This window comes from Musca domestica, unplaced genomic scaffold (assembly GCF_030504385.1).
Source record: "Musca domestica strain aabys unplaced genomic scaffold, Musca_domestica.polishedcontigs.V.1.1 7, whole genome shotgun sequence".
NCBI classification, from domain to species: domain Eukaryota; kingdom Metazoa; phylum Arthropoda; class Insecta; order Diptera; family Muscidae; genus Musca; species Musca domestica.
This window is the reverse complement of record NW_026712383.1, coordinates 3,092,530-3,164,618: the sequence shown is the minus strand read 5'-3', so window position 1 is coordinate 3,164,618 and position 72,089 is coordinate 3,092,530. Positions and strand designations below refer to the sequence as shown.

Below are 72,089 nucleotides of genomic sequence, written 5' to 3'. Positions count from 1 at the left end.
GGGAGTGTGAAAGCCAAGTTTAAACAAATATTCAACAAATATTATATTTATATAAATAATTTGTAAAAAAAATACTAAGTGACAATTATTTTAGAGTGTAATTAAATATACATCTTAGTGACGACAATTTTTTGCAAACAAAAGGTAAGTTATTTAAAATTAATTAGCACCTTAATTTGTTGACCGCTAAATTACTTTCAAATAAGTGGTAATCTTGTTGTTATTGGTCTATTCTAAATAAACATACAAACATAATTAAATATTATTTGTTCAGATGTGTTAATTACTATGTTAACAAAAATTAACAAGCTACCAATATGGGGTAAATAATAATATTAATTATTAAAAAGTAATAGCGGTAATTTTTGAAAAAAAATATAGTGTATATATTGACATTGGCATATATTGGCAGAATTTATTAAAAATGTCAATTTAGAAAAATTTAAACAGCAGCATCCAAAGTGGTTGATAATTGGATTAGGTCGTATTTGTCTTGTTCTAATGCCTTAAACCCGTCCTTTATCATCGAGGACACCTTTAAACAAGTTAAAAATCAGTAAGTTCGGCCGGGCCGAACTTTGAATACCCTCCACCATTTGGAACAAATTTAGAAATTTTCAAAGAATAAAATCCTTAAAATTTCTGTTAAAATTTAAAAGAACCGAATATTTCCGTTATATTGGGGTCTATATGACGTGGACCTACATAAGTATTGCTTGTCATAAGTGATTACCATATTCAAATTCGAAATATACGGTGAATAATGTAGCTAAAATCGCCAAAATACCGTACATAGGAAGGTACCGGAGCTATAAAAGACCTGGACCTGCATAGACAATTTTCTGTCACAGGCTGTAGCTTCCATTACGAACTTCAAATAAGACATCTCAAACAATTTCGGTGAGTATTGTACCTAAAATCGTCAAAATACCGAATATAAGGAGGTACTGATATATGGGGCCTATACGAGAACCTGGACCTGCATAGGCAATTTTCTGTCACAGATTGTTGTTCCCATTACGAACTCTAAATACGTAATTTGAAACAATTCCGGTGAATAATGACGCTAAAATCATCAAAATACCGAATATAGAGAGGTACTGGTATATGGGGGCTATACGAAGACGTGGACCTCCAGAGACAATTTTCTGTCGTAGGCTGTAGTATCCATTTCGATCTTCAAATACCTAATTTGAAACAATTCCGGTGAATAATGTAGCTAAAATCATTAAAATACCGAATATCGGGAGGTACCTTTATATGGGCGCTGTATGAAAACGTGGACCTACGTGGCCCATTTACGAACTTGCCTGCCTACTGGAAAAATAAACATATGTGCAAAATTTTAGCCATCTATCTTAATTCGTTCGAAAGATAGCGTGATTAAAACAGACATACAGACAGACAGACGGACATCGCTAAATCGACTTAGAATTTCACGCTGATCAAGAATATATATACTTTTTTGGGTCTGAAATGAGTATTTCGAGGAGATACAAACGGAATGACAAATAAAGGACATTGATAAAGAACAATTTGGTCCAAAATAATTTTGTTGTTTAAAATAGTTTAAAACTTTCCCAAAAACGGTATTATGTGAATTACGGTAGTTCCTATTCATAAATTCTAGGACTGTTCAAGAAGTATCGTGAATTTGGTATTTGAAGAAAATGTTTTTATGTGTCCTTGAATCCAAATCCGCCTACTTCGGTACAGTATTTATCATTTCGTGAGCTTCATGCTTAAGTATTAATAAAAATGCTGTGAAAAATACAAAGTAACTTATCATTTAAGAATTACTGGACCGATTTGACTAAAATTTTCCTTCGGTTGTTGTTATTTGATATGCATTTTTTTGTAGAGATTTTCCCTAATGGCTTATTAAATGGAAAAATTGAAAATTCTTGATTCATGATTTACAGCGATTTAAATGAAAATTGCATTCATTTCGAAACTTTTATTTTAAAAATTTTCAATGCTTATTCAAAGCTAGAATTTTTAAATTTTTAATGACGATCAATATTGTTGTGTAGGGGTGAGCTATGACAAGGTATTTGGAAATTCCAAATATAAGTGTACTAAAAGTATTGAAAAGTACTTAAAAGTGTACTTCATTGGATTGGGCTAGAATTCTGAAATTAGGTGGGTGCAGAATAGACGTACCGTAATATTGTTGTTTTTCTTTTTTTGGAGGATCGGACTATTGGAATTGTACTAAATGGTACTATATTTGGTACAATTTGGTTTTGGGCGAATTTTTAAATACCCACCACCCTAGGGTAAAGGAAGCATTTGAACCCATTACGATTTTTTGACTAATTCGTTGGAAAATTGGGCAAAAAATCCTGAACATCGGGAGGTACCGTCATAAGGAGGCTATACAAAAACGTGGACCTACAATGTTTCGCCACCCGAGCTACAATTTTTAGACAAATTATGACCGGCAAATACTAATTTTTAGACAAATCGATGAAAAAATGACAATGTTTCGCCACCGGAGCTAGAATCCATTGTGACCTACAAATAAAAATTTTTAGACAAATCCGTGAAAAAAATGTGGCAAAAATCAACAAAATACCGAATATCGGAAGGTACCCTTATATGTATAATGTTTCGCAACATGAACTAGAACCCATTATGACCTACAAATACCAATTTCAAATCCGTGAAAAAATTAGGTAAAAATCATCAAACTAACGAATATCGGGATGTACCGTTATATGGGGACTATATCAAAACTTGGACCGATATTTCTCATTTTCAATACCAACCATCCTAGACATAATACAAATTGTTCTGCTAAATTTTGACGATCTACGCCAAATAATGAGCCATCGTTAAATCGACTTAGAATTGTGTGCTGATTATGAATATTCGTCTACGATGAATATTTAGGGATTTTACATACGGAATGACAAAGTTAATATACCCTCCTTTTCAAGGTGGAGGGTTGAAAAAATCACTACGACAAATACTATATTTTTTATTTTTTTTTTTTTTTTATATTTCTGTAGAGTAGAAAATCTAAAATTTAGTATTAGAATCACTTTTTCATATACCTGGTACTGGTCGGCACCTCTATATTAATCTCACGTAAAAATTCGGTAACAAAAATGTCGTAAGGTGAAATCAACCAAAGCAGCTTAATCGACATAGAGTTTTACTCTGATCAAACTGAATAGCAAAATTAATATACCCCTATCATATGGAGGGTATGGGAGAGCGCTAAGTTTGGGCTGCCCTCAATATCATTCAAACTTACAGATTTTTAATTAACAAGATCAAATTCCTAATTTGTTTAATGTTAAAAGAGTTATTTCAATTTATTTTCAATTATTGAACTTTTAGGTGAAAACACAATAACCAGTTCATATATATTTCCTGTATATTTTTATATTTTCATAAAAGTATTTTTTTAAACATTAATTTTCAAGTGACCATCTAAATTACAGATACTAATGATAAAAACTCACTTAAAAATACATTAAGCTCTTCTGTAGCCATTAAATGAAATTGAATCGCAAAAAATATTTAACGTTTCATAGATTAATTTACTTTTGCTACAATGTAGCGTTTTATATTGTTGAGTGTGTCTGTCTGTTCCTTGTCATAGATATCAATCGAGTATGTGATGTGTTCCCATTACATTGATTCGATTAGATTTAAAGATAAATTCTACTTATACATGCATACGTTTGTACAATCACAAAAAATGTCATCGATCAAAAAGGGTCTAAATTTTTTAATTTTTACTTTACCTATGTTGTATAATATCGAGTGGAAAATGGAAGTGTTGATTAAAAACACACAAATTGGGGATAAAGCCATACTTTTTGCAATTTCTTGCAAAATACCCCTTCAAAGCACGATTTCAAAAGAATGTCTTTAACGACCAATTTATTTTTTATTATTTCACCAAAAAAAATAAGTATCAATATCCATTATATATCAAGAAAGTGTTTGTATAAATTTTGAAAAACAAATCGGAAATGTTTTTTATCAATTTTTCCTCAGACTTTTTTGAGTTTAAAGTAACTTGGTCTTTTTTTTCAAAAAAAATTAAACACAATCGTAACAAGTCAAAATATTCTACAAAAAAATTAACCTTAAAATTCCACAACGGGTTCCAGAAAAAATAAGAACTTTAAACCTCGCCTAAATGCCAAAAATGTGTTAATATTAACAAGTAAAAAAAAAAAAAAAAAACAGTTATTCCGGTCGAAATCGAACGAAGTTAGAAATTGGCAGAGAAAAAAATCAATTAACAATTCTGTAAAAATCTTACGAATGCAGAATATAGGGAGTTACCATTATATATTAGGGTCCATACGAAAACGAGGATGTGCATGGACAATTTTTGTCATAGCCATTATAGTATTCAAATACGAAATTTGAAAAAATTCAGGTGAATAATGTCGCTAAAATCATCAAAATACCGATTATAGAGAGGTACCCACATAGGGGGCTATACGAAGACCTGGACCTGCATAGACAATTTTCAGTCACAGGCTGTAGTACCTATTAGAAAGTTCAAATAGGAAATTTGAAACAATTTCGGTTAGTAATGTTGTAAGTTTTTGAAGGATTTCGCTTGTTTTGTGGTATATCGGAATTTAGCAGGTCTCGGTCGTATTTACCAATCAAATCGCCCGCTATTAACAACATTTTTAAGTGTTGGAAATACACAAAGTATGTCAAAATGTTTTTTACACACCCTTGAATTATTTACTTCAAAAATTGATTAGCATACGAAAAACATTAATTTCGGGCTTTTACATGTTGAAACAAAAGGTTTGAACATAAAAAGAAAGATAAAAGTTTCACATGTTCGAAGTGGAGAATATTCTGTACTGAAAATATAATAAATTTAAAGATATTAATACAATGAAAAAAACACTCAAAAGAAAAACCAGTAAGGAAAGCTCAAAAGTCGGGCGGGGCCGACTATATGATACCCCACACCACTATGCATATTTAGTAGAGCTCTCGTAAAAAGGTTTATACAGGGCATTTCAGAGCTCTATGAGATATTTGGTACAAAATCAAAATCTATCTAATTCTATCGTGCATTTTACGAACTATAGCTATCTCTGAACCGGGTTTCTCCAAATTTTACGTATTCTTCTTCTTCTTCTAGACTGGTGATTTGGGCTGATATTGACCATTTTGTGACATTTAACCCGAAATCGGATGAAGATATATATGAGAGCTATATCCAAATCTGAACCGATTTCGATAAAATTTAAAACAGCTATTCCTGTGCTCCATCTAATACCTGGTACCAAAAATAGGCCGAACTCGGTTGGGTGTGCCAAAATTCAGGTAATTTGGACTGATAGTGGACATTTGGTGCACATTTAACCCGAAATCGGATGAAGATATATATGGGAGCTATAGCTGTTTCTGAACCGATTCCGGTCGAAATCGAACGAAGTTAGAAATTGGCAGAGAAAAAAATCAATTAACAATTCTGTAAAAATCTTACGAATGCAGAATATAGGGAGTTACCATTATATATTAGGGTCCATACGAAAACGAGGATGTGCATGGACAATTTTTGTCATAGCCATTATAGTATTCAAATACGAAATTTGAAAAAATTCAGGTGAATAATGTCGCTAAAATCATCAAAATACCGATTATAGAGAGGTACCCACATAGGGGGCTATACGAAGACCTGGACCTGCATAGACAATTTTCAGTCACAGGCTGTAGTACCTATTAGAAAGTTCAAATAGGAAATTTGAAACAATTTCGGTTAGTAATGTTGTAAGTTTTTGAAGGATTTCGCTTGTTTTGTGGTATATCGGAATTTAGCAGGTCTCGGTCGTATTTACCAATCAAATCGCCCGCTATTAACAACATTTTTAAGTGTTGGAAATACACAAAGTATGTCAAAATGTTTTTTACACACCCTTGAATTATTTACTTCAAAAATTGATTAGCATACGAAAAACATTAATTTCGGGCTTTTACATGTTGAAACAAAAGGTTTGAACATAAAAAGAAAGATAAAAGTTTCACATGTTCGAAGTGGAGAATATTCTGTACTGAAAATATAATAAATTTAAAGATATTAATACAATGAAAAAAACACTCAAAAGAAAAACCAGTAAGGAAAGCTCAAAAGTCGGGCGGGGCCGACTATATGATACCCCACACCACTATGCATATTTAGTAGAGCTCTCGTAAAAAGGTTTATACAGGGCATTTCAGAGCTCTATGAGATATTTGGTACAAAATCAAAATCTATCTAATTCTATCGTGCATTTTACGAACTATAGCTATCTCTGAACCGGGTTTCTCCAAATTTTACGTATTCTTCTTCTTCTTCTAGACTGGTGATTTGGGCTGATATTGACCATTTTGTGACATTTAACCCGAAATCGGATGAAGATATATATGAGAGCTATATCCAAATCTGAACCGATTTCGATAAAATTTAAAACAGCTATTCCTGTGCTCCATCTAATACCTGGTACCAAAAATAGGCCGAACTCGGTTGGGTGTGCCAAAATTCAGGTAATTTGGACTGATAGTGGACATTTGGTGCACATTTAACCCGAAATCGGATGAAGATATATATGGGAGCTATAGCTGTTTCTGAACCGATTTTCTCCAAATTTGTTGTATTTGCTTTAAGGCTAATCTCGGTCACATGTGCCAAAATTCGGGCCATTTGGGCTGATATTGGTCATTTGGTGGTCAATTAACCCGAAATCGGATGAAGATATATATGGGAGCTATATCCAAATCTGAACCGATTTCAATAAAATTTAAAACAGCTATTTCTGTGCTCCATCTAATACCTGGTACCAAATATCACGGTTGTGGAGTGCATAGTAGGAATGTGAGGAACTTAAAGATCAAATCGGATGAAAGATATATATGGGAGCTATAGCTATATCTGAACCGATTTTCTCCAAATTTGATATACTTGCTTCTAGGCCGAACTCGGTTGGGTGTGCCAAAATTCAGGTAATTTGGACTGATAGTGGATATTTGGTGCACATTTAACCCGAAATCGGATGAAGATATATATGGGAGCTATATCTAAATTTGATCCAATTCTTACCAATTTCAATAGGGTTCGTCCTTGGGCCAAAAAAATATTGTTTGGAAAATTTCATCTCAATCGGATAATAAATGCGACCTGCATTTTGTTCACAAGAATACATGGACAGACGGACGGACGGACGGACGGACAGACGGACGGATATGCATAAATCGACTCAGAAAGTGATTCTATGAAGGTTCTCAAAAGTAACTATGGGTCTATCTCGTTTCCTTCTCCATGTTACAAACAAATGCACAAAGACATAATACCCTTACCACTATGTGGTGTAGGGTATAAAAAGACTTTTTTAAATTCTGTATAAAACACCTAAAAAGGTACTGGGTTAATATTTATTTAAATTGGCACAAAACTTTTTTAATTCCTTTGTTTTCTTTTTTAATGCAATGCATTTAGGTAAAAATTACAAAAATTTTACTATTTATTATTTAAAAAAATTGGTGTCCTTGCGGAGAATAAATATAATTATGTTTTTCTTTTAAATATTTCGTAGGGCTTGAACAAAGATAAATTTTAATTTTTTTTTCAATTTTAGAGTCATTATTAAATTTGATTCATTCAATATTTCCTACCTCAAATACACACCTCAATACAAATATTTATGAATCACATCACGTGCTGCAGGTAATGTCAAATTAAAAAACAATCAAAATATTCAATTAAAGCAACAACAAACAAAATTTGAAACACTTTATATTGAATCACAAAACAGCAGATTATTTACTTTTAATTTAATGCAATCGGACATTAATTCACTTCCCATCGCTGAGACATTTGACAGGCATTCATTCATACATACATACTTATATGTAATTACAAAGATGATTTTTTAATGTGGGTATTATATATTCAGTTTATTGACCTATATTTTGAAATAAACACATTCAAGCAAAAATAAGGAATAATTAAGTTATAATTAGTTTGTCTGAATTAAGTTAATGCCGCCGTTAAGATGATCATTTTGATCTAAAACAAAATGTATAATTTATGCAATTAAGGGATAATATTTTTTAATTGTTGTTGAAATCTAGAATTATATTTAGTTGTCATTACAATTTTTTAAATTGCTTATTATTTACTCAAATATCTAATTTGAAAAACATTTCAACGGTAATCAGCCTCCACAACCATTTTTAACTATTTTTTTTTTGTGATAAAATACCAAAGTGAAATATATTTAATTGCAAATTTCAAATATTTTAAATTTATCGATTGTTTCGATCAGTTTTCTTAAAATCTCTAACGATGTGGACTTGGTTCATATGTCAAATGAATCATGTGAATATATATATTATAGCTCATTCAAATAAAAATACCCATATTTAGGGGCTACTTCAATAGGAAATTTAAAAAATTTTTACAATTCATAACAAATTGTGGATCTATATTGAATATGTTCTGATATACATAGACCTTGTACTCTGAGAACATTAAATTGGTAGGAGAATACAGTTTAAATCTCTAAAATAAAATGATGTGGGGAGTATTGTATTATTTGAACAGACATAAACAATGTTCTGCTACAGGAAATGTTGTCAAAAACATAGAAGTATAAAGATGGGACAAGACAGAGTCAAAATATTGTCACCAAGTCTAAATACCTTTGTCATTATGATGTCGTAACAACATAGTTAAGTGATTTAAACCGCTAAGACACTATACATTTAATTGAGAAAGTCTTTGGAATAGAATTTTCTCAATTTTCTCAATTTATTGATTATTCAAACTTTTATTTGTCATTCTTTTGTATATCTACGTTTTTAAACCACCACACTATGGGGGGGGGGGCCTATAGTGTGGAGGGTATACTAAGTTTGCCATTCCGTTTGTAACACCTCTTTATCAGCATAAAATTCTATGTCGATTTGGCGATGTCCGTCCTTCTATCCGCTTCCGAATGAAATGAAGTAGGTTGATACAATTTTACTCATATGTATTTTATGTCTGCAGGACTTTTGGGCCATATGAGTCAACGTTTTGGTATAGTTCCATATAATGGTACTTCCTTATTTTCGGTATTTTGGTGAATTAAGACATTATTCACCGGAAATGTTTCAAATTTGGTATTTAAAGTTCATAATACTACAGCCTAAGACAGAAAATTGTCCACATCTTCGTATAGTCTCCATATAATGGTACATCCATATATTCGGTGTTTTGATTTTTTTTTTCAAGTTTCGCATTTGAATATTGTAATGGCTTATGACAAAGGTTGCCTATGAATGTCCACATCGTCGTATGGACCCTAACATAACGGCGACATTCGGTATTTTTAAAATTTAAACAGATTTTATTGTTTTGAAAATAGCCAAATTAGTTCCAAACGGTGGAGGCGCTTTTTTTCTAGTTTATATTAACATACCTCTGCCGTGAGCTGTTATTGTAGATAGCATAGCCAAAACCCATTGTCTCAGAATGCATTTTAGGTCTTGGTGGTTATCTTTTGCGAGTTTCAAATTCCAAATTCAATTAAATTGAAAAATTTAAATATTAGGAGGTACCGTTAACCCCCTACAGAGAAACACACAAACCTATACAATCAATGTTCTACCTACCCTTAGACGTTTCAAAATGTGTGTTGTTGAAATAGACATATAATTGTGTTGATCAAGAATATATACTATGTAGGGCCTATTAAGCTTTATTTCGTAGGGTCTAATATGTACACAGAATAACAATCTTAATGTATCCTCTATATTACTGTGAAACGTATAAAAAGAGAAGTTTAAGCTATTTATTTGGGAGAAAATGGTGTATCGCTAATTCATATCAGGTATGATTTAGCCAAATTGTTATGGTCGTTATGGCTCAAGTAAAAGAGCAGGTTAATAATGACTCGAATTTTTTCAACATTACTTGTGTTATATCAAATGTCACATTTCTATCATATTATAAGATAATGCTGTCGAATATTGAGACAGGCATAGATTCAAAATTTGTATCACTTATAAAAAATAACAAGAAAAAAAAAAGGCCAACCGGGTCGGATCTTGAAAAATTTCCAAAAAATTTGAATGAAAAAAATGGAAAATCATCCAACTAGCGAAAATTGAGGGGGGTGTACAATTGTATGGGGGCTAAACGATATCTTGAACCTATATGAACAATTGTCTTCCAGGGAGTAAAGTAATCAGAAGGATCGCGTTGTGTGAATTTTCAGACAATTCCATTGAAAATTGTGGATAAATCATCAAAATACCGAATATAAGGAGGTACTATTATATGGGGATTATACGATATCGTGGAGCTATATGGATAGGGGATGAAGTACTCAATCATCAAAATAGGGAATATCGGGGGTACAGTTTTAGGGGGCTATACGATATCGTAAACTTATATAGACAATTCTCTTCCAGGGGATAAAGTAAGGAACTTCTTGTGTTTATTTTCAGCCAAAGAACATAAAATAACAAATCGGATGAAAAATATATATGTGTGCTATACCTATATCTGAACCCATTTGATCAAATTTGACATACTTGTTTCTAGGCTCTATTTGGCCGTATGTGCCAGATTCCATCCTATTTTGGCTAACATAGCACACTTGGTGCACAATAAAAAGCAAATCGGACGAAGATATATATACGGAAAATATATCTCAATTTTGACCGATTATCTCCAATTTCAACAGGATTCGACCTTGGACCAAAAAAAGTTATTTGTATAAAATTTCATCTCGACCGGATAATAAATGCGACCTCTACACTGTTTTCAAAAATACCCCAATGGAACTATGGGTCTATCTCGCTACCTTCTCCATGTTACAAACAAATGCACATAGACCTAATACCCTGATACCAGTGTGGTGTAGGATAAAAAAATCATCATTGATATAATCGTTAGATCAAAATCTCTTCCTACTGAGCCACTCCATTCAGGGATGTGCAAACAGTTTCGGGTGGACGCCACTAAAAAAGTAACTGTTCCTTGTAAATTATAAAAAAAATGCCTAAATATACACTTCGGGTGTCTCGGAGACAGGGACAACCTACTTTCATCTCTGAGTTTATTTAGTAAAAGTTTTGAATACTGGGAGATGAAAATCTCGAGAATATGGCACCGAGGCACCGATTCGGGATATGCAATTATAACATTGCCATACTATTACGTTAGTTTTTAAATTGTCTTTATCATGTAAAATTAAAAACACATTGTGATATGAAAATTCTTACTCCTCGATCGGCCAACACATATCGATTAATATTCGAAATGGGCTAATCCGCGATCTGGTTTTGTTATAGACCCACGATGGCAACAGATAGTTTGAGGCATGGTATTGTCATCTCCAGGTCTGGTTTATCGTAGCTTGCATGATTATATACGAAACTTCAGTGGTTATGTGTCTCCAATAATTACAAATACCCACGAGAATACGATGGGCATATCTTTAGATTGCAGCTGATGCAAAGTTTTTTTATACAGTCAACAAGCTATACAAATTATAACCTAATAGAAAAGAGTTAAAGAAAATAAGGTATTTGTGATGATAGCGGTTGTACCTTATTAATTTGGGTATTGTTCGGTATACACCCATATGACGTCAACGTATTTAAGGTATTCCCAAGAAATTGGTTTTTTTATAGCTATACACAATTACCCAAACTTACCTATTTTACGAACAAGTATTTTAAAAATGTTAAGTTCAAATACCAAAATTATAAATCTAAACCAAATTATAACCAACGAGTATTAGAATCTCATTCTCAGAGTTACAGGTGAAATAAGTTCCAGTTCCATTGCATTTCTTTATCATTAACGTTTGGATAAAACCCTAAAAAGGGTTGACAACGTTTATTCGAATTCCAGAATTTTTGCCCATAACACTATAGCACGCCCTTGAAATACATAGTTTTCTCAATTCAACCCACACAACTAACAGGTGTGTAGAGTCCTATAAAAAATGTCATATGGTATAAACATGACGGTATCTTTTTCAATTACTGTTTTATTGCCTATTATTAATGTGACGCCAATATTATAGGTAAATATTCTATAAATGTCATAAAAAAAGTATTCTTTTAGCTCACCCTCTCCCACACAAAAAAAAAGATAAGGCCATGCCCATGGGGAAGGAGCGCATTTATTTCGTTTTGGTATCTTAAAGGGAGGGCCAATTAAAAATTTTAATATTTCAATACACCAGAATTAAGGCGGCATTCTTATTTTTTAATTATCAACATTGAAAATAAAAATATTTATTTTCAGGTAGTAATTCGTATAATAATTGAGAGTCATAAAAATTGTTTCGCAATATACGTCAGAGGAGCACACCCAGTGGGCATATTTTGGGTGGGTTCGTCGCCGTCTTTATTTTGGTGTGGTAGGTCAATATACCATGTTTAATTAATTTATAACAAGATTCAAGTAATGTGATTTCAGTCTAAAGATTAAAAAGTTAGTGTGTATCTATATAACAATGATAATGCTATAGTTTTAGTACAGGGAGAGCGACTTAGTTAGGAAGGCGAATTTTTTTAATATCCATTTATCGGGTGGTAGAATGCAAATATTTAAGTGGTAAATTCGAAATGGTCACACATAAAATATCGAGTCTAGCCGCCTACATATCTTACATTAAGTTGTACAGACGCTTCTAAAACAACAAATTCAAATATGGAATTACCAATCCGGGGTCTCTGATCTATTGTGTTCATTTTGGAAAGATTTAGAGTGAAATAATAAATTCTCATCAGAGAATCTTTACAGGTAAAAAAACAACACTAAGTTCGACCGAACAGAACTACTTATTCCTTCCAAAATGTGGAAATGTTATTTACGCAAAATAGATTATGAAAAAAATGACACTAACACCATGTGAAAAGTTCACTTCTGGCCAAATCAACTGCATCAAAATCTCTAAACTTGGAAGTTTCGTCATTTTGAGATAGTTTTAAGAACAGTTAATTTACCCACGGAGAATCCGAAATATCTAATTACATCTAATATGGTTGGAAATTCCGTCAAAAGAAATCTGACGGAAATCTGGAGGTACCGTTATATGTGGGTTGTACAAAAAATTGGTTCTACACGAAATATCTATATCTATAAATGAGTAAATTGAAAAATGGGCGAGAAATACCGCAAATAATGGGGACTATAGCTAACCATGGACTAATATATTCGATTTTAAATTCAAAACATCCTAAAAATAATATCAATGATCCTAGGAATAATATCAAATCATGAAAATAAGTGGGCTATACGAAGACCTGGACCTGTATAGACAATTTTCTGTCATAAGTTGTAGTACCCATTACGAACTTTAAATACGAAATTTGAAACGATTCCGATCTATAATGTTTCTAAAATCATAAAATTACCGACTATTGGGGGTACTGTTGGCATTAACATCTTCAAAAATGAAATTTCAAAAAATTCAGGTAAATGTCGCAAAAATCATCAAAATACCGAATATCAGGAGGTACCGTTACATGGGGCGTATATTGCTTTCGAAATTGGAATCTCATAACAAATTTCAAGATTTTACTTCGAATTTCCATAAACTATTTGGTTCGTCTATCCTACACAGCATTAAAGTCCCTTATTACAAATTTCAGATTTCCCCAAATTTAACACCATTTACCACTTTTGGTACTTTTTGAATAGGTATATATTGAAAAGGTATATCGAAATCCAACTCCATATATCTAATAATCCTAATACCAAATTTTAGATATCCAAATTTTTAATAATTTCTGTACTTTTTTTAATTATGTATTATACATCAACATCATATATTGGCCCTAATGACAAATTTCAGAGTTTATACAGTTCAATTTAGCACAGATCTTACATTTAATACACATTTCAAAAATCACCTCCTTATTAATCCTACTTTCCCAAATTAATTTTTATACCAAATGTTTTAGCTCGTTCGGTTCACACAATGCCAAATGTTACCAAATTTAGTAATTGTAGTACAATTTTAGTTCTGAAAATGCTTTGCGGACATCTATCCCACTCTATCCGTTTGACCCATTCAATGAAAATATTTTTAGTACTTATTAGTTAGATGAATTCCATCCATACATTGGATGAAATGAAATCATTGTGATATTTAGAGCTTTGTCTACTACAACTTTATATTGTTTAAATTCACTCTCTATAAATCGGCAAAATCTGTCTATGTAAAGGGTTCCCCATGTTCTCTTGATATATTCAACCACCACTAAATCATTTTCTATTTTACGACCGTATATATAAAGATATTTAATTTACTACTTTTAGTTGCGATGGCCATGCTTGTTCTAACTTTTAGGTCCAGTAAACTTAAGTAATTACACGACTTGACTGATTCAGTTCTCTTTCATATGTTTCAGACTTTCAAAATCTGTTTGTTTATATATACTGGTACTTACTTAAATATTCTTAAAATATACACACTTTTTTTATAAACAACAATCCGAAATATCGCATCACTTTAATTTTTTTTTTATAAAAATTTAATTAACTTGACACATAAAAGTTACTGATGAGAATGCAGAAATCTTATTTACGCTTCTTGCTGTTTGGCTACTTCATTACATATGCTTTCTAATTGGCTAGACGAAAATGTGTCCGCATCAAACACAATGTCGGACAAGGCTTTTGTCATAGAAAACACAACAAAGGCGTTCTAAGTTTTTGGTGTTCCATATTTGTGTCTACATATCTGTTGATGTGGGAAAATGTATTTCCCACAATAAATGTGCAAATCACACACGTGAAATTATAAACAACTTTTGAATTACCTCATACGAGAACATATTGTCTTGTGTCCATGTCTCGTCATTTTAAGCAATAAGCAATGTACACTTTTTTAAAAGGATCGCTGTACTGAAGTGGCTATTGAAACAAATGTGATACTTTAAAGAAATGTGAAAAATTTTTCAGGTTGTCTATTGTCTTTTATCGTATCTATCCTGACTACAAGACAGAAATAGATTGTAGAAGAATAGGAAACCTTAAACGAGACATCCCAGCAAAAACATCCACTAGGAAATAAAACTTTACTTAAAAATAATTTCGACACTAAATTTGCTTACAATTTTACGCGTGTTAAGAATATGTATTCGAATATTCTAATGTGTTGCAAAACTTAAATAATAACAACAAATAAAAAACTTTAAGTTAAGTTTAAATACCCTCCAACATTTGGTACATATATTTTAAAATGAAAGTATCTGGATACAAACATGTTCCATGTTAATCTTAAGTTCTAGTGAGATTGGCAGAAGAATTCAGTTAAATTTTTAAAATACAATAAAGTCGGGCCACAACAAAGCGGGGAAAATTCTCTAACATGTACTATTTCAGGAGATATGGAAAAGACATCTCATAATTGACTCTTGCCGAAAGTATTATCAACAAATACTACTTTGTTTACTTTCAAGTCGCGACATTATCTTTCCAATGTACTTCAGTGTTTATCTTTTTTAACACAATTTAATGGCTTTTTTTTGTTTATTAGATATGTGATAATACCATAGACAAATAAAGGTATAGACTAAAAAGCTTTAAAATTTACCCCTTCCGGCAGATGTCACTCTGGTTTATCGTGGGCCAGTGAAGTCACTCAGGGCTAGTGAAGTCACTCGAGTTCGAAAACAATTTATTCATTTTTCTGCTATTTAAGCTTTATATTTTTATATTTCACAACATATTTGGGTCATGTCAATGTAAACAAAGTCACTGTTTAGATTTTAATTGATAAATAGTAATAAATCATAAAAATATTCAATATTTTGTATTTTGAGAGAATTGAGTGAGTCCACTGAACCTCTCTTACAGCATGAACGACATCTATTGAAATGTTTTTTCGAAGATAACAGATGAGACAACTTTTTAGTATATACCTTTATTTGTCTATGATAATACCACAAAAACATTTTCCATTGCAATTCACTTAATGCTATATGTAAACACACTCGGAACTATTGAAGCAATTTTTACCTCCAACAAAGAGGTTGTGGTTAGAATGCATTATTATAAGTACGTTAATCATACATTTTGTATATATAGGATTTTACACAAAGACTGCAGAGTTAATATTAAACATACCTATAAACCACATAAGCTGAATATAATTACGAATTTATAGAGTTTTTTTAGTTGTCAATAGAAATAAATATACAATCATCACTGTGCCATTATTTTCGCAAGTTTATGCTACATCATACTCTATTAGGCCTTAACATTAAACAATATTTACGACTGCCTTTGTTTGGGTTAAATTTTAAATTGAAACATTATGACATATTTTATATATGGCTTGATAATAAGTGTTATAAATACCAAATTCTCAGGTATTCCAAGAATAGCCAATTGATAAGTAATCCATTTGGTGTAAAAATAAATAATGAACGAGATTTAGAGTTAACAAGTTTATAGCCAACTGAACAAAACTCAAAATAAGTGGAACCAATTCAACATTATTATATTCGCATGGTTCGAATATAATCCATACCAATTTTCCATTTTTTTTTTTAAAACCACTTGTTTGATTTTTTTAGAGTTCGTCTAAAATTTTTACAGTTAATTTTTGATGGATATTTCATAATTTTTCTCTTGCGTGTCGAGCTTATTATGACCTATTGATGGCATTGAAAATTGGAATCTAGCGAAGCCCCACGTTAAAACCAGGATGCGACGCGTTTCGCCGTTGGTTAAATGGCTCAATAGGCATATAAGATTCTATTTTAATGGCTATATGAAGATCAATTAGTAAGTCTTTTTAGACTATCCGAAAACAATATATGCATGTGGAAAAAGAGATCGCAAACAGGAATTTATTTGAGTGTTTGAGTTTTCGAGAATGACACTAACAGAAGTTCGTTTTAATAAAAGGCTAAAAGGAAATAATTATTGGTAAAACGATAAGTGACAATCAAAAGGGAACTTTACAAACTACAAAAGACATCCCGAAAATATACGACCAGAAGGGAATACTTATTTATGTACAACCAGAACTTAGACTTTTGAAGATTTCCAGAAAGGATTCTTCAAAGAAACTCAGAAAGAAGTATTTATTGACCCCGAAGCAAGCCTTTTTATGAACTACAAAAAGTAAGCCTTTATATATTATCCAAAGAAAGTCTTAATGGACTATCCGAAGAGAGTTCATAAATGCATTCTGACCAAAAGAAATTAATTAAAAAATAAATTCTTGAGTATTTACAAACATTCAGTTTATAGTTTCTATGGGCCTCTTATGGTCGCCCATAGAAACTATAAACTGAATGTCATCATAATCGACAAAAAGGTACAAAATGTTAGTTTTTTATAAAACACCAAGAAGAAAAGTCTTTTTAAATGATCTAAAGAGTGTCTATGTGGACCCTGGCCAGAGTGGGTTCTTAAAGAAATCCAAAAAGAAGTCTTTATACAACACAGAGGTAGTCCTCACAGCCAATCAGCAAAGTTTTATACTTAGGGATAAGAAAGTTTTCTACAAATACAAAATAGTTATAAATGAGATATAAATGATAGGGAAAAAAGGAGCCAAATAGGACAACAGGAAGGGAGACTTTATAAAATACCAGAGATGGACAAGGAAACCGTTATATATGACCAGGCGAGTTTTTAGATTTATATATACGTCTTTCGACGTGGAGGAGAGGGTTTAATAGATTGCCAGAAGGATAAAACAAAAAAAAAGGAAATATTTATAGATAACTAACATGGAAGAATTTTCAGTATTTATAAACCAACAGCAGGGACTTTTTTATAGAAGACCGGAAAAACGTTTTGATGAACGACTAGATGGAAGACTTGATAAACGGACTATGCTCAATTTTTAGACCTAATAGTCTTATGGGCGATAAAAAAGTGTAATTATCGAATTCACGAAATATTCTGCATAAAATAGCATGTTTCTATTTAAATATACAGTATTCGACAATAAGTTCAAAGTGTTGCACATGGAATATAAGATGAGATAAAAGGTTTAAAAAAGGTTTGCTATGATAGATTTAACAAATTTAACAACTCTTACTTATTCCAAATTGGCTGGAAGAGATCCGAAATTAATAAACAAATATACAATTTTTCCATATTTTATATGGAAATGTTCATATTTTATCCATGTTTGGTGACAAGGAAGTAATTTAATGGGAATAAAAAAGTCATGAATTTTACAAAATCATGCGGCTAAGATGCTGTTAATTTCGCATGTGGATCATGTCTTTTGCAAGATCCTCAGAAGTGAATATAAAGAATTCATTAAAATATAGAGAACAGAATGTTTCCTTCATGACCCCATGTGAACTGTTTATTCTGAATAAATTTAATTCTTTTTTGGTGGGAAAACTCTCGTTACCAGATAATGGATTTACAAACCAATTACTGGCAGTCAAGCAAATCAGTCGAAAGCATTAGTTTTGATTTTAGAGCTATTGAGTAGAATTTATGTATACGTTTTACGATTACAATCACGATTATAATTCGGTATTTAGAGTTCGGGGTGGCTTCTGAATCCTGTGACAGAACAATGTGTACAAGCTCCACGGTAATTTTTGGATTTAAGACACATTTTCCAAAAGATTTGTTTAAAATTCGGCGTATGTGGTTGGTGATGGGATATACATCTGACGGAAGAACACTGTCTATATAGGTCCACATTTTACTATTTCAACCATAAAACGGCACAACTAGGTATTGTGTACTTTAATGACTTTAGCCACATATTTTAAACGAAAGTGCTTCAAATTTGATAATTAATATATCCCATATAACTTTATCAGACAATTCCATTAGTATCTGCAAATAAAATTAAATTAGTTTCAATATTGAATCCCGATACTTTTATTTAATAGTGTTCTTTACCTCAAAATGAAGGATATTCAAAATTCGGCCCGGCTGAACTTCATGCTTTTTATTTGTTTATTTTGTGCGCTAGTAGGATATGCCTCGGAACCACCAACTATTGCGAACCTAAAATAATTATTCGGAAGATTAATTTACTCTCATAGAGAACATATGTTTCATCGAAAGAGTTATAAAGAGAATGATAATAATATAGAATAATAGTAGAAATTGTGAAAATGTGGTGCAAGTAATATTAGTCTGTTATACAAATACGACATGACCTACCGCAAACTGCGAATCCATTTTCAAATGAACAATCAATACATCTAAATTATAGCTCAGTCATGCCAAATAAATCTAGTCAATTGTGAATTAAATTCACATAATAATAATAATAATAATATAATTTAACAAAACATGTTCATACCGTACGCATTTGGCCGGCATTAAGTGATATTGTTGTTTACTTTGTATGGCAGTTTTATGAGCCGTTAGCCAGCAGTTTGATAACAAACCATTTATTATGGTGCGAATATAACGTCCATATAAACAATTAGGTATGTAAAACACAAGCATACGCACATTTAGTTAAATGCAAACTATTTGCATTGGTCCTAATCAAGCGTTGGATACTTTGGATGTCAACTATTCAACAGCTACCCATTTCTATGAATAGCGTTTGGAGTTTATGGCTAAAGTGCCATAAGTAATTACAATTGTTATGTGCGGCGTGTTTCCAAGTGGCCAGTGTGTCTGTCGCTCGGTCGACTGGTTGTCTTATCTAAATGCGTGATCAAAACATTGCATTTGGGAAGTGGTAAAATTAGTTGACAATTTTCTAATGCAAATAACAGCAATACAAACTGAAAGCAGACTATCGGACAGACAAGTGGACGAACTGACCGACTGTCAGTAGTAAGACAGCGTCCAAATGTAGACATCATGCAAACATTTTTGTGGGCTTTTTGCAAAATAGGATTTCATTAATTTAAATCACACATTTAACCTCAATTTGCAAAAAAAAAAAAAACTTATCATACTCGGGCACTTTTCAATCAGCTTTCTGCCTGTCTGTCTGCCCATCTCTCTGATGTGTAGGAGGTGTAATAATAAATATGGACATTACGTATGTTTAGATACACTTACACTTGTACTTATTTAGCTATGACGTTTCTACGCAAATATAAGTGTGCAAGATGTTTGTAATGAATCTATTTTTAAGTGACACTTGATAGCATTGAATAGCATGAATAATTTACCATTTATGACATTTAGTGTTTGTGTTTTGACATACTAATAAAACAAACAGAGAATGCATGAAAAGTAATGGACAAAATCTGGAATACCAAACAAATAAAGTCATGGTATGCCGAGATAATATTAGAAATTGTATGGATGTCATCTATATCCATAAAATTGTAAAACATGACTGACTGCTGATCGCTCCGTAAAAACTACTAAGTCTAGAATCTTGAAATTTTATTGGTGCGTAGGATGTTTTAGGTATCACACATTAAATACACTGTAATAATAACAAGTTGCTTCTTCAACGTTGACTTCCATTACATGCGGTTTCTACAAGATGCGACCGCTTTAATTGGCGTATTGGAATACAACATTGAAGCATTTTTTCGTGAGATATCGGCCGAAATGTTAGAAAGGGTATGCCAAAGTTGGTCTAAGCGGATGGACGATTTGAGACGCTGTCACTGTCAATATCTGCATGAAATAATCCTTAAACATTAAATTATATGAACCGCACTATTAACTCAAAAAAGATCTCATGTATTTGTATGAATTTTATGTGATTATTTTTTAAACTTTAATATGGCTCTTAAAAATTACCCTTTACTTTGGCATGTGGGTATTATAAAGGCCTAACAAATAAAATGATTCGCACTAAAATGGGTATTGTGCTTTGGATTAGGAAACATAAAGACGAAAATTTTTGATTTTTTGTTTTGTATAAAAAATAGACAAATTTAAGGTAGATTCTGAACTATTGACTATAGATACCATTTATAGATTGTTGGTTGTCCATATGAATGGGCAAATAAAACAGGTATTTTGAATAAATGTACAAAATGCTCTCGTATGTATACTTTGTTGTGGACAGTTGAACACTGAGATGATTTTCTTAATAAATTTTTACAATTTTTGGTAGAATTACATTTTTTGATATTTTATTTATAGTTTACTTTTGATAAGTAGGATGCTTTTGCAAAAACAAACTCGAAAAAATGATATTTTATATCTATATCATAAACCAATTACAAAATATAAATTTTTAATAATTGCTGTTTTTTCAGATTTAATCGTGTGAATATACAATTTTTCGAAGGTAAGTATTCAGAATATGGCAGAAGAATAGAGGTAGCCTCATTTGTTAAAGAAAATGCTAAGTTTTTAAAACCCTTCACTGTTTGGAAGGAACATGGACAAAGTAAAAAATTCAGCTATAAAAAGTGTGGTTATATTTTAAACAAGTAAAAAAACATTAAGTTCGGTAGGGTTGAACTTTTAATACCCTCCGCCTTAGGGTAAAATAAACATTTTTATATAAAAGTATCTAATTTCAAGCGTGTTTCACATTAAACTTCATATACCAATAAGACCGTTTGGATAATGCAGTTAAACTTATCAAGAAACCATAAAGTGAATTAGGCGTTATATATGGGGCCATACCACAACGGGGAACACTATGGACAATTTTATACTTCAAGGATTGTCATCTATTAAATCTTCTATAATACCAATTTTGAAACGATTATGTGTGTAAATATGACTAGGATTATCAAAACACCGAATATCGGTGGGTATCGTTATATGTGCACTATTGGAAAACGTGGAACTAAATATTCAATGTTCTGCCACCGAGCTAGAATTTTTAGACAAATCCGTGAAAAAATGTGGCAATCATTGAAATACCGAATATGGGGAGGTACCGTTATATGGGGGCTATATCAAAACGTATACCTATACATATAATGTTTCGCAACACGAGCTAGAAACCATTTTGACCTACAGATACCAATTTTTAGACAAATCCGTGAGAAATGTGGCAAAAATCATGAAAATAACTAATATCGAAAGTTACCGTTATATGGGGACTATACCAAAACGTGGACCGATATATCTCATTTTCAATACCAACCATCCTAGAAGCAATACAAATAATTCTGCTAAATTTTGACGCTCTATCCTCAAATAATGTGTGCTATATCGTGATTTCAACAGAAAGACAGACGGACATATTTAAATCGACTTAGAATTTTATGCTGATTATGAATATATATATACTTTATGGGGTCTATGACGAATATTTAGGTATGTTACAAACGAAATAACAAAGTTAATATACCCTCCTTTCTAAGTTGGAAAACAAACAATTCCAAATATCAGCTGTTACAGTTATATGAGATTATAAGAAAGCTTTGATTTCTATAACCAATTATCTGCTAGTGAGGGCAGATACCAAGTGTGAGATAATTCTGTGAAATATAGGGAGTTAAAGTTATATTGGAGCTATACCAATATGTGGACCGGTATAGAACAATTTCTGGCATGGTAGGCAATACCCATTACAAACTCTAAATAACAAATTCGAAATGATTCCGGTGAAAAGAGTGAAACAAATCATCAAAATACCGAATATCTGGAGGGGCCTATACGAAATAGTAGATCTCTAAAGCCAATTATCTGCCAGAGAAGGTGGGGCCTATAACGAACTCCAAATACCAAGTTTGAGATAATTCTGTTTAATAATGAAGATAGAATAATCAAAATACCGAATATAGAGAGATACCATTGTATGGGAGCTATATGAAGGCGAACACCTGAACAGAAGGTCATAATTCGTGCCAAAGGGACCAATTCGAACAAATCTAAACTTATTCTAAAATTTGATGCTATTTTCGACATTTTTTGCTTTCATTCAATAAAATTTAGAAAAAAATGTAAAAATTATGGCGTTTGACTTTGTTGCAGGTTTTTGTTTCACCCTGTATACCATTTGATACGATCTGAACGTGCCTTATCGTACGTCCGTCCGTCTGTCTGGCTGCTGCGCACGATAACTTTCGAAGTATCCCATTTGGTCCAAACTTAGTACATCGTAATATTATTATCAAATTTAGATCGAGATCGGAGATGGCTAATATCGGTCCACTTCTTCTGGTACCTACCCCAAAAGGTCGAAATTTTCACAAAAAATATTTTACTGCACAGAAAGAGAGAGAATAGTCCGATTTTGTTCCAACTTTGTGAACCCTAATATTTGCATCAGTGTTAGGTCAGGTGCATTAAAAATTTGAATAATTACAACTCTTATAAAAACCGACTGATACTATTTTACTTGTTTTAACTACAGTTCCATTTAGTGACGTATGCTCAAACAACTAATGAACACTTATATAATTTTTATGGGCCCACGGGGAATAGAATGTTCATATTGTGTTCCTCTTGACTTTACAAAATATTTGGAATGCAAATAAAGATATTTTTGGAATGGATGCAAAGAAAAAAGTAAAAAAAAAAACATGCCTAAGTTACGAAATAACAAATACTTGGGTTACAACAAATCGTCGAAAGCCTAAAGGGGAATTAGGCACGTACACAAACACTTGGAGCGTTTAATGGTGTGGCAGATGTAATAAATAAATGGATATAATGGTACCACTGACCGCAGCTGTGAACTTTTCAAACGTTTATTCAAACTAAAAATAATTTATATGATTTATTTCATTAAAAAATACCTTGACAGCAAAAAGGCCTTTGATACAGGGAAAGTAAAAAAATGTACGAAACTGCTGCTAAATACAAATTAATTAACATTCCCCATACACTTTGCAAAACAATGTATACCGGTTCTGTTCTCTGATTCGCGTGCCTCAAGTACATGCCTTTTACTATGACTCTACATTATTAACGAACAAATTACCATAATTATTGGTTGTTTTTTTTTTTTCTTGTCTTGTATTCAAGATCAAGAGGAATTCTTCATAGTCAATTAACAGCAAAGTGTTAATTTATGGCCTTACTTTGGCATTTTGTAGGGATTACTATAAGACAAAATACAATTCAAAAATGAAATGAAACATGTGTGTCTGAATATCTAGTTAAAGCTGTCACAAGACCATTGAGTTGTCATAATATTAAATATGAATTTATTTGATAATAATAATAATAAACATATGTATGTGCATACATTCATCTCCCGTTTATGCTGTCATATTTTAAAGTATTTGTAGAGCAATACACAAAATGTGATAAAAATTTTTGGTGTTTTTTATAGAATGTTTCTTAATTACTATTATTATTATTGTTCTTTAACAAACAATTTTAATTAAATATGAAATGTGCCCGAAATAGATGTTATTCTTACGTAATTTTTATTGACGTAATTAGAATATGGAGATTATATTCATTAAAGTTTTTTGGCAGTTCTATTTGCAAACTGAAAGCAATAGTAAATAAGAATGCTTTTGAAATATGCCGGCATCAAGTACATTTATTGCAAAGTAATGCCGTAGCTAGACAGAGAAAATTAATTCTTCAGCAGAAATATTTAATTTGGGACGTCTTCTTGGGCTATGCATACATTTTTTTAAATTCTTTTAATGTTTAGGGGGAGGGTCGTAGTCCCAACGGATGAAGTATAACTTAATTTTGCAACTGCTCAAAATACAGGATGAGATGAAAAAACTGCAACCAACTTCAGGCTGCTGTCATTTCGACAGCTGTTACAATTATTCCAGTGACAGCTCATTATATTGTTTACAAGCATACAAAAGCATTTTGGTGAAAATTTTTCAGAAAAAAAAGTCATTCGTAATGGAATTCAAGCGGATATCGTTAGAGCACTCCAGCATTTAAATGTGAATAAATCTTTTGCGTCTCGTACCATAGATTCTTACCGTGATACTGGTAGCGTAGCCGAACATCCAGAAAATGGACGGAAGAAAACAGAAAGCAAAGAAGCGACTTGATCGGTACCCGCGTCGTAGTGGCCGAAAATAGCTCTTAAGCTGAACATATCGCAATTATTCATTCGGCAAATAGTGCAAAAAGTTACACCGCAACAGAAAGAAAATAGACTCAAAAGAGCTAAGGATTTGCTTCGCTTGACCGAAAGTGGTGAACTGCCGAATTTGGCTTTCTCCAATGAGAAAACATTCGTTGTCAAGCAGTTTGTAAACACAACAACCTTGGGTTGGCCAGCAGAACTCTAGCGCCGGCCATGGTGATGGTATGGGCCGCCATAACAGCCGATGGTCGCTCTCCGTGTATTAATCGACCGTAGCATCAGAAGAAATGACGAATATTATCGCGAAAATATTCTGGAGGGTGTACTAAATCCTTGAGCACGCAAACATTTTGGCCGCAGACCTTGGACATTTCAACAGAACTCAGCACCATCGCAAATGAGGTCCCTCGAATCATCTCTAGCGCACAATGGCCGCCAAAATCTCCGGATACCAATCCTTTGGACTATTGTGTCTGGAGCATTTTGGAAAGCAAGGTTGGCATTAAAAAATTCCAAAGTGTCGATCACCTCAAGGAAGCGTTTGCCGGGAATGGGCCAAAATACCGAAGAGCAACATTCGGGCAACTTGTTTGTTTCATTGGCCGTTTGAAGCCCATAATTCGTGCCAAAGGTGACCAATTCGAACAAATCTAAACTTATTCTAAAATTTGATGCCATTTCCAACATTTTTGCTTTCATTCAATAAAATTTAACACAAAAATGTAAAAGTTTGTTGCATTTTTATGTCACCCTGTATTTATCAGAGATTTCACAAGGTTGACACATAATGATGGCCTTGCTAACTATAACTGCCGCCTGTGGCATTAATACCTAGTCCCTTTCTTTTTCCTTATTTAAGCAACTGCATATCCTTCACTATTATTACATTCCCATTTTATTGTTGTACATTTTTGATGTCTCTAGTCTGAAATGAGATTGAAAGATTCCATTAAAAATTCATCATTACCATAGGAATTCGATGCGGGAAAGTGTCCCTAATTCGCGTGACTTTGGTTCTTACAATTAGTGGGTTACACCAGTTACACAAATAATTTCATCGTCATATCACGGAAAACATGATTTTATTTTAAAAGAATGAACCCTGATAACGTTAACTTTATCATTTACTCTTCCTGAAATGAGAGCAAAACAACTATAACAAGTAAAAATATTAATATTCATAAAGAATCACCGCATCGTAATTCTGTTCATAACAGATCTTGCGTTAGCAAAAATATTTGGATGTTTTAAATTTGAAGCGAGTTGGATGCCTATTTCGCTTTCTTTGAGGGCTTTGTTTTTCAAAATTTTGAACCGTATGTGGTGGAGGTACCAAAAGAAATGATCTATCTACCATCTTTATGATAGAGCTTTCGGGTTTTATGAGCTTCATGAATGTTCAAAATGTTGACTCTTTGTGGGGGAGGTACCAGAAGGAGTGGACCAATATATTCCATCTTCTCACCAGACCTTGGGTTAATAAAAAATATTGTGATGTGTGTAATTTGAAGAGTATCGGATGCTTATTTCAGATTTTATGAGCCTTTTGGTTATTCAAAACGTTGAACCTTTGTGTGGGAGGTACTTGAAGGAATGGTCCGATCTTTACCATCTTGATGATTGATAACAGATCTTGTGTTAATGGAAATATTGAGATGTGTCAAGTCTGAAAGGAATTAGATGTTAATTTCGCGTTTTATGAGCTTCATGTATATTCAAAATTTTGACCCTTTGTGGCGGAGGTACCAGAAGTAGTGGACCGAAATATTCGATTTTCTCACCAGACTTTGGGTTAATAAAAAATATTGTGATGTGTGTAATTTGAAACAGACACTTATATCACATTTTATAAGAGTTATAATTATTCAAATTTTTGATCGTTTGTGGGGGAGATACTTGATCGAGTGGACCGATATTGTCCATTTTCGCACCTGACATTGATGCAAATGTTAGGATATGCAGAGTTGGAGCAAAATCGGATTATCCTTTCTCTTTCTGAGCAGTAAATTACTTTCTTTGAAAATATTGACATTTTATGGGGCAGATACCAGAAGGAATGGACCGATATTGCCCATCTCCGTCATCGTGCGCACCAGTCAGCCAGACAGACAAACAGACGGACGGACATCGCTAGATCGACTCCAAATGTCCTGAAACAGATTTGGTCCAAAGAGACCTAGGGTCTAAAACCGTTGTTTCTATATCCTCTCTAGCCATATGACTGAGGGTATAAAAAAAATATATAACAACGGGCCTACGTCGTTCGTGTTCTAAGGAAATACGAAGTACATCTTTCTTTCTTTTTGAAATTTACATTTTAATCATTTCAAAATATCGCTCATGTAACCAGTATTGAGCACGCTTAGTGTGTAGTCTTTCTCAGAAAATAAAAATTATGCAAAGCATATACTAGTTAGCGTCGTCGTGTCAGATGTATCAGAACTATATATGTTACATTTGGTATTTCTTATTCGTAGCGTAACGTAATATTGGCACCTACTTGGACATATCGCTCATGTAACGGTTAACCTAGAATACAGACATTTTGAAACCATTAGCCATATTAGTGTATAATTTAACTGGAGAAAAAAATTCCACCTCTTGCTCTTGCTTTATGCCACAGGAGATAGAACACATGCAAATTCAAAATTCCTAATTTCAAACAATAATGTTGAGAAATGTGGCTAATATAATCAGAATACCGATTATCGGGTATTAAAGTCATCATATAGGGAAGTACCGAAATATGAAGGCCATAGGCAAACGTGAACCTATATAGACAATAATCTGCCACAAAAGGTAAACCCGGATAGAAAATGTGACTCTAATAGTCAAAAAACTCCGATTATGAGAACGTGGACCGACAAGGCCCATCTAAACAAACTACTGACAAAATGCACATGTGTACAAAATGTAAGCCTTCTATCTCAAATCGTTCGAAAGAAAGCGTGATTACAACAGACCGGCAGCTAAAAAAACTAAAATCGTCTTAGAATTCTGCGCTTATCATGAATAATCTACTCTGTTGCGTCTAACACCGGTATTTCAAAGAGTTACAAACGGAATGATAAAATTAATATAATCTTCATAGAATGGTGGATGGTATAAAACCATTTGAATGATTCTCATGGTGTAGGATAGGACAGCCCGGCAATGACGAAAATTGAAATAATGTCATAAAACATATAAATGCTCATTATATTTGTAATACACGTTTTTCTAATGCATTAACACAATGTTTTTTTTTTCCATAGACAGACAAATCAATGATTAATTTTGAAATTGTTGTTATACCCCATTTCTCAAGTTTATTGTCGTAATTGGCATGGGCAAGTTTTCAATTTTCCAAGCTTGTTAAATTTCGCTACAAAACAAAAACTTCGACACTGACAACGCCGGCTAGGGTTGTGTCTAACAGCATCAACAATAACAAAAAAATATCTCTTTCTCAAATAGACGGGAGATGGGACGGGTAATCGATACGTTCAAGCCAATATTAATAGACAAAACTGGCAACTCATTGCTAGAGAGGTGTAATCTGTTATTAACAAACGGTTAAGGCTGTTGACCCAGTTCTTCAAGAGTAGCACACAATACCTTTTATGTTCTACCATCATCACCATATTCGTAGAGGCTTAGAACTGCATTTGTAATGTACACACTTGTTTACTGTTCAATTGTTCGTTTTTGCTGCTGCTGCCGCTGTACTGATCCATTGATAAGATTTATGGCTGCTCTGTGTTGACTACAAACCTCAATGCTACACAATAGCGTTCAAATCGAATGACAACAGCAAGCCCGGTTTAGTATTTCTTGAGAAAAAAAACGATATAATATTTTTGTTTTTCGTTTTGATTGGCATGTTGTTGTGTTCTAATGATTTTCTCATAGTATACGTCATGATATACAGTCACCTGCAAATTATTTAATAATTAGAAACAATTAAATTTATTAATTTTATTCGGTGTTAGTAGACATTCCGAGAGGTAACAATTACAATTACAAGTAATTCACAGGAAATACAATTAAAATAGGAAATATTTTATCAATGATTACTGTGGGATAAACCACTAAAGTTATTCGAATGGAAAAATTGTTCAGTAATTGAAATTTTTTGAGAACAATAGAAATCAGTTTTTGTTTTAAAATGTTTAAAGTAGCAATACGTATTGGACATTTCATGTTCCCCGAATTGTCTGAAAATTTATTAAAAACGTTATTACGCACACCTAACCCTTTACAGTAAAGTGGTCAATCTAGCTCTTCGTTTTTATACCCTACATCACACTGTGGCCAGGGTATTATGTGTCTGTGCATTAGTTTGTAACATAGAGAAAGAATCGAATTAGACCCATGTTTCTTTTGATGATTCACATTCTGAGTCGATTTATGCATGTCCGTCTGTCCGTTTTTCCATGTATTTATATAAACAAAGTATAACTCGCATTTATTGCCCGATAGAGATGATATTTTGCACAAATCGTTTGTTTGGCCCAAGGACGAACCCTATTGAAATTGGAGATAATCGGTCAACATTTAGATATAGCTCATATATATATTATAGTCCGATTTGCCTTTTATTGTGCACCAAACGTGTAATATTTGACCAAATTGGATGAAATTTCGTACATATAGAGCCTAGAAACAACTGTTCCAATTTTGGTGGTATCCGGAGATTTTGGTGGCCATTTTGCGCTGGAAATGAAGCGAAGAACCTCATTTTGTAACCATTCTTGTATGGCGCGTGCTGAGTGCGATGGTGTTGAGTTCGTTTGTTTACAAACTGCTGGACAAGGAATGTTTTCTCATCGGAGAAAACCAAATTCTTCTCTCCACTTCCTCGAAGTCGGGCTACGCTACCAGTATCACGATAACGAGCGATGGTACGAGACACAAAAGATTTATTCACATTTAAATACTGGAGTGCTCTAACGATAGCCACTTGTAGTTTTCCAGCCAAATAAAAAGAAATCACACTATCAAGCTTGAATTCCATCACGAAAAACTTTTTTTCTGGAAAAATTTCACCAAAATGCTTTTGTACGCTTGTAAACAATGTAATGAGTTGTCACTGGAATAATTTTAACAGCAGTGACTTAAAAATAACAGCAGTTGGTTGCAGTTTTTTCATATCACCATGTATAGCTATAGCTCCCATATATATCCTTCATCCGATTTGTTAAATGTTTCCTCCACAGCCGTAATATGCACTCTATAACAACGATACTCGGAGAAACATATCAAATTTATGTCAGAAATATTTTTCCAAATTTTATCGAGATCGGTTTTGGATCAGATTTGGATACAGCTCCCATATATATCTTTACTCGATTTATAGTTTATTCGTCAAAATATGGTTAATATAAACCCGAATAAAACAGAATAAAGGAATAAAAGATATTGAATTTGGCGAAAATCGGTCAAGATATAGCTATAGGTCCCATTTATATGTCTCATTCGATTTTGTATTTTACTCCCTCGCAACCGTAAAATACTCTCCACAACAACGATAGTAGGTGCGAACTATCAGATACAGCATAGAGATATCTCTGCTAAATTTTATAGAGATCGGTTCGGATTCGGATATAGCTACAATGTATATCTTCACCCGATTTCACATTTATTGTGTCTTAAAGGTCTAATGTCAGCTCACATAGGATGAATTTTAATGAATAATACACCTTCAAAATCGATCATATTTGTTATGTTTTAATTCTCATAAATTCCCCATAAAAGCGTTTATTTGTTATATGTAGCTCTACTATATATCCAACGTGGTGTAGGGTATCATAAAGTCGGCCCAGCCCGTCTTTGGCCTTCCGTTACTGGTTTTATAGTCCCATCGCGATATTCGGTATTTAGTGTGATTTACAATTCATAATTACCAAATCTATTGGGAAATTTCTGATATTTGGTAATTGAAGTTGTAAACTGTGCCTAAGTATAAGGAATATCCCCCATATAATCATACATCCTGATGTTCGGTATTTTCCTAATTCCTCGAGATAGATTTACAAAAACGAGATCCAGTTTTAAATATCTAAAATAGTTCCCCCGAATTATCTTTAAACTAAAAATTACTTTAAAAATTATACTAAGTCAGTGAACCATAACTGTAACAATTTTCATAAATAAAAATCAACTTCAATCATATTAGTTTTTTGAGAGTTTCGATTTCAATTTACATTCGGAAAATATGTATCACCTTACAAAAACATCTTACAGTACTTGAAATGAGGCTATAAATCATGGCGATGTTCATTAGTAATCGCTTGCAGTAAACAACAACAACAACAAAAGTGTGTTGCTTTTATTGAAACTGTTATAGATGTCAATGCCTTTTACAAAAAAAAACCGCACAGTTCTAAAGTTGAGAGTCATTATTGAATGAGTTCAGTATACAAATCAACTGTTGGTTGATACATTCACGTTTTTGTCTGGATTTAAAATAGAATCACAGAAAAAATAAGTGGCTAACATTGCAATATCTATATATGTAAATTGTTGAATGTCATAACCTATAAATACATATGGATGTTGGAATAAAACATAGATTTATTGATTCAAAATAAAAAAAACAATTCTACTAAGAAACATTCGTTTGGTGGTGCTTTTAATGTTTATAAATAGTAATGCCAAATTTTCCAAGCTTAAAGTAGAAATCTGAACAAACAAATTTCGATAAAAATTTGAGGGACAGAGAATTCTAATTGGAGATAAAATATCTTGTATTTCAGAGCCCCAAAGAACAGTTTCGTAAAAGGTCGAACTTCAGCGTTAGGGCGTGATGAATTTTTTTTTGCTGATCCTCAGATCCCAAATTTTGAAGATTGTATTTAAATCGACTGAAAACTTCAAAATAATTATTTTTTCTAAATACAAATAACACAGTGACACAAATTGCGGTAAAAATTGTATGTATGGGGGCTATACGATATCGTGGACCTATATAGGCAATACCCTCCAGAGGGTAAAATGCTCAAAAGGAACTCATCGTGAGGAATTTCAGATAATTCAATTCAAAAATGTGGCTAAAATAATCCATACCATACCGTTGTATGGGGGCTATACGATATCGTGGACATATAAAGACAATTCTCTTTAAGGGGGTAAAGAACTCACAAAAAACTGCTTGTGTAGAATTTCAGACATATGCATTGAAAAGTGTGGCTAAAATCATCAAAATACCAAACAAGGGGGTACCGTTATATGGGAGCTATACGATATCTTGGACGGATATAATCCATCTTCGACTTGACCTGCCTGAAGACAAAATACTGATCTGTGCAACCTTAATTTGTTTTAACTCTATCGTGATTACAACAGACGGACGGAGGGGCAGGGCTAAATATTTTGTTAGGTCTAAAATTAATATTTCGATCAATTACACATGGAATGACGAACTTAATATGCCCTCTATGTATGGTGGAGGGTATAAAAATGAAATGTAATTTCAAAAATAAGCTACACAATATGCAATCTGATATATAATTGTTGTGTCTTGTTGAGACTGATGAATAAATAATGCACGATCTTTACGTTATAATGATAATGATACTTTATTATAAATAGCTTAATCTACGATAATGCAAAAAGGATCGAATTGAAAATGGTGACCGGTTGCTTTGATTGAAATGTACGAATGAATACAAAACAAAGATGCTGTAGTGACAAGTGCCATATGTTGCCACATCGTCACGAGCAGAAAGTATCACAATACAATTACATGGAGTGTAACAATGACAAGTGGTTACGGATCTCACTTAAGTCACCACAATTCTCCCCCACTAAAACAAGGACATATATGATTACTACGATTAATGCTAATGGCGAACATAATCGCTTAAATACTGGGGTTGTCTCCGTTGCCTTGCAGAGGTACGACGACTTGGTGTGGACTCAGCATCAGCGTTTTGGGTAGAGGCTGATGGCGTTCCAACTGGTGCTTCGGTTCCGGCTGCAGTTGGTGTTGTGGAAGTACCGGGAACTTCTGGATCATTAGCATGTGTACTCAGTGGAATGTAGGGTGCCATAATTAGAGGCTGATGAGACTGTTCGCCATTCCCTGAACTAAAATCTGGGACCGACTCAGTCTGCTCAGTATCTGGAGAATAAGGCAGTTTTACATTTGTGAAACGGAGTTGGTCTATGTGGCGCTTGAAGACATAACCATTGTCGAGTTTTACCAGATAATGAAGGTTACCAAGCTTTTTAGAAATAATTCCGAATTTCCATACAGGTTTGTTTGGCGTATAGTATCGGACTTGAACTCGGTCTCCCTCACTCAGTTTCCTAACTGGACATTGTGGCGTAGATGACTGAGTTAATTTTGATGGCTTCAAGGCATCCAATCGGATTCGGATTTGTCTACCCAGGTACATTTCTGATGGGGATTTACCATTTCGAAGAGGTGTAGCTCGATATTTAAATAAAATTTCTCTTACTTTTTTAGATATCGGAGAAGGATCCTCTGCCATGGCTGCTAGACGCTGCTTGAGTGTTTGAACATTTCGTTCAGCTAGACCATTTGTGGCAGGGTGGCCAGGTGCAATGTATTTCTGGAAGATACCGGAATTAGTGCAGAAATTTTGAAACTCTTCACTTTTAAAAATCGTTGCATTGTCAGAGACAAGAACATCAGGGTATCCATTGCGTGCAAAAATGTTGTTTAACATTTCGATTGTTGACGTTGATGTTGGCGCAGAGGAGCACACCCCCACTTCTGCCCACTTTGATTTTGCGTCGACGACAACAAGAAATTTATATCCCTGATATGGCCCCGCGTAATCAATATGAATACGTTGCCAATTTCCATCCGGCTCCTCCCAAGGATGGAGAACTGCTTTCGGAGGATTTTTCTTTACCAAGGCACACGCAGAACAGGAACGTACAAATTGTTCAATATCTTTATCAATTGATGACCAAAACACATAACGTCTCGCCAATTGCTTCATCTTGGTTATACCTATATGAGTATAGTGTAACTCTTCTAAGACTGCCTCTTGAAGTGAAGTTGGTACAATGACCCTTTTCCCTTTGAACAATATGCCGGCATCGATGGTGTACTCCGAATCGACCACATTTGAGTTACGTAAATCGAACAAAATTTTGGAAAGCATTGCGTCATTCTTTGTTGCGTCTCGAAGTGATTTGAAATTTAATTTTATTGAAGTAATTTGATGTATTGTTGACCCGCAAATTGAATGTACTTCTTGATCAATTAAATTTGTAGTGCCAATCCCTGATTTAATTGGGGCCCTGGAGAGACAATCGGCATTGACATTTTCCTCGCCCTTTTTCGTACTGACTTCGTAATTATATCCAGTGAGGAAAGCGGCGTATCGTTGAAGTCGAGATGACGTCATTAGGGGCAATTTCGAATTTTGGTGAAAAATTCTTGATAACGGCTTATTATCCGTTATAAGCTTAAAAATTCGGCCAAATATGTACTCGTGAAAATGTTGAACCGCATACACAATTGCTAGGGCTTCCCTATCTAATTGCGAATAATTTTGCTCTGCTGGAGTAAGAGACCTTGAGGCAAACGCTATCGGTCTTTCTTGGCCGTCAATAATGTGCGACAAAACACCAGCTATCCCGGTGGGACTAGCGTCGCACGCAAGCTGTACCGGCAAATCGGGATTATACGGCATCAATACGCGATCGCTGGAAATTTCTCTTTTCAAAGCATCGAAAGACTTTTGGCATTCCGATGTCCATTTAAAAATAGCGTTTTTGAGCAGTAAATTGCGCAACGGGGTGGTAATTGTAGACGAATTCGGTATGAATCTTGCGTAATATGTTACCATACCCAAAAAACGGCGAACATCTTCTACACTTTCTGGTTGGGGCATTTGTAATATGGCTTGTACTTTTGAAGGTGACTTTTGGACCTTGTTGTGCCGTATTACGTGACCCAAAAACTCCATTTGATTGTCAAAAAATTTGCATTTTGCCATATTAAGGTGCAGATCGTACTTCTGCAACTGGGCTAAACATAATTTTAAGTTTGCTTTGCACTCACTCAAAGTCTCGCCATGTACCACGATGTCGTCAAAATAGGATTCTGTTTTGGGCACTTCCCGTAAAATTTGATCTATAATCCTATTAAATTCCGCCGGGGCAGTTTTAATGCCGAAGGACAGACGATTCATTCGAAAAGTCCCTTTGTGGGTCGAAATGGTTTGAATTTCGCTTGACTTTTGGTCCACTTGCACATGTAAATAGGCTTTGTATAAATCAAGCCGACAAAAATGTTTAGAGTCCCTGAGACTATTGAAAATTGCATCTATTTTCCGAATGGGGTAATGAGCATTCACAAGTCGCTGGTTGACTCCCACCTTGTAGTCAACGCAAAGGCGCACTCCACCGTCAGCTTTAGGGATGACCACCAGTGGTGACCCCCAGTCACTATTGGCAACCTTGGTGATTATGCCAGCCTTCTCCAACTCTTCCAGCTCCTTGTTAACACGCTCGGTTAAGGCGTATGGAATTTGACGCTCTTTTGTATAGGTTGGTGTGGCATCTTCACGCAATTGAAGTGAAACTTTATGGCTAGGGATGCAGCCAATCTTTTGTTGAAATACAGCTGAAAATTCGGAAATGTATTCTTGAATGTCGCTCGACTCACCGATAGAATTGGTAACCATGTTGTTCGACTTATGTTCGTCTAGCTCGTTTAGATTAATTCCTAGACGACGTATCCATGTACGACCAATTAACGCCGAACACCCGTCTGGGACAACGTAGAGATCATCGATGAATGAAACGTTTTTGTATTTTATATTTACTCGGACTTTCCCATCTGGTACGAATTTATCTTGGGTGTATGATCGGAAAACGATGTTTGTGGCGGTTAATTGGTTAGACAATTTTAATTTCCCAAATTCACTCCTAGGCAAAAATGAGTATCCAGAGCCAGAATCTACTTCAAAAGATACCACTCCTCCTTCTATGAAGATATTCGCATAGTAACGCTCAGCATTGGCATTTGCGTAATCGTTACGGTACACATCCACGATTTTATAAATACCGTACGAATCATCACGTACTTGATTCGTGGACGCCTCCCTCGTACTGGGTTTACCCCGTCGTCCGGCATTAGGACCATCCGCCAAAAGTGAAGCAATGCAGACTTTTGCTACATGCCCTTGCTTGGCACACAAGTTACATTTAAGATTTTTGTTAGAGCGACACTCCTTCGCAAAATGATTGTTTTTGCCGCAGCGTAAACATAGACCGGCAATACCTAATTGCTCGTAATTGACTTTACGCTTCTGTTGCCCCTGACGAGATTTGAAATTTTTCGATGGGCTTTTATTAAAAATTTTATTTATATCCGTCGAATTTGAAGAATTTGCCGTTGCTTGGGACAATTCTCTGGCGTCCATCTTCGCAGCCTCTAGAGCCAATGCCTTCCCAACAATTTCATCAATTTTCGCCGTACTGGATTGAAGAAGTTGTTCGCGTACAGTATTGTCACAAAGGCCTCGAATAAATTGTGCCCTCAAAAACACATCGGCTATGGACGCTCCACATTTGCACGGTGAAACAAATTCGCACGAATTAATATCAGTACGGAGTGCAGCCACAAAATCTGCCACTGATTGCCCTTGCATCTGATATTTTGATAAAAATTTGTGTTGTGCCATTCTTTTTCGGTGCTAAATGATTTTGCAAAATGGTTAGCAATTCATCGTATTGCAGATTTGCCGCTGCTCTGGGCGCTGCCAACGCCGTCACCATGTTAAAGTACTTCGCACCAATAGAGTTAAGAAGCAACTTTGTACAGTACTCCTTATTAGCACTGACGCCCTTCATTGCAATGTAGTTGTTAAACCTCTCTATATAATTGGTATACATTTCCTTTGCCGGATCAAAATGATCGAAGTTTGGTACCAATGTCGTGTTGATGCTGGTGTTGCTGCTGCCTTGCGCTGCACTTGAAGTAGGAGCACCCACAGTCATCTTCGATATTTGGTTAAACAACGCCTTTTGCATATCCATAAACGCGGCAAATTGAGATGCATCCATTTTGTTATATTTGTGTTGTTGTTAAAAGCTTGCACTTGCTTTAATAGAAAAAAAATATGCAGAATATTAGTTTTCCAAAATAATATTCCACTTTTTACGCTCGTCGCCAAACTGTTGTGTCTTGTTGAGACTGATGAATAAATAATGCACGATCTTTACGTTATAATGATAATGATACTTTATTATAAATAGCTTAATCTACGATAATGCAAAAAGGATCGAATTGAAAATGGTGACCGGTTGCTTTGATTGAAATGTACGAATGAATACAAAACAAAGATGCTGTAGTGACAAGTGCCATATGTTGCCACATCGTCACGAGCAGAAAGTATCACAATACAATTACATGGAGTGTAACAATGACAAGTGGTTACGGATCTCACTTAAGTCACCACAATAATTCAACATCATGATGGCCTTCGGCGTCAAAATCACAAAGTTGTTCAGGCAATAACTCGGAAGTTTGACCTCTGGCAAATTTCAAATTCAAATAATAAGTTGGTGAAGTTAAGAATATTCAAATTAAAATGTAAATAATCAGTTAGTATGGTTACTTATGTTGAGTTCAGAACATGGAAACTGGGCCTGGACTCTTGTTCTATGAAAATATGAAATAAAAAATATTTCCTTTATAATATTTTTCATTTGACATTTCTTTCCTCTATAAAAGTTTTCTTAGAACAAGAATTGAGGCCCTGGATCGGTATATTTCATTAAAATACACCTAGGACTTATTTCAATTATTGATTTCATTAATTTTAATGCTATAAAAGTGTTGCCAACTATATTTCAGGAGAAAATTTAGCTACGATTGTTGTAGTCTTAACTCTAATACTTAGCTTATACACAAACTATTACAACTATGTATTTCAAACTGTAAATTTTATAGTTTCATTTATACTTCATTGACCATCCAAATCTTCGTCCACATAATGGTTATAAATAAAGAATGAAAAAAAAAAAACAAAGAAATTGAGTAACTTATTTATTGGAAAAGTTTTTGTTAACCTGCTATAACAACAATTAGAAAGAGTTAAGTACAGCCGTGCTAAATTTTTCACCAATTCCTTTTGGTAAAGAAAACCTTTAAAAAAAGTATACGAATTTATTTCAATTTCAAATAGCTGTGTGCTTTAGAATGTAATTCAAGTCTTCAAAATATCATGAAATGGGCGGTAGTTATATGGTGGCTTCATCAAACTACATAGAACATTTTCTGTTACTAGTTCCAAGTACCAATTCCGTTGAAAAATGGAGCGAATATTATCAAAATACCGAATATAGGGTAGTACTATTACAAAGGGGCTATAGGTACGCGTGGACATATGTGGACAAGTGTCCGCTACAGTGGTTAAATTTCATTGAAAAATATGGCTAAAATCTTTAAATCATTGCGTTCCTAAAGGTAATTTGGGAGCTATAATAAAAAAGGGGATGTATATAGGTAATGTCGCTCCACCAGAGGTAATTCCCATACAATACAAAATATGGCACACAAATCCGTAAGAAATCGTCAAAATGTTGAATGTCCGGTGGTATCGCTATAAAGAGTTTATAGAAGAAAATGTTCTTCCACAGCAGATAGAACGCATTGCAATCTCTAAATGCCAAATTTTTTAACAAATCAATTGAAAAATGTGGCTGAAATCATCAGAATGCCCATTATTGGGAGATCTTATGAGAGCTATAGGAAAACGACCACCTATGTAGACGATTATTTGCGGCTGGGCTTGGTAACTATTGTGAAACCACATTTTGATGGGGGAGGTACAAGAAGGAGTTTTCCGATAAAAATGTTGTTAGTAAAAATGTTGACCCTTTGTGGGAGAGGTACCAGACGGATTGATCCAATATATTCCATCTTCATACCAGATCTTGGTTGGTAGAAATATTGGGATGTGCCAAAATTTGAAGGCAGTCGGACTCTTGTTTTACATAATTTATAATTTACCAAAATGTTGACCCTATGTGGAGGAGGTACTTGATGTAGACGGCCAATATTGCCCATTTCCGTACCTGACCTAGGACTGATAAAACTGTTACGATTTGCAAAGTTTCCACAAAGTTGGATGATCATATCCTATTCTATAAGGACAATTATTTTCTGTTAAAATTTTGACGTTTTATGGGGGAGGTACTGGAAGGAGTGGACCGATATTGCCCACCTCCGACCTCGATCCAAGTTTGACGAAAACATGACGATGTACAAAGTTTGGATAAAATCGGATACTCCCTTCGAGAGTTTTCGTGCGCACCAGCCAGACGGACGGACAGACTTCCTTAGTTCGGTTCCAAATCTCCTGAAACGCATTTGACCTAAAGATACCTAGGGTCTAAAACCGTTATTTCGATGGGACTCGTTTTGCCCGTATCAAATGATTTATATGACTAAGGGTATAAATATACAAACTTTTTCTGATACCACTTACGTATCACATGACAAATAGCAAAACATGTTAAATGATCTCATTATGTATTCCAAGTGTCATACGTTCTTGTGTCATATATATTCCCATTTTCTTTATACAGTGATATTGTCAATAACCTTATGACTGATTTCGTCATTTTGTCTCATGATATCATATTTGAATTGTAGCACTTCATGTAGACTGTAGAAATGACTTAATCGACCATCTTGTTTAATGCAGTCACGATTAACATTTCACTTATCATTCTTAATAGGCGTTTAAGATGATGCTAATTCGAGTATTAAACGTATGAATATAAATCACTCAGCACACAGTCATATAGTGTGTACATAAAATACCGTGTTTTAATAAATGCCTCTTGTAAATGTGCTAGACATGTTATTCAGGCATACATACATATACCACATATTCTAACAATTGTGGCCATAAATGCAACAATTTATTCAGAATTTCCAAAATAATGAAAATCAACAGAGTATAAAGCTCAACAAAATAGTCGCAATGTCTGCGATCTGAGGTTTATAGAGTGCATCGACATGCAACAGTAAAAATATTTTGGGCGAAAGAATATTTAAATGGTTCATTTTAAAATACTACAAAAACTAAATTAGACCAATAAACAAATACTTTAATGTCTTCTTTTTACAAATTACAAATAAAGACTTCGTTTAAATGCATTCAAGCCGAAAATTTCATCCCCATCATCACAAGGAAAGGACATGTTTGGAACAGACATAATTGATATTGAAATACATTTCCTCGACAATGGAATATTCTTTCCCAAATAACCCTAATATCAATTGGCTAGGAATTTGTAACTCAGCAGTCACCCGAGTAATTTGTTTTTTTTTTTTTTTTTTTTCTTGAAAAGCAACGAAGGCCTATTTTGTTGAACATAGTCATGGGCTCAACTCCACAAAGGTATCGAAACTATATGTAACATCATTTTTCACAACTTTTTCTAAAATAATTTTCTGGGCTTGCCGGTCATTGTGATGAGTCTAGTGAATTGCATAAATCTCCCATTGGTTATACCATACAAGACACTGCACAAGCCTACAGCCGCACTGGATTATAAATATCTTACAATAATGATAACAATCAAACTAATCCGAAACTGTGGTATTCTTAACCTTACCCCTTACCTTACCCTTAATATGCAAATGGTGTTATGGTGTTGGTGGTAAATGGTGTTTTTCTTTAACATTAATTTTCTTTCGATATATATAAACAGGCCCTAACACTTTATAAAGATTATTGAAAGTGCTCAGATTTTTTCATGTGGTTTTACTTATATGTTCACTAATAAAATTGAGGCTACACAATAATATTGATTTTTAGTAGATTGTTTTTATATCTCAATAAAACTATTTTACTATATCAGAGCAAATTCAATTGAAAAGTGTTTCTAATTTTGTAGATATAAAACGTAAATTATAAAATGATGAAAATAATAGTAATATATTCATTTGCATTTTATAATCTCCTACACTTTGTATAAAAACAAATATTTTAACACTCTATTTATTCTATGGATGCACTTTTAAGTATCACACATCGACACTTGTGCCAAATAAATTTGCTAATGACATGCCTTTTTTTATTTTTCTTTGCAGCATTTTTGAAAGAAAGAAACAATTTGATATTTCCTAATATAAACAACCTACACTACCATGGCCGGGAAATTCCAATACAAACTTGGTATCAATGAACTAAAATCGAAAGAATTTCGTTTATGGCAATCGCTCATTGGTGAATTCATTGGTAAGTTTTGCATTTAGATTTAAAACACATGTGTATTTGGAGCGTTGCAAATAAAGCATCTTTTTTGTAATAATGTAGGAAATTTAATACTTAACTTCTTTGCCTGTGGTGCATGTACACAAACTGAAGATGGTACATTTAAGGCTTTGGCATTTGGTCTAGGAGTTTTCATGGCAATTACGGTAAGTACATATCAATATATTATAGGAGGCAGCATTTATAAAATGTTTCGACCTCATTTAATAGTGCAAAGTTATTTAAATTATTAAAGTAATTTTGAGTATCTTTGTTTTTATAATAATGTTGTCCACGGTAAAACAGGGATTACCATGGTTTCGGAAAGAACCACCAATCGTCATCAGTTCCCTTGGTTTCATTTAATAGTAACTTCTATAACAGGAGCTTTTTTTAAAAAAAGATCATAAGCTCAATAAAAGAGGAATTAAATAAAACTAAATTTATTTTGGCATTTCTTACAGCCGCACTTGTAAACATTATAATCTTTATGACCAACTATGAGTTCCCCATCCAGCTTAAAATTAGCTTAAAAAATAGCTTAAGACACAATTACACCTTACCCAAATACTACAGACAAATATGAAAAGAATTTAGTTGAAATTTCTCAGTTAGAAATCCAATTAACTCATATATCTATCGTACGATGTACTTTGCAGATACAGTCGCTTCTTACCGATAGACTGTAGACTGAATAGTCCTTCATTCTCGAAATGGTTTCAAACTGAGAGATCCAATCCAGCTTTAATTCATATAACTGTCGTACGATATAGTTTGGCAGATAGACGAAACAAGTAGAAAAGCAGTAAGTTCGACCGGACCGAACTTTGAATACGCTCCACCATTTGGAATACATTTGGAAATTTTCAGCAAAAAATGGGGAGTTACTGTTATATTGGGGTCTATACGAAGACGTGGACCTGCATAGACAATTCTCTGTCTCAGACTGTATTACCTATTACGAAGTGCAAATACGAAATTTGAAACAATTCCGGTGGATAATGTCACTGAAATCGTCAAAATATCGAATATAGGGAGGTACCGTTATATTGGGGCTATACGAGGATGTGGACCTGCATAGCCAATTTTCTGTCACAGGCTTAAGTACCCACTACGAACCTACAATGCGAAATTTGAAACAATTTCTTTGAATAATGTCGCTAAAATCATCAAAATACCGAATATAGGGAGGTACAATTATGTGTAGCTATACGTAAACGTGGTCCTATATAGCCCATTTTCAATACCAAAAGTCCTGTAGACCAAACACTCATTTGAGTAAAATTGTATTAACCTGCTTCAATTCGTTCGGAAGCTAAAGCGATTTCCACAAACGGACCAACAGACAGATGGACGGTCATCGTTAAATCGACATAGAATTTATATATAAAAATATCCTGCACTAACTTCATCTAGGAATCTGCCGTTAAGCGCACAGCACACGAATTCATTGTTGTTATGGCTCCTAGCTGTATATTTACAAATCTAGTTATCATTTTCGGCGGCAATTTTTCATCTTTTTTGTTCAAACTAATACAAAATTACCTAGTAAATATTTTATGTTGGGTACATCAAAATCGCATCAAGTGTGAAACCGTCAAACCCCACTTAAATTTGAAAAGATAGATCGACGATATACCTCTTTCAGTTTTGGACCGAGTGTGTTATATTTTTAGGAAGATGTCTTCATTGTATTTTATTCCTGCAAGAGTTCATAAGGTAAAAGCTGGAACTAAATCCACACATATTGAAGAGGAACTGTGATCAACACTTGGTAACAGGACATACTTGTCCTTGTGGAAGTTTTGGATGACACTGAATAATATATTTCCCAACATTCGAACTCCTTGTTCAATTTTAGGCATCAAGTAATACGTCTAGTCCCAATGAGCTGAATGAATAAACTACTATTCTCCACCCATTAACTCGTTAATCGTTAATTTTACAATGGCTGAAATCTATCTACAGGTAATGGAATTAATGAAATTCCTTTTAATATTTAACTACACTGATGGATCAAAAAACAGGAGACATATTGAAAGCTCAGTATAGAAAATGCGGGATGACCAATCGATCTTTTTCTTGACAATTGTGTGGTCCCCTGAAAGTCCCTATTAAATATATACCAGTCTTATTAATCTAAGTAGTGTTACTTAATTGGATCACAAACATTACATGCCCCTCCCGGAAAGGTGTGATATTGTAAGTCCCTATTACATCTATACCAAGTTTTTGAATTCGTGGACAAGTCCCCTCCGCAAAAAGTAATTTGCGTTTGGACTAAAGACAATTCTACTGATACTGATATGCTCAGTTCCAAATTGCTGTAGGCTGAGGACTGTCATACTAGCTCAACAATTTGCAAGTGAAATGGAAAACATATTTACTATTGAGGACTCTACTAAGATTAGGAAGAAATGGAGGCCGGCGGTTGAAGTAGATGTAATATCAGACGAATGTCTGATAGTTTTACAAGCTGCAAATGTAAAAAACAATATTGACTTGGAGGCCCGGTGAATATGGGGAAGGAATGAAAGTGTCCTGTACTTTGAAAACCTAACAAAATATCAGGCCATTTAGATATACGACCCACTCCTTCTCTCTTCATTCCATCCTATAATGCAATATTAATAATCTTAGATAATTTGTTATTAAATTCCCACATCTGAATAAGAACTATTGTATTATATTCTTGCATCTTTTGGTTTGAGGAAATAGACACTAACATTATACGATGGGCTGTTACACATTACCTTGGAGCAAATTAACGCTATTCAGATCCAGAAGAATGAAAATGTTCGTCCGCATTCAATGTGCTTTTCTTGACTGAATCCCAAAATGTTTTCATTTGCATTTGCCCATTTCGATATTGTAGATAAATACAGTAGAAGATAGATTTGTTTGAATTCAGTAGTATGCGCCTGGGATGAATTGAACTCATTGAACTTGACTTTTATTCATTCAATGAATTACTGAAACTTTTGGAAATTTACCTTCAAAATAACAGCTGATATTAGTTCAGTAGTTGGCAATTCGTTATTCATTGAAAATAATTGATTTTCATTTAAATCATTACATTCAAGGTAGATCTAACAGGTAACCGCATCGGCGAATTGCTACAACAAAGCAACTTTTGTGGTCCCCTCAAATGTCAAAATTGGCATCTAAGGCGAAAAAACATAGATTCGCCATGACATTTAAAAATTGCGGCAAATTTGTCTCAACCAATACATTTTATTTTGTGTCCCTCTCGTCGTAAACGAACGTCGCAATAAAAGTTTTTATTGTAAAACAAATAAGAGTAAAATAAGTATTAATTGTAGTATTGCGATATTTTTTAAACAAAGAAACTTATAATGACTATATTTTACTGGTTTAAACCGAAAGTTTTCCGGAACTGCAAATGACAAGAGTCTAATTCTTGCACTACTTCCCGTGATGTGCTTTGGGAATCTTAGATGTTGAGGCTAACTTAATTCTTAAAGCTGCACTCCATGTTCTTTTAATTTTTTACTGGTTTCACTCTTAACTTACTCTTAAATTATTTGAAATATTATAAAAAGGTACTTTTAGGGAACACAACATAAACAAATTTGTTGTTGCATTCATTTAGAGCGAATTCTTCATTACAACAATTCGTTTTGACATTTAATGGTGCCGTCAGCTGGGCTGATGCGATTACCTAGTACATCTACCTTGATTACATTTTTACTTACAGATCGTTGGTCATTTAAGCGGTGGTCATGTAAATCCAGCGGTAACAATTGGAATGCTTATTGCTGGACGCATAAGTGCCCTACGTGCAGTGTTTTATATAATCTTCCAATGTTTGGGTGCAATAGCCGGCACGGCAGCCGTTAAGGTAAATATTTGTTCGAAATGTTGGACCAACATCCAATGTTTATTCGGCTACTTTTTAATATTATCCAATAAAAACCTTTATTTACAATAATAATTTGATTTGTTTTCCCATCAGACTCTAATCGATGAGAGTTACTATAATGGCTTGGGACACACTAATTTGGCCAAGAACATTACTGAACTCCAAGGACTTGGAATTGAGTTCTTCTTAGGTTTGGTATTGGTACTGACTGTATTTGGAGCATGTGATGCCAATAAACCTGGTAAGTTATTCAGTATTTAATATTATCCCATTTCCTACTTTCATGTTGTTGTGTAATTTTCAGATTCTCGTTATACTGCACCTCTGGCAATTGGTATGTCTGTAACTCTGGGTCACTTGGGCACCATTGCCTACACCGGTTCCAGTATGAACCCAGCACGTACTGTAGGCACTGCATTTGCTGTTGACAATTGGGAATCACATTGGGTCTATTGGGTTGGACCAATTTTGGGTGGCATTGCTGCCGCTTTAGTTTACACTCAAGTATTAGAGAAACCAGCCGAGCCAAAGGTTAGTGAAGTATCGGAAAAATACAGGACACAAGCCGATGAACGTGAGGTGAGGGTTGTATGCTCATAAAACATAATCCATTATCGTTTTGGCAGTATGCTTTCATTTCTTGAGTTTTTTTTTTTTTCAATCTAAACTGGAAGAATTTTAATCAATACGTACACCAATACTTGTCCCTAGTCCCTCAGAACTAAAATGATGTATTAACTTATATATTCATAATTTGATTTTGAAGTATAAAATTTTAGTGGACTATAATATTTATTTTTATATATACCTATGAGTATTTTTACAATTGCATTTAATGTCCTGTCTGAATAAAGTTGAAAGATAATATAGCCTGTGATAGGGGTATGTTTTTAGGATGAAATAAAAATAAGAGGATATAAAAAAGAAGGGCAAAACGAAAATATGATTGGTTTTTTACGAAATTTACATGTAAAGAATATATCAGTGTAATTGGATTAATATTGGCCCTCAAACATAAACATTTTAAAATACTAGAGATGAAATAGTATATAACATAGTACAAATTTTCAAGGAGAGAAACAGAAAGCGAGGATTTTAATATGTAAAAAAGAAAGCAGAAAATAAGTGGTAGAATAGGGATTAACAACCCTACTATTGTTGAAGATGGGTTCGAGATGGCCAGAGTTCTACTCTGTTAAGCGCTGTCAATGTACATTACTATTGCTAGACGTTTCGGATATAGAATTCTAGTATTAATGATCAAAGCTTAAAAACTGTAAAGCAAAGGAGCTAAGAATTAAGATCTGTATATTCTCAGTATTCTTAGTAGCATTTTAATGTGTTACAACAAGTGCTTAATAGTTTTATCGTCTTCCCGGCAGAGACCATTTCAACAGACAAAAACCAAAGTATAAAGATAGGACATTTAACAGTCACAATACAAACATACAATTTTGAACTTCAATTTTTACATTATTCAAAATATATTTCGTCATGCTGCTCTATATTTGTGCTTTAAATATTAGCATGCCTTAGGTAATTGAGAGACCGTTCCTTGTTTGGAAGGAATTGCATTTAAGCTTATACATCCAGGCTTTTCTTAGGAGATGAAAATTTGCAATACGATAACTTTATATTAGAAATAGTAATAGTAGTATAGATTGTGTCAAACAATCCATGTTCTTTAATATGTAGTAACTTTGTATTGCCTAAGATTGTGATAATGATTTACTATAGTTAGCAGAGACATCCATTTATAATAAGACTACGAACTCTACCCAATCAATACCAATCAATTTAATTTTATTATATGTCATGTTCCAGTTAAATGTACAATTTTCCTTAATCTTAACATGTTTTGCAGGTATACTTTTTTCAAAAATAATTGCTGTTTATAGAAAAACATTCCCTCATTCCCTACATTTATTCTATGAAATGCCCTTAAATAACTGACCATCAAAAATCTATCTATCTTTTTTCTTAATACTCCCCCCCAAGCCACAATTTGCCATGAAATACATACATCACGAGAATCAAATGTAGTTCGCATTTTAAGAAATTGTTCAATGTTCAAATTTTGCCCCCAAAAAAAGGTTTGCAAGTTTTCGCAGTTTTTGTTTCTCTTATGTGTGTATTCACCAAAATAAAAACATGTCTAACAACAATCACATTCCCATACCTAAGCATACCGCACAGAAACACAGCCACATCAAAAATGTTTGCACAAAACTGTTTCTAATAATGGATTTATGTTTTTTAAACTATTCTTTGATGTGTATTTTTTAACTCAAACCTAGATTTTTGTTTATTAAACTCCATTTCTCTAAATACAGATGAGAAAGTTGGAAAGTGGTCGTGACTACGCCTAAAAAATCTAATGCATTTATTACAAAAATCAAACGAAATTTGATTCCGGATTATGGAAATTTAGGAAAAAAGAAAACATCATTCAACTGCACTGCGTTTTGCCTGCATAAGTCCACATACCTAGAGAGTTTTTGGAGTGCATCGAATATAGCAGCATTAAATGTATTTTACTTTTAAGACGATAAACTTTGAAAAGAAATTAATGTATTTATTTGAAAAAAAATATGTATTACATTTTGTTGTTCTTTTTTTCTTCCATATTTAAAGTAAGACAGTTGACAATGTATTTATAAATATTAATGTTTATATAATAAGATATTCATATACCTATTTTGTTAACTTATATATTTATGTATGACTATTTACAAATTACAAACTATTTATGAACACTAAACAAATGCAATTAAAATTATATCTTCCATAATGAATTATCGTTTAGAAACAAAACATTGTCTACATTACAGTAACAAAAACCAAATATACTCTATTCTTAAAACGTATATGAAAGAATAAAGTAGTGGTGAAATTGTAACAATTAAACTAATAAATATTAATTAAAAAAATCACTGTGTTTATTGCCTTGGGATATAAAAAACTTAGCCAGCAAAAAGTTTAATACCAACGAAGTAGTTGATTTATGATTGAATCAAGTTATACTGGACAACATCATTCTGGATAAAAAAAGAAATTTATGCAAGGGCGGGATGGGGCTAGGAACAGTCTATCTCCCATCTTGACCATGTGTTGGGCTTCTATGAAATGGGGAAAAAACATTAGTTGAGATGTATTGAACCAAGATAAAAATTATCAGACAGGTTTAGTAACAGCCTATATTGGTTTATTTAAATATATTTTGACTTTCGTTATGATTATTCAGAAGTTGACTGTTAGTGGGTATTGGATATTGTCCAATATGTGCAAGTTTGGACTATATCCAATTTATATGAAATATGGCAATATTAAAAATATTTAACAATCGTTAAAACAGAATTTTCAAATTCCATATCTGGCGAACTTTTAATAGAAATAACGGATTTAGACCCTAGGCAGTCTGTTCCGCCCGATAACACTTGAAGGGAGTATCCGCTTTAGTCCAAACTTGATACATCGTAATGTTATGATTAAAATCATGATGTTATGATTGCATCGCACATTGGCATATTTTGTAACATATCATAAAGGAATGTCAGAGCCGCACTCGAATTCTGCCATTAGTTTGCCTTAAAATATGACATTGATATGCCAATAGTAATCACACCCTCAAAACGGGTTAAAATTTGAATAATCATGAAGCTCATAAAACGTGAAATAGGCATCTGATTCCATGCCAAATCCCAAGATGAAATATATATCGGACAACTCCTTCTGGTACCTCCCCTGGTACCTGAATCTTCAATTCATACATCCCAATATTTTTTTCAACACAAGATCTATTGTGAAAATGTATGTATCTGACCACTTCTTCTGGTACCTTCCCCACAAAGGGGTCAGCATTTTGAATAACCAAAAGGTTAATTGCGAAATAAGCATCTGGTCCTTTCTAAACTTCATACATTCTAAATTTCTTACAACAAAAGATCTGGTGTGAAGATGATTGATATCAATTTGCAATACTTATATCTCTCATAATTTGCAAGACAAATCAGGGATTATTTTTAAACTTGATATATTCAAATATTTCTATCAACCAGACATCTGATGGGAATTATGTAATATGAAATTTATCGCCCCACTAATTCCTAATTCAACTAATTAAAAATTGTTCGAATGAAAATGGAAATAAATTTTGCACATTTCAATATTTTTGTTGGTATTAGGTGAAGTGGAATATTTCGGTCCACCATATCTGGTACTTCACACACATATCAACATTTCCAAAAACGATCACATATCTCATATAAAGTGATTGAAGTAGTCATTATAGACCAAATCTGGCACGTTGTAATATTTATATCAGACTTATGTCAGATACAATGAACTGGGACAATGGCGGAGTCAATCCATCGGACACTCTATCATTCTTAAGTATGTGGAGAACGTAAGTAATCAGGCTATAGCTAGTGACTATATACTCCCTAGGCACAGCTTTGAATTACTCGACATCCGCATACCAAACAGGGATATCTGGTCCCGTGGCACTCCACCATTTTACCGGTATAGCTGTCTATACTGATGGTTCAAAGATGGTAAGTGGAACGGGGGCTGGAGTCTACTGTGAAAGTTTAAGTATCCAACGAATGTCCATAGAGCTGTTGGAAAACAGAATCAATGAACGGGATGGACCGGTGACTATATATGTCGATAGTCAAGCGGCCCTAAAAGCTCTAAAATCTTTTATAATCAAATCAATGGCTGTTATGGAGTGCAAGATTGCCCTGGAAAAGGTAAAGTCATTTGTCAAGCTCTGTTGGGTTCCTGGACACTGCAACATATCTGGCAATGAATCTGCCGATGAATTGGCCAGACGCGGATCTGAGTCAGTAGATCTAGAGATTGAGACCTCAGTGAAGCCACCTTTATGCCACTTCTTTCAAGTACTTCATAATCACTATCTTGGGAGATTTCAACAGAACTGGGTATCTGCAAGGGGATGTAACATCTCCAAAAAGATTTGGCCAGTGAACTCAGAAAAGAGATCACGGTCACTCACATCCATGACGTAGTTGGACCTGAAGCTAGTGGTGGGTCTAATTACTGGTCATTGCAACATAAAGGCCATGACTTGAAAATGTGGGGGAGGGGGTGGGGTGACGACACTGAATTCTGCAGGCTTTGCCAAGATGAGGAAGAAACAGAAACGGTGGAACACTTACTCTGTCACTGTCCTACCCTGATCGGAGTAAGACATAGGCTTCTAGGTAAGCAAATTCTGCCCGATTTGTCATGCCTCTCCGAAACCGAGCCAGTAGTTATTCTTCAGTTAGCCAGAAGACTAAAATGTCTAAGGATGACACGCTGACTACACCGTGGATGCAAACCCACTAACTCTTTTATTTCCTATCTATTCTACTCTAACCTCCTAACTTTTTCACTTTCATTTTTCTAAATTAGAATCATATGCAAGCTGTGCATTTTTTTAAGATTCTATGCATATTCGGATGCTACTCAAATAATACGTTATAAAGAAAATTATTTTATATCGGAATGTACATTGTACTCGAAAATTGTATGCGTTTCAACTAACTTCAACGGATATACAAGTAGACGCTTTTAAAAGTTCCATTTTTCGTATTGATATTAATTCCGTATCAATAACAATTTTTAGACTTTGTCACTTATCGTAGTATGATATTAACATGTCGCAATAGCCAACACTGGCAGAATACATTAATAATTCAATCTTATTCTTATTAAACCTAAAAATATATTTGAAAATATATTCCAACACAAACAACCCAGTTTTATACCCTCCACCATGGAAGGTATATTAACTTTGTCATTCCGTTTGTAACTCCTCGAAATACTCATGTCAGACCCAACAAAGTATATATATTCTTGAACAGCGTAAAATTCTAAGTGGATATAGCCATGTCCGTCTGTTGTAATCACACTATCTTTCGAACGAATTGAGATAGAAGGTTAAAATTTTGCACACGTGATTATTTTTCCAGTAGGCAGGTTAAGTTCGTAAATGGGCCATGTAGGTCCATGTTTTCATATAGCCCCCATATAACGGTACCTCCCGATATTCGGCACTGTGATGATTTTAGCAACATTATTCACCGGAATTGTTTCAACTTTGGTATTTGAAGTTCGAAATGGATACTACAGCCCATGACAGAAAATGATCTGTGCAGGTCCACGTCTTCGTATTGCCCCCATATATCGATACCTCCCAAAATTTGGTATTTTGATGATTTTAGTGTCATTATTCACCGGAATTGTTTCAAATTACGTATTTAGAGTTCGTAATGGGAACTACAGCCCGTCACAGAAAATTGCCTATGCAGGTCCAGGTCTTCGTATAGGCCCATATATCAGTACCTCTCTATAGTCGGTATTTTGACGAGTTTAGGTACAATAACCATCGAAATTGTTTGAGATGTCGTATTTTAAGTTCGTAATGGATGCTATAGCCTGTGCAGAAAATATCTATACGATATTTTGTTGATTTTGGCTACATTATTCGCCGTTTATTTCAAGTTTCGAATTTGAATATGGTAATGACTTATGACATACAATGCCTATGTAGATCCACGTCGTATAGACCCCAAATAACGGCTATATTCGGTATTTTTAAACTTTTATCCGAATTTTTTAAGGAATTTATTTTTTTAATTTCCAAATTCGTTACAACTAGTGGAGGGTATTCAATGTTCGGCCCGGCTTACTGCTTTTTAACTTTTTTTGAACTTGCCCTCTTTCTTCCTTTCATTTGTTAGTTATAGGGAAAATCTTCATTATTTTTCTAAACGATACCTTTTTAATTTACTTTTCTGTTAGTTTTTTATATCCTCCACCATACTATGGAGGGTATATTAACTTTGTCATTCCGTTTGTAACTCCTCGAAATACTCATGTCAGACCCAACAAAGTATATATATTCTTATTTTTCCAGTAGGCAGGTTAAGTTCGTAAATGGGCCGTGTAGGTCCATGTTTTCATATAGCCCCCATATAACGGTACCTTCCGATATTCTGTATTTTGATGATTTTAGCGACATTATTCTCCGGAATTGTTTCAAATTTGGTTTTTGAAGTTCGAAATGGATACTACAGCCTATGACAGAAAATTTCCTGTACAGGTCCACGTCTTCGTTTAGCCCCCATATAACGGTACCTCCCTATATTCGGTATTTTGATGATTTTACCGTCATTATTCACCGGAATTGTTTCAAATTACGTATTTAGAGTTCGTAATGGGAACTACAGTCTGTGACAGAAAATTATATATGCAGGTCCAGGTCTTCGTATAGGCCCCACATATCAGTACCTCCCTATATTCGGTATTTTGACGATTTCAGGTCAATACCCACCGAAATTGTTTGAGATGTCGTATTAGAAGTTCGTAATGGATGCTACAGCCTATGACAGAAAATTGTCTATGCTGGTCCAGGTCTTCGCACAGCTCCGATATAACGGTACCTCCCTATATACGATATTCTGATGATTTTAGCTACATTATTCACCGTTTATTTCAAGTTTGACCCTATATTTATCATAATTTTTACGTAAATGAATACAAAAAATTAAACACTATACTGAAATTTTGTCAAAAGTTAACAGCGGCATTACCTTATCCATGTCTTTTCCGTTAAATTAACTCAGTGCTCATTATAGGAAATACGCTAAGCCAAACACCCGATAATTAAAATTCACTTTTTTCTACATACATTTAATAAACAATTTCAAACAGTTTTTTTCAAAATTAATTCATAGGAAAATGATAACATATGTTCGCATTGCCAGCCACACCAAAAAATGATAACACTCGTCAAAACGTCAAAGAAAATTAATAAAAGAACGCCAAAAGAGGTTGAAAAGCTTATTTAATTTTAAAATTGTTTCATTGAAGATAATATGATCTTTGTGCAATTGTTATTAATCGAATTACATTTACTCATTTGTTTGGGCAAATGTTTAACAACAACATAAGGAAAATTTAATATTTACTGCATTATGTTACTATGTGGCCTTCATTATGTTACTTGTGGTGAGATTCAATTTTTGCAAGGTAAGTACATGTAATTAAATAAATTAATAACCTCAGTAAAATTTGTAAAAAAAATTTGTCTGGCGAAAAGTGTGTAGGATATTAAACTATTGCTGTCATACGGACCACTTAACCTAAAAGCGTGCACTCTTACGAACTTAGTTCTACTCTTCCATTGACTACAATCAGGGCTGAGATTGTATTGCTCTAATATTACAAAGCTAGACGGGTTAATAATGACCACCAGAACTCAAGCGCCGGCCATGGTGATGATATGGGCAGCCATAACAGCCGATGGTCGCTCTCCGCTCGTATTAATCGAACGTGACATCAGAATAAATGCCGAATTTTATCGCGAAAATATTCTGGAGGGTGTAAACTCAGCACCATCGCACTCAGCACGTACCACCCAAGAATGATTACAAAATGAGTTTCCTCACTTCATTTCCAGCACACAATGGCCACCAAAATCTCCGGATACCAAACCGTTGGACTATTGTGTCTGGAGTATTTTGGAAAGCAAAGTTGGCACTAAAAAATATCAAAGTGTCGATTACCTCAAGCAAGCGCTTCGCCGGGAATGGTCCAAAATACTGCAGAGCAACATTCGGGCAGCGTGTGACGGTTTTATTGGCCGTTTGAAGGCCATAATTCGTGCCAATGGTTACCAATTCGAACAAATCTGAACTTATTCTAAAATTTAATGGTATTTCCAACATTTTTTGCTTCCATTCAATAAAATTAAAAAAAAATGTAAAAAGTATGGCGTTTGACTTTGTTGCAGTTTTTTCATTTCACCCTGCATACCTTCCATAATATAATGAAGGGTATAAAAATAATAAGAAAAAACAAATAAAAAAACTGTAAGTTCGGCCGGGCCGTACTTTGAATACCCTCCAACATTTGGAACGAATTTGGCAAATTTTCAAAAAAAAAATATAAATAAAATCCGTTAAAAATTCTGTTGAATTCTTAAAAACGCCGAATGTACCCATTATATTAGGGTCTATGCGACGCCGTGGACAATATTCAAATGCGAAGTTTAAAAAAAAAACTAGGGGAATAATGTAGCTAAAATCATCAAAATACCAAATAAAGAGAGGTAACATTATATGGGGGCTATACCAAAACGTGGACCTGAACAAACAACTTCAAATATCAAATTTGGAACAATTCCGGTGAATAATGTCGCTAAAATCATCAAAATGCCGAATATCGGTAGGCACCATTATATGGGGCTATACGAAGACGTTGACCTGCATAGACAATTTTCCGTCTTATGCTGTAGTATGGATCACGAACTTCAAATACCAAACTTGAAACAATTGCGTTGAATAAAGTCGCTAAAATTATATTTACAAACTTAATATACCCTCCATACTATGGAGTAGGGTATAATCCAATGTAATTATTTACTTTTCCTTTATTGCATAAAAAATACATTTTCGTAGGAATAATAGTTGTTGTTTGTTTTTAAAACCAAATCCTCGATAAATTCTGAACTCAAGCCAAGAGAAGATATTGATCAAGAGTCAACAATGACTATATGATATTTTTTTTTTGACTGGTTAGAGTATGACAGTATAAACTGTTATATTACTCTAAATGGTGTAGTTTGTTATATTTATACAAACGACGCCCTCTAGAGTAATATAAAAAAATAAAATGTTTAATTTTATAGATATGATGTCTCTGCTTATCTATTCTTCGACTAAAGTTTTGCTTTTAAAAAGCTATTAAAATAATTGTTCGTTTGCTTTGCTTTATATCAGCTTAAAATAAGTTTGATTTGCTGTATAAAGCTTTAAATAAATATTAGTTTGAAAAACACCTGCACAGATCGGTTTAAATTCGACAGCACTGACATGTAAAAAAGCTATCGTGTTAAGCATCGCACTTAGTTACACTTTTGCATCGATATGTGGCGACTGTTTCACACTTTATTTTTGTAGCAGACTTTCAAGCTTTTTCGAATACTTGAGTAAGGTGTCAACGATAAGTGTTCGAAAAGTTTGAATAACATTGTAGTATACAAGTCAGCAACAGATATCAATTTAAATGCAGATGGCATTATTACAGAAAATTATATCTGTACGAAATTTCAATATCACAGATAACCTATCAATATTATATTTATATTTTATCGTTTTTTTTTTCAAATCATTCGTGATGAGAACTAAATGCAAATCTGAACAGAAATAAAGGTTTCGGCACAGGAATTTCTAGGCTTTATTTGATATCTTATGTTATATTTGATATGTACCCAATATCATAGCCATCGAAGTACGTCTTTGAAAATGTTTAAATATGTATTCGGACGAACAATCCAACTTTTTCGGGAAAATGTTACATACTTGGTGCGCAGTAAACATGAAGTGGGATTGATTTGATTCTATTACCACAAATTTCACCTTTCATACATAACTTTATCAAAGGCGTAATATCTAAAAAATATTATTCATATTACAGAACTCAATCCAGACATATGATCTTAGTTATTTTAAGGCATATGAAACAAGTATGTTTGTGGCTAAAAGGTGGGTTAAATTACCATAACCAAAAGCCATAAGTTGAATAAAAATTACGTGTCAATGGTTACGTAAAAATGCCATGTCAAAGGTCAGGCAATAATTGCATGCTTAGTATCAAGAGATAACTTGGATATTTCACCGGCCACTATCTTGATAAAAGAAGAAGTACAAAGCATATCTCGGAAGGACTCTATTGCAAAGGACTTCGAGATAAGATGTAAGAGATCATGGATTTTATGAATCGAAGGAATATTTTGGTGGCAGCGGTGCATGAAACCTAGTCCGGGAAGGTTGCAACGTATTAAGGAGAGATGGCACGATAAGAGGAGGTATATACCAAATACTATAAACCATTCAGTTCAATACAAACCAATCCTGCGGTAAAGTGTGGCCGGTTAAATGTTGAGAGCCGCCGAACATGCCAAACATTAGCCCACTTTCGGAAGGCAAGAACCGCCTTGTACTAGAGAATTTCAATTTCCACCACGAATTGTGGCATTCCGTTTCGAATTATGATCGGCGTTCGAATTGTTCCACATTCCGCACAGAAATCGAGGAGGATCAAAGAGTGTCACAGTTTGTCAGAGTTAACCATAGTGTCACATGGTTTGATAAATAGATCGACTTGTCAGCCAATCCGCCATTTTCATTAGATCACACCATCTCCCCATAATTGTGTGTTGCAATTTCCTCAACTACAGAAAATATTAATAGCCAAAAAAATTCAGAGAGTTCAGATGCTCGGCGGGTAGCAGAAACGATTTTCCGGGACATCATAAAATTTCCCAATATAGGTAGTGGGACTAGCGTTATAAACTCTGTTGCATCAACGCAACTGATCCCAGAGTGAATTGACAGTGGTACAGGAGGTTTAGAGGAAAATGTGTATTGATCATTTTAAGTGGAACAACATTTAACCAATATCAGTAAATTGTTGTCACTTGTTACATCGCTCGATTTGACCTCTGTCACGTTAAACGTTTTGCATAGTGAACATGCTGATTGAGCCGGACGACCCACTAGACTTCGAAATAAAATTGCATCCTTTTTCAAGAATTTCACTTGATCGTTCTCGTATATTTCGTTGTCATTATGCAATGCACCCCTACATTTTATTATGAAATAATTTTCAACTGATATTTGATATTTTTAATATTTTAGATTTAAGTGACTTCAATATATTCACTCATACCCCTGAAAAGACATAGACGACATCTGCTGAGTCGATTTTTTTGGTGTAATCGATGAGAGTTGTTTATACATTCATTAGTCTATGTTAAAGGCATCTACAATCAACCACCATGTTTAAAAAAGTGTGATATGTGTGACTACAATTGTACGTAAAATAGGGAGTTCACAAAATACAGGTCATTCGTGCAAGCCATATTTAAGAAGTAGGGCGGAGACCCTGTTGATACTAGTGCTTCGCAGTGGATAATTGCTCAGAATTGTCAGAATTCAGCACTGCAGACTACAACAGGTGTCCTCATGACACGAGGTGACTATAAACACGAGGATGCATATTTCGTATACAGTATCCAATTGGAGTCATTATTTACAACACATGGTGGAAAGAACTTTCCAACACATGCATGTCAAAGATGGGATATTCAAAGTTTTTTACAACTGAATTTTTAAGTGTAGTCATGTATAGAAATTTTTGGACCCATCAATAAATTGTTAGTTTTGCTCATTTTTGTTATTTTTTTTTTTTTAATGTTTAATTTTAATAAGACACTTTTAAGATTAAGGATATTATAAATAATTTATAGTAGTCATGTATAGGAGTTTTTGGAACCGTCCATGGCCCTATTGGCTATGTTACCGTACAAATTGAAAATAAAAAAATTGAAGATTTTATACATAATTTTCATATAATTGAAAAGAATACAAATTTGATGTACTTGCTTCTGGGCGAAATTCGATCGGATATACCGAAATCCATTCCATTTGGACGAATATAACACGTATGGCGAATAAATAAGAATAACAGAATAAAATTTAAATCGGAGGAAAATATATATAGGAGCTAAGGCATTATATATGGAAGCTATATTCAAATCAGATCCGATTATCCCCAATTTTAATAGGGCTCGTCCTTGGGTCAAATGATTTGTGGAAAATTTAATCTTAATCAGACAATAAATACCACGGCAGCGAGTTCTACGATACCGGATTGACCCGAAACAACACGATCCCAGTTTCGACCAGCGGCTGCCAACCCAGTATGTACATGTTTGTGTTTGTTTATTTTTCTGCATTGGGAGCACCATATCCCGGAATGCTTGCTCCGGATTTTATTGGTCTGTGTCGGGATTGAGGAAAACCCCGGATCTTGGTTCTGTTCGGTTTGTCAGAACGTCAACCACCACAGATCTGTTTCGGTGCGATGTAATGGATGTAGAGAATGGGTGCACTTCAAGAACTGTTCCGGACTAAGGCGTTTGTGAGACTACAGCGAAAGGGATTATGTTGCGACTTGCTGCAGTAACGTCGTCCCCAGCAAGTCCACTTCTTCGTCGTCCTCATCAGAGTCGTCGTCGGAGTATGGCACTTCACCGCAGTAATAGCTGTGAACCGCGTTATTTGCCTGATATTAGCCCATTATTGGTAGGCAATAACCGCCTGGTACTAGGGGATTTTAATGCCCACCAGGTATTCCGTCCTAGGTAATGACCAGAGGGGATCAGCGCTGGCAGAGCATATTGACTGCTCCACATTCTGCGCGATAACGAGGACGCCCCCACCCTAATAAAAGGAGAGTGTCACAGTTGGCCAGACTTAACCATAGTGTCACCCGGTCTGATAAATGACGTGACTTGGCAACCCGTCATTTCAATCTCCCGATAATCGTCTCCATAAGCAGGTCGCCCGATTTCATAACCTCTGAACGCCGCACTTTCCGTAACCATGGGAAAGCTCACTGGGCAGAGTTCAGAGAATTCAATTCTGTTGGGGTAGCAGAAAGGATTTTCCGAAACATCATCAAAGCTGCAGCCGCTCGCTTTTTACCTGCTGGTCGAATACCCGAGATAAGATTAAACTTCCCAGCAGAGGCAAACGAGCGTGATGATCTCCGTCGTACCAACCCTACTGATCCTGGAATCAGTGATTTGACAGTGGAAATCAACCGGTTTGTACAGGAGCATAAGAGGAAAAAGTGGCAAGACCACCTGAAGTGTTGCAACATTGGAACCATATGAGTAAGCTGTGGGTAACGGTTAAGTCGCTCTCGAACCCTGGGAAAAAGAATGATAGGACCTTAGTCACTTTTAACGACGTAACGGTAACTGATACGAAGAGGTGCGCAGAGTTTTTTGACCGACAATTTTTCGAGCACCCCGTGAGCGACAGGGCGAAGCGAATGATACGTCGTATCAGATCTCTTCCCGCCGAGGAGGAACCACCACAGTTTACGATGGGTGATGTTACAAATGTCATCCGTAACGCTGTCATCCAAAGCGTTGGGCCCGGACGGAATCTCAATGGTAATGTTGAAGCAGCTGGATACGCCGGGAGTCGAGTACTTAACGAAAGTTCGCAATTTGTCGCTAGCCACCCACATAGTGCCCGAAACCTGGAAAATGGGCCGGGTGGTCCCGCTACTGAAGCCAGGTAAGGATGCCAGTAAAGGTGAATCGTACAGGCCGATTTCGCTTTTGTCGCCAGTAGCTAAGACTCTTGAGGCTTTACTCCTCCCCAGCATTAGAGGAGGCTATACAGTTGCCAACCACCAGCACGGATTCCGTCCACAACATAGTAACACAACAGCATTACACGCCATTTCCACACATATTAGTAGAAGACTGAACCAGAACAGGCCGTGTGACAGAACAGTGTTGGTAGCCCTTGACCTATCAAAGGCATTTGATACGGTCAATCATGCCACACTGTTTGAGGACGTGCAGAGAAAATGTTGGCCAAGTTTGAAATGTTGGATAATCAACTATATTTGTGGACGCCAGTCGTACGTCGAATTCCGGAACAAGAAGTCCAAAGCCTGTAGAGTGAAACAGGGAGTTCCCCACGGTGGGGTGATATCTCCGGAACTGTTTATCCTATACCTTTCCGGAATTCCTCGCCCTCCAGACGGCATTGAGATCGTAACGTATGCGGATGATTGTACATATGTGAAAGGCTAAACCCCTATCTCGCGGAGCTTGCCGCATACTTCCACGCGAGGAATATGAAAATATCCGCCACCAAATCAACGGCCAACTCTTTACCACATGGTCTGCGGAGATGAGAACACAGCTAAATGTGCAGGTCGAGGGGAATCTAATACCAACCACGAACTACCCCAAGATTCTAGGGGTCACGTTCGACAGCACGTTCAAGTCGTCCGCGCAAGCCACAGCTATCTGCGACAAGATGAAAAGTAGGAACAAGGTCCTCAAGGCGCTAGCCGGCAGCACTTGGGGTGCGGACAAAGAAACCCTGTTGACCTCTTATAACGCGATAGGTCGGTCTGTCGTCAGCTATGCAGCTCCAGTGTGGTCTGTGAATACTAGTGCTACGCAGTGGAAGAATATCCAGACCTGCCAGAACGTTGCCCTGAGAACTGCGACAGGGTGCCTTCATCATGACACCAGTGGACCATCTACATGAGGAGGCGAAAGTCCTTCCCTTACGTCAGCATAATCATATGCTTTGGTTCTGCAACTGTTTGGGTGTCACCGCGAGAGTCATCCCAACCATCATATGGTGGATAAATCTCCCCCACCCAGGCGTGTCAGGAAGGACATACATGATACATGGTCCAGCGCTACAAGAGAACCTCTAGATCAAGAAGCCTATCAGGCAAGTCTGAGTGGCATTCATACCGATGCAATCGCAGATGCTATTAGCAACTATGAAATGAATGCCGTCCTCGGAGTCCACCCCCATCCATTGTAGCCAAACCTACCCAACTCTCTGGCTACAGCCCATTAAAGTAGCCCAATTTCTAAACTTGGAGCTGGAACCAGATTAGCAGAACGCAAACACATTCATGTACTACTGCTACAACAACAACCTGACAGACGGACGGACATGCCTAAATCGACAAAGATTGTGATTCTATGAAGATTATCAAGAGCAACTATGGGTCTATCTCGTTTTTTTCCGCTTGTTACTTACAAATGTACATTATGTCCCGCTCTACAGTGTGGCGTAGGGTATAAAAATAGTTCATGTGAAAATTATATAGAGGCGCGGCTCACTACAGAAACATGTTAACATAAAAACCCAACTACGGAGTTGCATTATGAATGCAATTGAATAGAAAATAAAAGAATTTTGGTTCAAAATTGAATCACATTAACATTTTTGTTAACGTTGATACCATCGCCGATAAATTCACCTGGTGTCAATATTTTGAATTCGCCATGACATTTAAAGCGCTCTACAGATCACAGTTATGGACCGATTGTCGTGAAACTTCTCAGGATATTTAAGTTAAAGAAGGTGTAGAAGCCAACCACAACATATTGGAAAATATTTAGCGGCGAAACGCGCTAGAATTTTGGGTAAAAATGGCAAAATTAGCTTTATATCCTGAATATACTTAATGGTGAAGCTTACCTCGAGCAGTGATGTCAGCAGTAATGTCAGATACAGCTAGTAAATACATCTGCATATTACAAAACTGTTTCGAGCTCCCATTAAGCAGGGGGATTCGTTTATTCTAGCCAAGAGTGTTTCAATTTTACAGAAAACCAACCGCAAGTTACTCGAAAAAAAGAAAATTGGATAAGTTTTCGTTGTCAGTACAGGAAACAGGATTTTTCTCTGAGAGCCAAATATCTCGCTACGCCCTGAACGATCATTTAAACTAGAGTTGGAACATCGAGAATCTTCCAAAAATCTTATTACAGTCTTATTGCACTCTATTTACGCAAGAACGCCATATGGAAAGGCTAGGGTCAGACCACAAGTCGTACATTGGGTGTGTCACAATGGTTTTACCAGTTCTGACCTATGGGTACTTCTTATGATGGCATATGTTTAAGCCCAATTTAACCACCGTCCAAAGAGCCGCGTCCTTTCCGACTAAAATTAATCATTGCATGTCCACCTTTTCGTCTTCATTAACATTAATTAATACCCACTCTTGGCCTGGATGTGAACCTTCTCTGTACGGTTTGGCACCTGTGCTGGCATATTCTACCCAAGTCAAGTTATTGGATGCTTGTGTAAACTTAATGTCGGTAGTCAAGCGGTAAAGTCTTTCTTTCGCTATTTCCACATTACTTTCCTTAAAGGCTTCATAAATACGATCACTTGTATTCAAATACGATGTTGAAATATGAAAAAGAAATTGCTCTCTCATGACTCTATGTCAACTGCTTCGTAATAAAATACTACTTAATTTTGATCTATACCGATGGTCACTGAGTGAAGTATAGCTTTAAATCTTAATTGCACCAAATGCTAAATTGCACATAATATATTATATAATATACAATATTATATTAAGGATAACATTAACAACATTTTTATATTGATCTTAAAACACTGTCCAATAATAACATTTGTATTTTCAAAACAAAACTGTTGTATTCTACCAATTTTCTTGACAATATTATCATTGATAACAATTAAAATAATATTGCTAAAATTTGGGGGGGCACATAATTTATATTATTTGATGTCTGTTATGATAAGTAATAAATGGTTAAATAAGATTAATATATTTGGGCACTTACTTTTTTACAATCCCCAGGTAAGTTGTAACATCCACATCCTTCAAATCCTGATATAAATGTTGTATTTCAGTGGTTACACATGTCCATGTGTCTGTGATTATTATTGAATACTTTCAAAATCTGTTTAAAAATGAAAATAATTAAATCTTTTCTAGCAATAACAGGTTTTTTATTTAAATATTAAAGTTTTAACATGAATCTATCGTTGAAGGAGTAAAAATTTAAGCGAACACCACGATCGAATTGTCAAAGATTAAAAAAATCAAACAATTTAAAAATTCCTCCTTACAATTTATACCCTTTATAATAATTTATATTGACTAAATATATGCTGAGTTCTTATTTCATTATTTGTGCGATATATATTATATTATATATGACATTGGGAACTTGTTATACCAAATAAAACAATCCGTTCAAAAAAGATGTGGTTAACAAAACATGCGAAAATAAAAAAGATATAAAAATTTGAAGCTATTAAATTGAAAAAAACGTTTAAATACTCAAAATATTTGATATAGTAAGGTACCTCATTAAGTGTGCCTCAAACGTGGCCATATATAGACAATTTTCTGTCAGAGAAAATAGTACCTGTTGCGAACTCCACATAACCATTTTACAATTCTGCTGAAAATTTTAGCATAATCATCAAAATACCAAATATTACCACAACTTGGACCTAAATGTGGACAGTTTATTGCACTTATAAGTGAATTTAGAGTCTGAGCAATCGGAAGATCAATCGAGAGTCATCAGTCGAGAGTTATCAGTCATTTCATTATACATTCAGCCATATAGCTACAGAGGGTATATATCATTTGATACGGCCAAAACATGCCTAGTCGAAATAATGGTTTTAGACCCTATGTCTCTTTGGACCATATCTGTTTCAGGATATTTGGAGTCGATCTAGTGTTGTCCGTCCGTCTGTCTGTCTGGCTGGTGTGCACGATAACTCTCGAAGGAAGTATCCGATTTGGTCCAAACTTGGTACATCGATATATTTTTATCAAACTTAGATTGAGTTCGGCGATGGGCAATATCGGTGCACTCCTTCTGGTACATTCCCCACGAAATTTTCAAAAAATATTTTTTGCATACAAAGAGAAACAATAATACGATTTTGCTCCAACTATGCCTAATATTTTCGTCAGTGATACGTCATGTGCGAAAAGGGAAAATACTTGATGGAGTGGACCATCAAGTATCTCTCATACAAAGGGTCAAAATTTTGAATAATTACAACTCTTATAAAATGTGATGTAAGAGTCCGATTGTCTTCAAATATCACACATCCCAATAATTTTATTAGCCAAGGTCTGGTGCCAAGAAGGGAAACATCGGTCCACTCCTTTTGGTACTTCCCTCACAAAAGGTCGAAATTTTCAAAAAAAAAAAAAAAAACAAATGTATTTTCTGCACAGAAAGAGAAGCAATAATCTGATTTTGCTCCTAATTTACATATCCTAATATATTTGCGTCATAACTCTTACAAATTGTGTCTTAAAATTTCGCACATCCCAATATATTTTTATTAACCCAAGATTTGGGGTTAAGATGGAATATATCGGTCCACTCCTTCTGGTACCTCCCCCACAAAAGGTCAACATTTCCGATTCCATTCAGACTTGGCATATCTGAATATTTCTATCAAAAACGGTAGAGATCGATACCTCCCCCACAAAGGGTCACACATCCCATTATGTCCACTAACAAAAAATCTTTTGTGAAATGGTATATATCGGTCCACTCCTTCCGGCACCTCACCCACAAAGGCTAACCATTTTGAATACCCATGAAGCTCATAAAAAGCGAAATTAAAATACGATTCCATTTAGACTTGGTACATCTCAATATATCCATCAACACAAGATCTGTTGTAAAGATGGTGGAGGTCGGACCATTTCTTTTGCTACCTGTTCCACATAGGGTTCCAGATTTTGAAAAACAAAACGCTCAATGAAAGCGAAATAAGCATTCAACACTCTTCAAATTTCACACATACAAACATTTTTGTTAATACAATATCTGATGTGCAGATGATATATGTCTGTGAATCCCTTCTGGTACCTCACTCACAAAGGGTCACAATTTTCAATAATTTTATCTGTCATAACTTGCCAGAAACCTGCTATGAATATGGAATTTATGATTTTCCATAAATTTCCAAAATGATCTTGTAATATTGCCCATACCAATATTTTTATATGTATTAGATGAAGCATGAAAATGGAATACTTCGGTCGACTATTTCTGATGCCTCACACGCATGTTAACATTTTCTAAAAATTACCATACTATTATGTAAAGTGAAGGAAGTTACCAATATAGTCGCAATATTTATATCATATTTATTTAGGTCCGATACGAAATTACCATTATTGGCCCATTCCTTCGGAACCTACTCCATAAGGGGTTAAACATTTGAATAATCATAACAGAAGTCAAAATATTTTTAAATAATCGTACATTAGCTGAGGGTATACATCTGTTAACTTGTTAAAAAAAAGTCGAAGGTCAACAAAATTGATGTCAAATTAAAGCTGACACTATTACTGTTTCAAAATACTATAAATTGGGATAATACCTTTTTCGGGTCCAGAAGGATTTTCGGGTCAGAAATCTGGAGGCCCCGGGTCCGTCCACCAAAAAAAAAATAGTTTCCCGGAATCAGGGTAAAAATACCTATCTCTGGAAAAAAAATCGAAGAGTTTTTACTAACAATGTTTATGCAGTGTGGAAAAGTCCTCAGAATCCCGAGGAATTATGCCGTTGTTACCTAGTCCGCACAAGATGTAACTCCGAAGAGAATTTTAGCCGTTTGAATTGAGATACACCCTAACTGTCTTAAATCATTGAGTAAAAAATTCCCGTATTTGTGAATATTTTTTTAGAAGGTAAATTTTCTTACCCTGATTACGATATTTTAAATTTAACAAACGGAAGTTCGCAGTGTTGGAGAACAAAATCTTAAGGCATAGCCGAGGACCGGGAGTTTCTAACATGTTGTAACAAATTTAGTACCGTTCTGAATTAAGTTTTATTGAACGTCGTATCTAGATACCTTGTACCTTGGGAGGTAACGTAATATGGGATATATACCGAAGTATATATCATCGAGCAAACCCAAATAACAAATTTGAACCAAATCATATGTGGCCGCTAACCTAGGCATGGAACTTTATTGAAATTTTACTGTATAAAATTCGACTCAAATTATAGCGCATCTTTAAAAAATATAGGGTGATTTTTGAAGAACAATAGAAACACTTTTGAAACGATCCATCTGCTTAATCCGACTTATGACATACTTTTTCGAACATTTCGGTTGTTATTTCCTATCAAAAAGTCCATTGTTACGAGTGCTGTGTTGCACCGTCTTGTTAAACCAAATGTCACAAAGTACATCTCTTGCATTTTGAACAAAAAATTGGATATCATTTTACGGTAACGTTCACCATCTCATGATACGATTTAATGAACGATAAACCGCACCAAACTGTGATTATCAATTTTTTATTTTCACCCCCTCTAAATGTTAATAGACCTACGCCCTTATTCTAACATAAATAATTGTGTGCAATAAACGAAACCTTTATCCAAAATAATTTTTTCTCCGCCCAACAACTCTAACAACTGTAATAAAATCGTTAATAAAAGAATTTCAGCTTTCACTGTCATCCAAAATTCTGTTTGTGTGCTTTCCCGTTGCCATAATTGTGGGTGATGTTGTAAGACATTCCTCCACTAATGGAGGAAAATACGAAAAACAAACACAAACGGTGTTGTGTAAGCTGACTGCTCTCCTTTCTGCAAAGGATGGGGAACGGATGGTAATTTGTCTTACTGGATTGGGAAAAACTATGTCAAAACCGGAATTGTTTGCGTTCTCATAAAAACATATACACTTTAACCACTAGATAATCGATAAATTGGCATAGATGAATCATGGGCTGAAAAAAAAAATAATGTCGTATTGTGTACCCTAAAAAAATTTTTTGGCGATTATTTTAATTATTTCCATAAAAAAATTTATAAATAAAACCCTAAAAAAATACTGACAGTTCTGTTTCGAAAAATGTTTACACTGTCAAATGTATTACAATATAAATTAGTACAAACGGTCAAAAACTGAATTACGAAGTCACTCCGGATAGTTTCGCAGAACAATCGAACATATTGATGGCAGTAAAACTTCCTAAAGCACTGTAGCATATTTTAAGCAGAACTACTATCTATAATAGCGACATCATGCATCGAACTACAGTAGTCTTCATATGAAAAAGAAGACAAATGTGCCTTGCCGAAATTGATCAATTCCGTCAGGTTAGTAACACATATTAAGAGACTCTCCTACCCTTTTGTGGCTTAATGAAAATCTCTAATGGTTTACTGTCGTAATCATTATCATTGTATTTAACCAACAAAATTATCTAGATAAGTCTCATTTCATAGAAAAATCGTGTTATCAAAGGGTTCAAACTAAAAAAGTTATTATGAATATCATTCAAAACAAGTTAAAGAGTATCTGTCGCTTTTGCCGACAGATTTATACCCTCAGTTAATGTACGATTACTTAAAAATATTTTGACTTCTGTCAAGATTATTCAAATGTTTAACCCTTATGGAGTAGGTCCCGAAAGAATGGGCCAATATTTGCCATTTCGTTTCGGACCTAAATAAATATGATATAAATATGTCGCAATATTTATATCATATTTGGTTTGGACTATATTGGTAACTTCCTTCACTTTACATGACATATATGATAATTTGTAGAAAATGTTAACGTGCGTGGGCTACCAGATATAGTCGGTTGAAGCATTCCATTTTCATGCTTCATCTAATACCCATAAAAATATTGGTATGAGCAAAATTACAAGAAAACCGAACATTTATATCCAATTTATGGAAAATCATAAATTCCATATTGATTTCAGGCAAAGATGGATATTTTAGATATAGCAAGTTGTAAAGAATCGCTGACTTGTTTCGCAAGTTATGAGAGATAACAGTATTGAAAATTGTGACCATTTGTAAATTGGGTACCAGAAGGGGTTCACAGATATATATCATCATTAATACAACAGACGTTGTATTATTTCGCCTTTTGGGGGAGATGCCAGAAGGAGTGAACCGATTTTTTCCATCTTGGCCCCAGATCTTGGGTTAATTGAATTATTGCCATGTGTGAAAATTGAAGACAATCGGACTCCTAAATCACATTTTATAAGAGTTGTAATTATTCAAAATTTTGACCCTTTGTGGGGGAGGTACCAAAAGGAGTGGACCGATATTGTCCATTTTCTCACCGGACCTGGCACTGATGAAATTTTAGGATTCGTAAAGTTAGAGCAAAATCGTATTATCCTTTCTCTTTCTCTGCAATAAATTATTTTCTTAGAAAATGTTGACATTTTGTGTGAGAGGTCCCAGATGGAGTGGACCGATATTGTCCATATCCGAACTCGATCTCAGTTTGACAATAATATTACGATGTACCAATTTTGGATGGACGGATTTGGTCCAAAGAGACCTAGGGTCTAAAACCGTTATTTCGATAAGGCACGTTTTGGCAATATCAAATGACATATATCCTCTGTAGCCATATGGCTGAGGGTATAATTAACACGAGAAACAAATGGGATAATATCCGATATTTTAGCAAAGGAAAGTTTAGTGATTGGTATAGAAGAATCGGCATATATGAATGAAATATGACCACATTAAGTAGTAGACTTACCCAACTATCTCCACATACTTATGAGGGCTGTTAATGGAGGATGCTGTTACCACCATTCTGTTATAAAAATCTTGATGATGTTGTTTCAAAATGGTCAGGCTTTATCCTTGAATCTTCATGATGTTTCTGGATTGTGACACACAAATTTGCGAATATTTGTCAAAGCAAATGTCTTACCCAGCATTGAATACATTTTCTCTTCTTTCTGGGCATAAACAAACATAACGGCTTCCTTATAGCGTCAAAATTATATATCTCAGGAAATTTTTGACTTTCCGCTTAATGTAATATTTTCTTGAATGTATGGTATTTTGATGGGTTTTCTTTGAACAATCTTTTCAAGTTTCAAAATTTTCTATTTCGAAATGTTCTGTATGTCAAAATAAATTTTCTTTGGCCTACTCTTCAAAAAAAAAAAAAAAAAAAAAAAACTTTCCTACGGGGTGTGAATTACAGTTGGCTGGATCGTTTAATCAGCAGAATAATTGGACGAAATGAAGTAGGTTGATAAAATTTTACTCATGTATGTTTTAGGTCCGTATAACTTTTGGTATTGAAAATGGAAATTATAGGTTTAGGCATGGTACAATAAGGAGGTAGAACTGCTTCTTAAAACTACAGAAATACAGCCCTGAGGCTATGCCCGCTTCCTGTCAAATTTGCATGCAAACAAGTTGTTTTCATTTATTTAATATTTTTACCCATTTTTAAAATCAGTTAAACAGGGCGAAATGTGAATGCAGTGTCTGGATAGTGTCTAAAGTGTCTAAATAGTTCAAAATATGATCTAAATAGCAAAACTGGGGAATGGCTTTAATGCGTGTCCCGCAATGTACGCGTATTTTGTTTTTATTTTTCAAAATAATAAATACATACCACATGATAGGCCCCGAACGACTATAGCCTTTGCTCACTTGTTTCCCTTTGTACGAAATTGATTTAGGACATTTGGAGTTTTATTAATGTCTGTCTGGCTTTTTGGCACTATAACTCTGAAGAGAGAGAGAGAGAGAGAATTTGAAGTACTTCTATAAATTTTAGATGAAATTGATCTCTCACTCCTTCTTGTACCTCAAACAGAAAACAAACGCAGTATCTAAGTTTGTTGAAACTTCAGTATTTTGATGGTTTTAATCACATTTTTCCACGGAATTGTTCCAAACATGATATTAATAGTTTGTTGCAGAACATTTTACTATGGCCCCCATATAACAGCACCTTCCGATTTTCGGTATTTTGACGTTTTTAGTCACATTTTTTTATTTTTGTAATGGGTTCTACCTCCGGTGACAGAGCATTGATTATGTACGTCTATGTAGCGTATTTTGATTTAACCCATATTTTAAACGACTTTATCCACTAGATTGTTTTTTTAGAGATTTAACTGCATTATCCAAACTGCTTCACTGGTATATTTACTGGCTGTCCTCGAATAATGCTTTATTTTAGGTCTGTTTTTAATAATCACAACCCAAAATAAGTGATGTTAAAATCTGATTTATGGATTCTGCACTAAACCGAAGTCTTTCCTGTGAATATCCGTAGTAGTTGCTACAAGTGATATGTGTAGATATTTTATTTGGTACTTGCAATAATCCTTCCAATAGTGTGGCAGGTATAATATCCAAATCAAATTTTGATTATTTTTCAGAATATTTGTCATGTTATTTCCACCACTCCTGGACATGAAACTTTACCGTTAGAATTTGATGTTTTTTAGGGTAGATTATATTTGAAATCTGACGAAATGTATAATGTGATATCTCAGTGTATTTGATGGCTCGCTTATTATGACATTACAAAAATAGGTCATGCCACCTAACCAGACATCCATAGGTTAAGGCACACCACAGACCTGTACAGACATTTTATTATCTGCGGCAAATTTGACAAATTTCATTCCCTTCTTCTTGTAGTGTGTTGAGTATTGTTAAAAAAATTACAACTGCTTGTCAGATGCAGTAATGGATTAACTGCTTCTCTTCTCCTATATTCTTTTTTGACCATTGCTCGATTGTCATGTTTTTAAAAAGTACTTGAACTTACTGATTGAGGCTAAAATATAATTATAGACACCAAGTAAACCAACTAGACAACAAAATGTATATTGTCCGCAGATTAACATCAAATCATTTACATGATTATCACAGAAGAACAATAATTTCTCAATGCCCAGATCCTCCAATAAACGCTAATTTTAACTTAAGTGTTTTAGCTTTAGAGTTGACCAATAATAAGTTTTACCTAAATGAATACAAAAAATTGAACAATGAACGAAATTTTATCAAAATTTAACAGTGGCATTACCTTATTTATGTCCTTTCTGATAAATGATAGAGGATACTCTAGATCAGACTCCCAATAGTTAAAACTCATAATTTTCTAATATAATAAAATATAATTATAGACACAAGGTCTAGTATTTTTTTACAAATATTTTTCTATATATATTAAATTTACAATTTCAAACCGTTTGTTTCTAAATTAATTCATTGGAAAATGATAACATATGTTCGCACTGCCAACCACGTTCAAAAAATGATTACACAAACGTCAAAACATTTTAATGAAAAGACACCAAATGAGGCTGAAAAGCTTATTTTTTTAATTTTAAAATTTTTTTTTATTAAAGAAAATAATAAAAATGACTGATATTTGTGTTAAAAAATAGTGTTATTTGAAAGAAATGTGTTATTAAATAAATTACATTCACGCACTTGTTTGGTGAAAGTTCAATAACAAGAAAAACAGTCTTGATTGGATTATGGTACTATATTGTCTTGGAAGGATTTCAAGGCAAGTGTAGGTATGTATGTACTTAAAAAAATAGTTATAACCTCAGTAATGTTTGTGATAAGGCACATCACAGATTGTCTTATTATCTACGTTCCCCTTTTGTAGCATTCTCTTGTAGTTGGTGGTGGAGTACTACACCGGTGTACTAACCTTCCATAGAGTTTTAAGGTCATTCCACTCAGATTTGGTGTCATAAAGACAATTACCTTCATCTTCCTGGCAAAAGTAGGCTGAATTCCAGTTTAGGCTGAATTTACTACCGGCTCATTTAGCAGTATGCCTTAAGCTGCTTTTATGCGTTGTGGTAATAAGCATAATAACTATAACCGATTTCTCAAGATTTCTGGCATTTTTGTATGTAATAAAGCATTGCAATGTTTCTACCTGTTACCACTAATTGTTCTGTTGATTCTGCTAAACTTCCTGTAATTAGGAAATTATTTGATCCAACATACTGGTTGTGATTTTCCGCCTGTAATAGTTAATGAACATGACTTATAGCACCCTACAATGACATCTACGTGCAGGTAATTTATCCCACTTTGTTCTTCTGGGATACCTATAAGAATTGAAAATTTGTCGTACTGTGGTCCAATAAGAAACGTCCCAGTCTTAATGAGATAGTCTTCCACATTGGTAAGGACTATATGGTTGACATACTTCCTATGACTCACTATAATCCACCCTTAAATTATTAGTCTCCGCCAGGCTCCGCACCGCACTGGATATGCGAATAGTGGTCAATACAATGTCACTCAAACGTAATATACAAAATGACTACGAGTTAATCATGATGTACGTTCATTATGAGGTATATATATAGCATTTTCAGATTAAATGAAACCTTTTGCAATTGAAATGAATTTTTTTGCAACGGAATTGAAACCTTTGGCAGCCGAAATGAAACCTTTTGCAACCGAAATTAAACTTTTTGCATATCAAATGAAATTTTTAGAAGGAAAAAAACCAAAACATTTTTATTTTTAGTAGGTTTAAAATTAAATCAACTAATTATAACTAATATATAATTAAAGAGGAATTTCTATAGATTATAAATATCTATATTTTTATAAAATTATTTCTTAAAGCTTCCATAAAACGGAAGTGTAGATGTAGAAAGATTGAAAAAAGTTTGTCAAGGTCTTTTTTTTCCAAAGATAGGTACATTTTACAACCTCCTCCATGGAAAGGATGGTATATTAAATTTGTCATTCGGTTTGTAACACCCCTAAATATTCGTCGTAGACCCCATAAAGTATATACAATCATGATCAAAGTTTATTTAATGATTTCCACTTATCTGTCT

General features: G+C 34.3%; 1 protein-coding gene and 1 long non-coding RNA gene across 5 annotated transcripts; one reads left to right on the top strand and one right to left on the bottom strand.

Moving 5' to 3' along the window:
• Window positions 1-15,189: 15,189 nt before the first annotated feature.
• On the bottom strand, window positions 15,190-70,467 carry LOC109613128 (uncharacterized). Its single transcript, XR_009343930.1, has 7 exons — window positions 70,295-70,467; window positions 69,059-70,231; window positions 68,864-68,979; window positions 62,245-62,364; window positions 28,482-28,798; window positions 18,878-18,985; window positions 15,190-18,811 (listed from the first exon to the last, which is right to left on the bottom strand). It is a non-coding gene; the product is annotated as an uncharacterized LOC109613128 (long non-coding RNA).
• LOC101896296 (aquaporin AQPAn.G) lies at window positions 40,963-47,938 on the top strand. 4 transcript variants are annotated; one of them, XR_891613.3, is made up of 7 exons: window positions 40,963-41,110; window positions 41,189-41,292; window positions 44,844-44,987; window positions 45,102-45,249; window positions 45,313-45,587; window positions 47,007-47,101; window positions 47,342-47,938. XR_891613.3 is itself a non-coding variant. In XM_005186019.4 (6 exons), the coding sequence occupies exons 1-6, from the start codon at window positions 41,020-41,022 to the stop codon at window positions 47,375-47,377; spliced, it is 750 nt and encodes a 249-aa protein (XP_005186076.1). In that variant the 5' UTR covers window positions 40,963-41,019; the 3' UTR covers window positions 47,378-47,938. The 4 variants fall into 4 exon arrangements, 3 of the variants coding, with proteins under 3 accessions (XP_005186076.1, XP_005186075.1, XP_058985882.1); XM_005186019.4 differs by lacking the exon at window positions 47,007-47,101 and having other exon boundaries at window positions 45,313-45,539; XM_005186018.4 differs by lacking the exon at window positions 47,007-47,101.
• Window positions 70,468-72,089: the final 1,622 nt, after the last annotated feature.

Coding starts and splice junctions, on each gene's coding strand:
- LOC101896296 (XM_005186018.4), top strand. CDS start 41,020: ATGGCCGGGAAATTCCAATACAAACTTGGTATCAATGAACTAAAATCG. Junction 41,293..44,843: donor GAGTTTTCATGGCAATTACG/GTAAGTACATAT, acceptor TTTTACTTACAG/ATCGTTGGTCATTTAAGCGG. Junction 45,588..47,341: donor CACAAGCCGATGAACGTGAG/GTGAGGGTTGTA, acceptor CTCTAAATACAG/ATGAGAAAGTTGGAAAGTGG.